We start from the raw sequence: 72,089 nt of genomic DNA, 5'->3' as shown, positions 1-72,089 counted from the left end.
TTCTAAATAGTACTTTCCACACTATACTGAGTATAAAAGAAAGAATACCCAACATTTTTAATATGAATATATTTATTTATATTATTAATTAATGGGATAGAGAGAAGAAGGTGCTATTTAATCTCTATGGATCCATTATTTCAGAGAAGCATTGAGTTGTTCAATTTTCGGTTCAAATGAAATATTTGTGAGTGCCACTGTTAGTTCAAATAAAGTATTGGTGAGTGCCACTGTTAGTACAAATATATTTCAGAGAAGCATTTTGCTGAGTGTCTATAAAATGAAATACATTCTCTAACACACTTGGAATCACCACCTAATCACACATGTTTATTTCCAAGAAAAAGCATCATATTCTTATTCTAAGTTAATCTCTTTATTTATAAGTAAATAATGAAGGGAAAATCTCTAAGATAATCTCTTTTTTTAGAAGTAAATAATGAAGGGGAAATCTCTTTGACATGGAAGTCAAAATGCATATTAATCTGTAGTCTTTCCATGCTGTCCAAGATACAGGATAATTGTATAAAAAACAACGCCATGACACTATAGCTTCTTTTGAGTTTAAATTTACCTACATCCATATCAGTCTAAAAAATTAAGTAAAAAATCCTTAGGGTCTATTTTATGTATATGAGGAGAATATATGAATCACCCTTCTTAACGTGTCACCACATTTTGTGGCACAATTTTCGAAAGCTGCAAGTGTTGATCCAATGGACACAACTTGAGCATCACCATATGCCATTCCAAACAATGCTGCAGCATAATATGCAAACACGGCTTCACTACTTCCCATTTGATTCCTTCCATCTGCAAATTCAGTTAACCCTCCAGCCTAAAAATGCAAATTATAAAGATCAAAACACCTCAAACGTGAATAGTTCAAGTTGAGACCAAGTTACGTCCCTTGGATCAACACTTGTAGCGTTGGAAATTTGTGCCACAAAAATGTGGTGGCACGTTAAGAAGGATGAGAATACCTATGAAAAAGTTTTTATCATAAGAATCATCATTTAAGTAACACCAACACAATGGAAATCAAAGAATCATCATTGTCAAATTCTTATCCGCTTCAAACATAAGCAGTACAGCCACTCCTTAATACTGATCAGACTCATTCATTATTATATCTATTAGCTGCCTAACATAAACTACAAATTAAATTGTAGGGATATACCGAAAAATTTATATGCCAGGGCTGGATAAGATGCAGCAAATAAGACTATTGTGTATGTTCCCAAACCACCAATTCACAACACAAAGATGCGAGAATAAACAGAACGATAATACCTATTGAACGACTATTCTACCTCACAATTTGCAGCCACCTATGCACAAAAAACAGCAAATAATAGAGAGCCGAACTGACAAACGGCTTCCCGAAACAGTTTTGCAACAAAAAACAATCGGCGGCATGAGTATTATTGACAACACAATCCCCTCGTAATCGACAACAACCTTGTGCAATAAATAAATATTCATATTCTATCAAGAACAGATAATACCAGAAGAATAAACATTTATGTTGAAAAACACAAACAAAGTAGGGTAAACATATATACCTAGAGGGAGGTAGATAGAAGAATAAAGATCCTGCAAAAGTTATGATCTTGTTTTTAAATCAGTGTAAGAAAATTAGATCAGAATATGAAGATAATATCAATCAATCAATCTATGTATGATATAAGAGAAAGAGGGGATGAAGCGAACCGTAAAAGAATGAAAACACAGAGAGTGTGTAGATTAATCGACAAAGATTCAAAAGCTAGAGTTAGGTTCGATTATCCTCGCAACACAAAATATTTTTAATATATCCTAGTAACGAAAATATTTTTAATATATCCTAGTAACGAAAATATTTTTAATTTTTTGTTTTAACTATCTCAATATAAGATAGCGCAATTAGTAAAGCGCTATCACATGTGTGAGTTAAAATATTACCTTCCAAATCTGAGTTCGAATCTTGTTGGCTTTTCATTGTTATAAAATCTCAATATATATCTCAATAAAAGATAGCACTTATGATAAAGCGCTATCATAGGTGCGTGTTAATTTTTAACTTGAGTTGCAATCTGTGATAACGTTTATGATGAAAGCACTATTATCGATTCAGGTAATTTTATTTTATTCTAACTTGTGATAGGGCCCATATTAAAAGCGCTATTAATAAAGGCCATAGATTTTTTTTTTTAATTTTATTTCGTGTATAATAGTGTTTGTGAGTAAAGCGCTACTAATTTTGAGCAATCTGAAGAATTTATGGACTTCGGCGGATATCAAGAGAAGGTGAAAAAAGTCAACAATAGGAGGAAGATTAATTTGATTTGGATCGCTACGGTTTGGAACCTTTGGATCATGAGAAATGCCATGATTTTTGATAAGGTTGAGTATAGTTTTGATAAGGTGTGTTTTAATGTGATGTTTCATTCTTGGAGTTGGTTGAGGTCTTCTAATCCGCTCTGGTCTTGTAGTTTTTATGAATGGTACAAAGTTCATTTGAATTGTTTTAATTCCGTTTAGTTCGTTCTGTTTGTAAGGGTTGCACCCCTAGTGCGAGTTCTTATAATCAATTGCTAAATAAAAAAAACTATCAATTCATGTATTTTTATTTAATTCTAACTAATAATAGTGCCCGTGCTAAATGCGCTATTAAATATTTTGGGGTTACATATTTAATAGCATTTTACATATAAACGATATTAAATAGGCAATATTATTGATAAAAAATGTAGTAGTGATTAGAGAATATGCAAACCTGCCATGCAAAAGAATAACTTTAAGTTAGTGCTTAAACCGACAATTCACACACTGTACAACAATACAAGGTTAAAAAAAGTTATAAAACCTGCATCAAAACTTCACTCGAAAATAAAGTTAAGAGTATCGTATCATGAATTTCAACAGTAAGGGCATAACATCAATAAGAACACGCGATATAATTTAACACGAAAAACCAATGTTTCAAGGTTCAAACGGAGCCACTCTTTAGCTTATAAACACTCTTAAACAGAGCCACTCATAGTGCATCAGTACCATGATCGAGTTCACAAAAATTCAGCATTAGTGTGAAAGATTAGCATCATATTTGATTTTTCAAATGTCAAGAGTAAATATTAATATCGTTCAGGCATGTAACTAAAACGATTTCAAAGTTCCATGTAACATTCAACCTCACACTAAATCCTAAAAATTTACAAGACCAACATACAGATTGAAGAAATTCCAAATAGCAACAATTACAATCCCAACAACAACATAATTCAAAAATTAAATCTATTATAATTCAAATATACCATGAAGTAATAAGAAAAAGTATTAACAAGAATTAGTGTGGTGAATGCTAGAAGCTGCAGAACAGTAATGTGAACTCTTTGAAACAAAACTACTGTTCTAGTGTGAAATTTGAAAGACGAATGAGTACCTTGAAACGAGAAGTCGAACTCGGGAAACGCCATGAACAGTTGCAGAACACCGTGAACAGTTGCTAGAACGATCATGACCGGAAGTGAACGGAGGTGAAATCGGTGAAATTGATGAGAAAAGTTGCATAACATAGGTGAGGAGAACGCCGTGAACAGTTGCAGAACACCATGAAAAGAGGTGAACAATTGCTAGAACAAGCGTGAACGGAGGTGAACACAGGTTAACAGATGTGAACGAAGGTTAACGAACGTGAACGGAGGTTAAAACGGTGAAATTGATGAAAATAGTTGCAGAACAGAGGTGGGTTGCAGAAACTATCGTGTTTTGGTATTTTAGGGTTTTAGTGTTTTAATTTTTATATATAATTATAAGAGGCAATTCTTTAAGAAAGCGCTTTCTAACGTATTGTCATTAGCAGCGTCTTTTTATAATAAAGCGCTTTCTAATCTATGCCTTTTAACAGTACTTTCAAGAAGCGCTTTCTGACGTATGGTCTTTAGCAACGCTTTCAAAAAACGATTTCTTACCCGTGTCCTTTAGCAGCGCTTTCAAGAAAGCGCTTTCTTATCTATGCCTTTTAGCAGCGCTTTTTATTAATTTAGTATATAGTTTTAATTTTTTATCTTATAGCAGTGCTTCGTGAAAGAAGCGTTGTCTATGGTGTGCTGCCTTTTCCCATTTTTGGTGTAGTGATCTAAAAACAAAGGCAGGATTCAAGTTACCTAATTTCTTATCTATGTCTTGTTCTTCGTTTCAATTAGGATTTGTTATGTAAATCTTTTACCTTGTTTATTTCTTAGATAGGCCCGGCCCAAACATAAGGCCAATAAGGCAAGGGCTTTAGGCCTCATAATTTTGGGCCTTTATTTAGGCCTAAAATGCTAAAAAAAATAGGCCTCAGTTTTTTAATAATTTATAAATGCCCTAAATGCTAGCCTGAATATCAAGTGGTGTAGCGGTAATAAACTTTTTCTAGATATCATGTTTTTCTGTTCGATACTTTATATTACTATTTTCCTATTTTTAAATATGTTTATACATCACATGATGCATACATCTACACTACCTCAGAATTGACTGTGTTTTGTTTGGTTTGAGGTCTATGATCCTTAATATTTATTTTAAATCAACATAGAAAGAGAAATTAATCAAGTCCATTAAAATCAACAAATCAAAATTTAATGGTCGTGATTCATTGTTCTCATTTCTCATAATAACCAATAAAAACTACCATTAATCATAAAAATTATATTTTTAAATATACAAAGTTTTAAATAAAAAATTTACTTATATTTCGCTTAGGCCTCCAAAGTCCAAATATGTTGGGCCGGCCCTGTTCTTAGATGCAGAACCATCGACTAGCAAAACTATTGATGCTAATAAATCACACACAATGAAGAATGAACCATTTAGTGGAGCACTGCATTTTCAATTGTGGTGGTAACCCATGAGGGAAGAAGACTTCTACTACAGAAATGCTAGATTCTCACAGTATGCATGATTTTGAATAAGGTTTTGTGCCTCTTGTATTTAAGGGACAAGTCTAGATCTGTATCCACACTTGTGCATGGGTTTACTTTCTATTGCGTGTGTTATTAAATCTTTTGCCTAGTGAGGTTAACTAGCATGGTGAAAACTTGGTCCACGAAATATGAGTTTTGTTGTGATTGTGTGTGTCGTTGGAGTCTAAAATATTGAATCTTGACACTTTAATGCAATTGAGTAGTAGGCCACTGTGCCAATATATGATTTTATATACTAGAATGAAAGTTTTATGGATGATTGTGTGCCAATATAGGATTTGTTTTCTTCCCTCATTTGTCAAGTGATTAATTTATGCAAACCAATATATTTATGAATAATTTGAAAGCAAATGGTAATTTTAGGACTGTGGTGTTTGAATGTTACTCTGTAGTAAAATAAACTTGCTTGTGTGTGAGTGGATATATGCGTATTTTTTGTTGGGTTTTGTTTACAGTTTGGAGTTCATGCTATGCTGGTGTTTGTTACCAATTTGTAGTCTGAGCATACACCATGTCCGTTCAATCAACTTCCCAAGAGCTATAGTGTTTTGGTGAAACATAGTCTATTTTCGCCACAACTTCAACATTCATAGCTCGGATGAGAACTACCTCCCACATCTACCTAGAATCTCATATTGAAATGATAAGGAATTTGTTGTTTAGAGAACCTCCATTTGTTGGTGAAGGAGGCAGAACAAAATTTTCATCCTGGTTGAAAGTTTACTAAACTATCTTTATCGTACACCTACCACTTTTTTTTTCTTTAAGCAATATATATATATTTATTGATAAGAGAACTAAAGATTCTCGAAACCGGATACAAAATCGCAAGATTACAAACCATTTGAACTACGAGAGAAAGAAAAATGGATCTTTGCAAAAGTCGTAGAAATTACAATTGGAATAAATAATATTACTAATGAAAGACCACCGCTAAATCAAATTCTTTATCCTCCTCACCGTGTCGTTAATGTTCCATTCATCACCTTTGGAGATAATACCACTTAAAATGCCTAAATTCCTTCAACGTAGGAGTTTTATTATGATGTTTGATGGTATAATGTGTAATTGACCCTCCTTATAAGGCTTGCCATTTGGCCAAACAAGATTTTGATGAGTCAATTGCGAAGTTGTGTAATATATGTGAAATAAAATAGTGTTTTAAATTAATTAAAATTTAGGTTTAAATGCAGTTTTGACCCCCCTATTTTTAAGGTTTTGAACTTTTGAACCCCCTTTTACAAAACTCAGCCTTTTAGTCCCCACACTTACTTACTTTTGGCAATTTTTGAGCCCCCCACCAGAATTGCATATGTGGCGTGTTTTGGTGATGACATGGAAGGGTGACCACGCTGCCACGTCAATAAATAAGTCAACCCAATATTTTTATTTATATTATTCCACTTTAATAAATGATGAAATTTGTTAAATTAACACAAATTCCAAATTTGTGTTTTTTGAACCCTAATTTGAAACGAGTTCTTCTTCTTCCCTTCTTCATTCATTCTTTTTCAGTTAGCTTGTAATCGTAGTAAAGCTTCTTCTTCTCGTTCGACCATGTCCTGTTGTTCTGTAGCAAGTAATCGCAGTAAAGCTTCCTTCGTCCATGGAGAATGCAGATGTGGTCTGGATGCACCCTTGATGACTTTATGGAAAGATGTGATCATCTTTTCCCTTTTTTCTTCTAAACATTGAAAACTTATATCGTATACTCTCATATGTAGATCCAAGGGTCCAAACGATGCAACCATTTTGTTTGGTATGATGAAGAGATGGGAGCAAGAGCAAAGGATATGATTTCTACACTAAATCAGAGACTGAATAGTGCAAAGGTGACTATTGAAGAAGGGAAGAAAGTAGAAGATGAGCTGAATAAGCAGATTAAGGATTTGAAAATGAAGATCAAGAATTTGAAGATTTTGATTGTTATTATTCTTGTGTGGATAGTATTAGGATCAATCAAGGCCCTGTTGTTGTAATTTGCAGTGTTGGTAGCATTAGTATTAGGTTGTTGTAATCTGTATGAGGAAGACTATTGTAATGTGTCTGCAAGTTTGAATGTTATATGTTATCTGTTAAATCAATACCAAATTGTAGGTCAATACCATCTGTTATGCAATATCAATGTTATATGTTATCTGTTAAGTCAATATCAATGTTATTTGTTTATCAATGTTATCTGTCCATACCAAATTTGTCCATACCAAATCTGTCCATACCAAATCACAGGTCCTTTAATTTGTAGGTCACGATTGGCATAACAAACACTTAATTGGATATCAAACAGAATCTGTACATAATTACAGGAATCTGTCCATAACATATACCATATTTTGAACAAAGCAATACAAATAAGGACCTGTAATTTTGACAGGAATCTGTCCATAACATATACCATTAAAAGATATGACATTAAAAGAAAGAGATACAACTTCATGACAAAATTTCAACTTCATTTAATTTGCATAATACAAGTTAACCATAATAGCAAATTCATGACAGAACTAGATTGTTCATTACAAGTACACCATAATAGCAAATTCATGACAGAACTAGGTTGTTCATTACAAGTACACCATAATAAAACTTATCCAAAATACAAATTATCCAAAATACAAGTTATCCAAAATACAAGTTATCCAAAATACAAGTTATCCAGAATTCTAGGCACTACTGCTGAGATGGTTGTGTAGCCATTGGTGCTTGGGATGAATTTCCAATCTCCTCTTCATTTGGCTTTGTTTTCTTCTTCTGTCCACCAGCAATCTTCTTCTTGTTTCCCCCTTTTGGGATGGCTCTATGAGTAGCTGTCTTGCCTTTCCAGCTTCTCTTGTTATGTCCCATTCCTCCATATTTATGACAAGTTACTGTTGCAAGTTTCCTAGGCAGTACATGCTTTAGTCTTGGTTCATCATTAGCTTTGTTCCTCATTTTCTTGGGACGACCTATGGCCCTTCTCATAATTGGTGGATTCATGGTGGACTGGTTATCCAAAGGCCACAATTGTGGACCATTAGTGGGGTATATGATGTGTGAGTAGATGTTCTTGAAAGTGTCCTTCCTGTAACAGTCAAACACATATAGATTAACACATAGATTAAGATAAACATTTACTAACTTAAATACATGTGATAGAATGGTTTACCTATAATATTCAGATACATAGTCTTCAGGTTTTTTCTTGTTTTGCCAAATACAAGTGATAGAATGGCTACAAGGGATGCCAGTTAAATCCCATTTCCTACATGCACAAGTCTCTTGCTTGAAGTTAACTACATATGTGTCAATTACATTAGTGACACCATATATGGCCATGTCATCATCACAATGCCATGTGGGAGTCCGCATTCCTCTTGTTTTTTTCTAGCACCATTTGTATTCTAGGACATATATCACCACTGTATGTATTGATTAGCTCTTTCATCTTAGATATCCTCTTAGTAAGGTAATGCTTAATCCCTTATAATAGAGTGATTATTGGCTTATCCCTATATTCTAGAATAGCCCTATTAAAAGCTTCATATATGGAATAGGTTTTGAAGTGAGACCGACTCCAATAAGTTGCAGAAACATCCACCATCTCCTTCCATGCAGTTTCTTTCATGCCTTTCATCTTTAACATTGCCCTTTCCCATGATGGTACAGTTGTAGCTCTTGCTGCACTCCACATAACATCTTTGAATTCAAGTCCAGGATTCTTCTTCTTCCAATTCCCATATAGATGCTTCACACATATGCATTGCTCAACATGAACACTCACACTTTGAATTGCTGGTATTAATCCCTGCCATATAATGAAAACAAGTTTGAATGATAAGTAATCTCAACATATCCATGTACACATCAAGATTAAAAAAATGATAAATAATTACAAGTTTGAATGTACCTTTTGTTGGTCTGAGATAAAAGCATAGGCTCTTTGGTTTATAGCTTCCATGTCTTCCAATAGAAGTTTGATGAACCAATCTCAAGAATCTCTTGTCTCAACCTCCACCACAGCATATGCAATAGGCATAATCTTATTATTTCCATCTTTCCCAACTGCTGCCATCAACTGCCCTCCAAAATCACCTTTCAAAAAACAAGCATCCAACCCTATTAATGGCCTGTAGAATTTTGCAAAGCCATACTTGCAAGCCTATAGACATACATAGATTCTTTCAAAGACAGGGCCTTCATTTGAGTCTGCACACCTAATCACAACAGTACTGTTAGGGTTGGATTTCAACAATTCTTGGGCATACCTCCTCAAATGTTGAAATTGTTCCATACCAGCCCCTTGCATCATATCCATGGCCCTCCTTTTAGCTCTATAAGCCTGATCATGTGATAACTTTACTCCCCATCTATCAAGAGCTTAGGCAATCAATCCTGCTGGCTTCATGTCGGGGTTTTGCCTCAGAATGTGGCCAAACTTCTTAGCCAACCAGTTAGTCTTTGCTTGTCTATTATAAGGAGTTCTAGCACAATTATGTTCATCTATTAAACTAACCACAGGCCAATACTGATTCCCCACCCTCTTACTAACTCTCATGTGAAAATTGCATCCTTCCATACATTTAATCACCATTCTCTTTGCCTCATTCTTCTTTATGACAACATTTTTGTTGTTCTCCATACCATAATCTTTAACAGCATCCTTCACCATTTCTTTGTTACTAAACACCATACCAAGCTCAAAATTTGATGACTCACCACTTTTATAAGAAGGAAACTTCTCATGTTCCTCATCATTACCACTATCATTAGGTGTATGGAGAACATCAGAGTCATCATCCTCATCACTTTTTCTAGCCTTATCATAATCCTCATCAAATTGCATTGCTGATGTCCAATCCAAATCCTCAGTTTCTTCCACATAATCATCACTGCATTCTAAGTCCTCATCAGATAAACTACTTAACTCAGTATCAGCCACATAGTCTTCATCTTCTTCATCATCTTTTATTCCAACATCAACATGTTCAGTATCCACATCTCCTCTGTCAGCTTCATTCACATCCATTTCATTGTCACTTGCATCTACATTCTTAGGCATATCATTATCCTTTACAACTTCAACATCACTATCAACCTCATCCTCAGCACAATTTGGGCCACCACCCTCATCATAATGATCTACTATGTCTTCATCATCTAACACTTATACTGTATGCTCAACATAAACATCCACCAAGTCAAATCCTTTTAAGTCCTCAATTAACTTAAGAACATCACCATCACAGTTAAGGGGTCTCAGACCACGACTAAAACTATACTTAGGGTTCCAATACCACATGCATTTGATATTCATATATCCCTCTTTTCTTATCATTTTTTCAAACTGCATATATGACATGTAATCTGTATCCCACAGCCAGTCCATTTCAGACACTAATCCATTAACATACCATTTAACAGGATGATCTACTAACTCTCTCATATGATGAATTCTCAGCTTAATGGTTTGACTCTGAACTGGACTGAAGGACAATGCTTACAATCAGTCTAATTCTATAACAAACCGACAATAACATAAAATTACATGAGGGGAAAATAAATCGGAATCGTGACTAACCTTGAACAAAATCTGACATCTTCTTTGTTCTTCGGTGAAAGAGGAATGGGTGGAATGTCGCCACTGTGGTTACCGGTCCTTGCGTTTGAGCTTTGTGTCATCTTTACTACTGCCTTAGGTTTTGAAGGATAAGATATGAATGGGTTTTTCAGAGGATTCGAGTGATAGGAGATTTAGGGTTCGAGAGATAGGAGATGAAGTGGGTGGGTTTTCAGAGACAATAGAAGAATTTAGGGTTTGAGTGTTTGTTTATTAACTTACGTTCTCAGCAAATAATTTGAAATAATGAATTTTCAGAAAAATAATTTTCAATTAAAAATAAGAACATAAATGATCTATATTACGTGGCACAAATGTCACCCTTCCATGTCATCACTAAAACACGCCACATATGCAATTCTGGTGGGGGGCTTAAAAATTGCCAAAAGTAAGTAAGTGTGGGGACTAAAAGGCTGAGTTTTGTAAAAGGGGGTTCAAAAGTTCAAAACCTTGAAAATATGGGGTCAAAACTGCATTTAAGCCTAAAATTTATATAAATATTTAATTTTAGTTATTTAATTATCATTTTTGAAAATGTGTTGTAAAATATTTTTAAAGAATAATATTATTTTAATATTAATGATATTAAAAATAAAATATATATTTATAATATAAAAAAATATTTATACAAGTTTAAGAGAATTAAAATAAAAGATAATATTTTTATTTGATTGATTAATTTCAATTCTCTAGTGAGAGTACATATATAAAACTAGTAATGGATAATAGAGTAAAAGACTTAAAAGACTAAAAAAACTCCAACTAAATAATAAAGGCCCAACTAAATTAAATTCAACTTCTAACCTTTTTTTTTTTTTGAGCAAATTCAACTTCTAACTTAAACATGTAAATTGTCTACAAACCACTTTCATACTCTATCATTACTTTCTCCTTTAAAAACAACCTTGTCCTCAAGGTTGTAAATCATAATTTGTTTCCTTAAATCCCAATGTAACGATGGTCTCAAAAGATATGACTGACTGGAGTGGTTGAAGAGTTAAACACTGAGGACCCAATATCAGTATCAAAATAAAGTGTTTTAGAATTTGTAAAGAAACATTGGTGCCAGCTTTAAAGAGAAAATTGTAACTCCTTGTAATCCATTTTCGTATCAGTATTTTATATGTATTAAGATCCCAAAATGTGACAAAGTCTTGTGAGTATCTTTTTGTATCCAATTGATCCATGTCATCCCACACCTCACATGATTTAGCTTTAAAGCAGTAGCTAAAGAGTATTGAAATATATGAAGGTGCAATGGAAATCAACCCAACATGAGAAACATGGAAAAAAATATAATTCCATTCCACTCTTGGTTCAGTTTTTTGTCATTCTTCAGTAAGTGTATGGTAAAGAATAATACTCATTGTCACACCCAATTTGTTAAATATAGCAAGTTTCTCACACTTTTCTTCCAACTCAGTTATTACAACCAAGCTAACCATGATGGATTTATGATGGACTTAACATTTTGCTGTAGCTTTTCTCATAAACAGAGTCTCTTGTGCACTTTTCTTAGACTCAGCATCAAGAGCACTAGTTGATTCATCTAATAAAAGGATAGATGGATTCTTCACAAATGCACGAGATATCACAATCCTTTCCTTCTGTCGACCTGATAGTTGTATCCCTCTCTCACTAACCTGGGTGTCTAATCTTTGGGGAAGTTCTTGATGAAAGATTGAGCATCTGAAAGCTTCACGACATGTTTTATTTCTTCAAGAGTAGCATCATATTTTCCATACAAAATATTCTCCTTAATGCTTGTTGAAAAAAGTGCAGGTTCTTTATTAACTAGTCCAATGTGTTGCCTAAGCCACTTAAGATCAAGTTCTCTCATTTCATTATTGTCTAAAAGTATATGACCAAAAAGAGGTTCATAAAAACGCTCGATAAAGGATACAACAATGCTCTTTCCAAAATTACTCCCTCCTACAAGTGCAACAATTTACCTTGCAGGAATGTCGAGGTTGAAGTTGTTGAAGATAGCTACGTCCGGACGAGATAGATAACTGAAACACCCATTCTTAAACTGGATATGTATCGCCACTTTGTTTAATTTTTGACCAGTTTTTTAGCTTTGTTTGCTCATTGTATCCCTCGCTATCATCTTAAAAAATGGATAAGCAGCTGCCTTAGCTCGGATAAACGCTGAAATATCCGGTTTCGCCTGTCCAAGTTATAGGCCAGAGATAACCATGTTAAGCATGGTAGTAAAAGACTCGCCGCCATTGGCGATATTCTTGTGAATAATGCCAGTGAACAAAACAAGCAAGGACCATGATAGAAAAAGAACACAATACATTGAACCAAGTCCAAGGCCTTTTGCCAAACTAGCTTTTCTACCATTTACATAAGTTTTCATAAGAGCTATTTTATAAGATTTCACAACTCAGTCTATCTCATTTGTTAGGGGCTGCTTAGTAGTGGAGGTTATTTGGAGGAAGGTTTTTGATTGGATAAGTCCAGTTGACGGTTTATCTTTGGAAGAGTTTGAAGGGTTCCTTTTCAATTTTGAGAAGGTGAAGATTTTAGACAAGAGGTCTTTAGTTGCGGTTATATGGCTAGCAAGGGTTTGGAGCATATGGAATAGGCGTAACGGAATCATTTTCAAGAACGAATCATTTAGCTTTACCGAATGTATATCGGAGGTAGTTTTTTTATCTTTGGAAATGGCTTTATTCTAGATATAAGCTAGCGGCCAATTGTAACTTTCCCGTGTGAAATATTCTACCGCTTAGTTGTTTTGACTAGTGTGTTGTAGAAGTTTTCAGGTTTGTATTCGGTTGGAGTATCCCTTATACTCCGGTTTTATATGAATTGCCTATTAAAAAAAAGATTTCACAACTCTTTCTTCCCCTGCAAAACCTTTTAAAGTTATAACATTTCCTATCAACTCTTCATCAATTTCATAAACTCTAACATATGCTTTTCTGACTTTTGCAATGAGGCCAATTTCATAAACTCTACCTCCAGCAAGGGCAATTAAGGGGACAATTGAAAGTGTTATTAGACTAATCTGCCATACTCTTGCAAAGCCAATTGTGAAGCCAACTATGAATCTTCTTATGTAGTGCATGAAGTTTCCTACCTTAGAAAGAAGTAGTAGAGGCATGATGAAATTCTTCAGATCAAAAACAGGATCAGGTGGTTTTGGAAGATAAAGGGAAATGCAATTCGTCTTAAGCATTTGATCAAACACCTTGATCGCACTATCAAGTGATTCACTTGATAAATTATGTTAATGATATCACTCCCATGAATAGACCAATTGTGAGCAACCGAAACCCAACTAGAAACATTAATTTTTCTCTCAACTGAAGCCTTAGAATACAGATGTCTATGTCGCGTAAAGGAATTCAAGGGTGGCAATGGCCGAGCAAAGTAAGGAGAGTGATTAGCATTGAGAATTGCCTCTGTGACAATGTCCATTGATTTACCATACACTGTTGGATGCTTGAGAGAAGACGTCATATCAGAGATTCCATCTGGCGGTTTTGGGGGGTATCTTTTCATCTCTTAAAACAATAGGGTTGTCGAAATCTTTGTGTGCTGATTCCAAGTATATGGGTTGCAGATTCTTTCGTAAAGTAACACAATAGACGAAACATGTAGCAAAGCTACAATAGGGTTATTTCGGGAGTAATGGCGGAAGCGGCACCGTCGAGGCTAGTGATTACAACAAAGGTGTGTTAATTTCACATAGCAATGAACACTTATCAGTTGATAAAAAATTGTTTAGATCTGGTGGTTTGGGAAGAATTATGAAATCAACACCATTGTGAAAATATTCATCATTGAAAAGAGTCTCAACAATAGGAATCGTTACATATACAAAATTTGTGATTTTAGCACGGGGTGAAAATGAAGATGACACGGGAGAAGGAACTTGAATATGTTTCTTGTTCACAATGGATGAAGGATTTAGAACTCTTTGGTCACCAACATCAAGGACATGATCGACAACAAAATCTTTACAGAAGGAACTTACCATTTCTTTAGCTTGGATCTCGTCAACTTTTGTTGTTATCAGAGGTGATATGGGTTACTTTAGTGGTGGCGTTGTTTCTTCCAAAATAGTTTATGGATTGGATCTATGGAATCAATTGATTTATAAGTTGGTTCTATTTCTTCATCTAAATCTTGAAAAAGGTGTCTCCGTTCAGGTTTAAAATACCTAAGAAATAGATCTGCAAATGTATCCCAGGACATCGATGGATGAGATTGAGAGCGCCATTTCCACCATTTGGGAGCAGGACCTCTCGTTGCAATTTCAACCACCTTTATCTTCTCCTCATCTCCTACAATGTGTTTGGCTCTGAAATATTTCTCAGTGGAAAAGGATCCACCAATATGCTTCTTCTATTCCATAAAAACTCATAAATGACATCACAAATTTCATAGGAGGATTTGAGTACATGGATGAAAGCACCAATTGATAGGAAGTAGTTCCTATCAAAACTACGAAACTATAATTTCAATGATAAAAGAGAAAGAACACTAAAATGTATCTAAGAGAATTCCATTTGATTGATTAATTTCAATTCTTTCCATAAGCGTACATATATAAAGCTAGTAATGAATAATAGAATAAAAGACTTAAAAGACAAAAATTTAAAGTCCAACTAAATAATAAAATCTTAATTAAATTAAAGTCAACTTCAAATTTAAACATGTAAATTGTCTTAAAAACCACTTTCATATTCTATTAAAGATATTGAAAAATTGATATTGTTGGCCTAACTTGTTCAAAAGACTGTGTAGAATTGGTGAAAAAGTGTGACAAGTGCCAATGAGCTGTAGTGTATCCATAATAAATGAAATTCCACTCAATGAAATATTAGAGGTTAAAACTTATAACTATATCAATTTCATGTGTCCTTTACATTATATATTTTAAATATCTATATATCAGTTTGTGTTTATCAGGTAACCAAGTATTATATGAAACATAAGGCAATGTTTATGAAAAACTACTCGTTTTGATCCGCGCGCGACAACGGATCAAATTGGCGCCGTTTCCGGGGATTTTTGTTGTTATTAACTGATTTTAGAGTTTTAGGTTTAGTATTCGTGCGTTTAGGCCATAGGTTCCTCGCGGTTTCGGCCATAACGCCGTTTTGAGTCGAAAAATTGATTTTTGGGAAAATTGAGTCCGATCGATAATCGTTTTTTTCCTATTGGGAGTAGAAAAATCGTGCGATCAATACTCCCTTACTCTTGAAGAGTAATGGAATTCGACCCCAAATCTCCAAATTCATCGTTTTTCTATTTTTAATGAATTTTTTACTGTTTTCCTAGAGTCGAAAAAATCCAAAAAAATTCCCAAAATTCTTATTTGTCTTAATTAGATTATATTTTGTGTTTTTATATTTTTATGAATTTATTTTAATCGTCTTTCTTCTTTCTATTTGTTTCTGCCTGTTTGAGACATAGTTGGTATTTCTATGTTTGTTGATAACATGGCTGAACAAAGAACTTTAAGACAGTTTTTTTTTTTTTTATATAAGTAAGAAATATATTGAAACCGAGTACTAGGAGTACTCAAACCTGCTTACAAAAGAACGAGCAAAACACCCGAGACAACCCTCCAACCAATTAAAACACCAAAAACATCCCATGAAAACACAATATTACCAACAACAAGAAAAAAGGTACCAACAAACCCCCCACTAAGACACAATATTAGCGAATCGCTCCCCCTCTAAAGATCACACTACCAAAAGAAACACTACAACACACTGTGGATCACCTTCCCTTCCTCCAAACTATTTGCGCCCCTATTTTCCAAATAAGCAATTCTACTTTCCAATTTACTTCTACCCTCCGCATGCACAACGCCCAACGCAACGATAGCCGACAATAATTTTCCGCTTGATTTGCAATCCAAAGAATCCCATTGTCTCCCGTTGTTCCTACAAATATCTGATTCTTCCTTATGCTCTCCGTAATGATTCGACTTGCTACCACTATTCTCTCGAACCGAAGGCACTGAAATCACATTCCTACCGCCACTCGAAGGCACCACCTCTACAGGACCACTTCCCATCCTTCTCTTGGAAAAATTACCCACCACCGCACATTTTTTTTTCTTCTTCTCTCCCTTCTCCACCGCCCTGCCTTTACTACTATTGCCCCTGCCTATACTCTTTGAAGCTGAACCAACTCCTTTCCTCGCCCCTAGCTCCCCCAATTTTCTGAATCTCACCTTTTTAACCATGGAAACACCTCTCGAAATAACCAACGAATAAGGCACCATCACAGAATCACTCACAAAACTCTTAATAACGGTTCCAATAACTCCACTTGAATTCCCTTTCACACCCTTAACCGCGACATCAAACCCACCCTCCTAACTAGCAGTTCCTGCTCTAACATTCTGCACTGAATTTACAACAATATCCGATATCGCAAAACCTGGTCCCTTCCCTTTTCTTGCTGCCACCTGAAGATTTTCATCTGAACAACACCCAATTCCCTTCAAAAACATTTCCCCAGTGGCACCAGACCCTTCTTCTAAGAAGTTACCCTGCATAACATTTACTGCAGGAGCAGAAATTACAATAGGAGCCGAATAATCCTCACGAACTCTGAACCCGTCAAAAGACCTTTCTGCCTCTGCACAAACAGCATTCCCAGCCAAAGGCACCACCGGAATCTGCGACTCGCGAACAGCAGCATCAAAAGACTTGTGACGCTCGTCCACAGACCCTCCAACTCCCCTGTTCACACAACTTTTAACATCAACAAGCTTTCCCTTTTGCCCTTTTGTGTTACTAACAGAATGAGACACATCACCCTCCTCACTAACCTTACCCTGTATACAACAAATAGGCTGCTACCTACTGTATCGTCACACTCTAAGCTACCCTCACCTTCAAACCTATTAATAGACCATTCTACCTCCGATTCCAAAGAAACGGGTCCAGTAATTTGAGTTTTTGAATTACCTGAACCGTAGCGCATTGAGCCAATAGCATCCTCCTTTAGAATTAGCTCGAACACCTTCTCGTCTATTTTAACCAGCATCGTTTCCTTCAACTTGAATGATAAATCCACCCTTGCCATGAATCTAGCCTTGTTGAAGCTAGATTTGTTTGCAGTTGATTCATCTACACACATGAAGACTCCCATCGAATTCGCCAACCTAGTAAAGAAATCCACATTCCACGCGTGAATCGGAATGCCATACACACTAACCCATACGACTCTACCATTATCAATGTCATTCTCATTCCACCTTCTAATCACCTTGAAACATTGTTTCCACCATGTTTATCCAACCCTAATTAAGTCCTCAATAACGCCATCCTCCAATTCCTCCAACAAACACAAATTTCCTCCCATCGGTGTGACTTTGACTTCACGATATCCCTCCAAATCGAAGTGAGTTTGAATGTTATAGGCTAATACAGGTAACGTTACCTCCGCCACATAAGCCTTCCCCAACCTACTCCTATCTTCTTTATCAGATAAGTAACTCAGCGCCACACTAAGATTATGTACATTGCTTCCCCTTCCATCTCCTTCATTCACTACATAAGCGCATGACCTGTTGTTACTCGATGCATTATAAACCTCCTCCTTCCGCCCTGTTTGCTCTGATATCGAAATCCCCTGCTTCACGTTGGTACCAAACCTTCCCACATCTACCGTCGAACTTCGTTCAAACCTCGGAATATTTGCATGAATTTTCTTCCCCAAAACCATCACATTGTCACAACGAAGCGCCAACAATCTTCTGTCCTCTACCTCCTTAAACCTGACAAAGCCAAACTTCCTTCCAAACTTGTTCTTCCTCGGTGAAATAGCCACCTCCACGACTTTCCCCAAACACCCAAACAAGTCAAAGAAATCCTTTGCATTGCAAGAATCTGGAAACTCAGAGAAATAAATCGAAGTTAATTCTGCAGATTTATTTCTTTTGATGACTCCTCCCCATGGAAATACATCCCAATGAGGTGCCCATTCCCTGAAGACCTTCTTCTTTGCCACCTCCCAATCACTACCCTGCCGGCAAGGCCCGCCGGCCATCAGAGGAGAAAGAGATCCAAAACCCTAGCCCCTTTTAGTGAGAAGCCGTAGAACGCATCGCTTAGCAGAGTATGTCATGCAACGATAACTTTTAGTTTTGTTACTTTAAGACAGTTGACTGCCCCTGATGCAAACAATAATGGTTTATGTATTGAGTATCCCGCAGCTGATGCACCTTTTGAATTAAAATCTGGTTTGATACATTTGTTGCCTAGGATTAATGGTTTTACAGGTGAGGATCCGCATAAGCATCTGAATGAATTTCAGGTTGTGTACTCTGCACCTACCGAACCTTTACTAGAGGATATTGTCAAACAAATGGCTGCGAATAATCTCCAGTATCAAAAACAAATAGATTCAACTCTTCAGACTTTGCAAACACAAATTAGACAACTTGCCACTTTGATGAATGCCATGCAGCAAGCTCAAGGATCAAACCAACAACCCTTGGATGAGAAATCTATTTTTCAAATAGAGTTGCTTTCTGAAAATGTTGATGATACTTGTACTGATTTGTTTGCAGATGATTTTCCATCATTTTCTGGTTTTGATGATGTTTACTCTTGTGATGTTTGTACTGACACTAATATTTGCTCTATTTTGTGTTGAAATTGAGTTTGCCTTGAAAAATGATATTCTTACTGCAGATGAGGTTGCAAATGAAGTTGTTCATGTAGATGAAGCTCTTGACACCCCGGCTTCCTGGAACAAACCATCCATTGAACAACCACCTTCCCGAGAGCTGAAACCAATTCTTGAAAATCTTAAATATGCTTATTTAGAGATGAGTGAAAAAATTCTGGTTATAATTTCTTATAAACTTTATTTTGATGAAGAAATTAAGTTTTTGCAGGTTTTGAAGAAGCATAAGAAAAGAATTGGATGGACCTTGGATGACATTTATGATATTAGTTCGTCCATGTGTGTGCATAGGATCTCACTTGAAGATGTAGCAAAAGTAGTAAGGCAGCCCCATAACCTTTGGTTCCTTGATGTTGTGAAAGATGAGAGCACCTTCACGTGCCCGTTTGACACTTTTACTGTTAGAAGAACATTCTTTGATCCTGGAATAAAAGGCGAATGAGCTAAACCACTTTTTAAGGACGATGAGCATTACCCGAAGCTGATCCATGAGAACTATGTTTTAGAAGGAGAGATTGTAGTAGAGCCTTCACTAGCAAAGGCTGTTTATGTGATCACATATCCTCCTTGACTACTCGGGTGTGTTCTGTCCTTTCTCTCACTCTTATTTTGTATTTATGTTCTTTCATTGAGGACAATGCTTGTTTTAAGTATGGGGGATGGAACCATTTATTTTCTTCACTTTTGTTCGTTGTTTTGTTTTGTTTTCAGTTATTTAAAAAAATGCTTCTTTGAAAGTTTTAGGCTATAGATTAATATGAGGTTAGTTGTGGAGACTTGGGAAAAGGTCACATGATCGGTATTGTCTTAACACCGTAATTCTTCTGAGTATGGAAATTGTTTTGAATACTTGTTATGACATAGCCTTGAATTCTTATTCTCTAATAGCTTTTGAGTAGTTTATCTTTGCAGTCGGCACCATCTCACACATGCTCTACGTAAGGAAGCTGATGAAAATAAGTGAGTGATCCAAGTTTATTTGAAAAAAAAGAGAAAGAAAAGGAATGCACCTTTTAAGTTTGGTGACCCTCACCCGGTCACTTAACCCAACGGTTGTAGAACCTATAAAAATATGATTTCAATACCCGTTTTTAGTTGGTTCAGAGGTTTCTGGTGCTGAACTTGGTAGGGTGGATTACGGTCCGATCCCCCGCAGCTACAACTGGGGAACAAAAGGGGTATAACACTTAGGTACCAGAACCCCATGCAAAAAGGATCAGAGTCACTAACCGGTAGCCTTATTATGAGTGTGTGGGGATAACGGGCTTAATGTGATTGCGCCAGAATGAAAAAGAGTAAAAAAGAGGATGAGTAAGTTGGCTTTGGCATAATACATGATTTGAAGTGGTTTGTGTGTTCAGGAGGTTTATGTCCGCACAATTGCGGATTTGTGTTTCTATGATATCCTTAGTGTGCGAGATTAGTACCTATTGATGCAACCTTAACCGAAGAAAAGTTTGTAGCCTAGAATGAGTAGATGTTGTTGTGTGTTACTTTGTTTTGATTTTTTTTTTATAATTTTTGCTCGGAGTACAAAAGTTCAAGTGTGGGGGAATTTGATCAATGCATCTTGATGCACATTCTTCTATGTTTTTACTTATATATTTCCATGATTTTCTTGTCTTATATTTGTATTTTATAATGTTTTTATATTTTAATTTATTTTTATTGTTATTTGATTTTCGTACTTATTTTTCAGCTTTAGCAGTCTGCACGGAAACGATCATAACTAGAGCTCCCGGAATCCGATCGACGCGTTCTAATAATTTTCGGAAAGCTAAGAGAATGAGCTACAGTTCTCGTGTCGGAGTCAAAGTCAGATTCGGAACGCATATTTTCCATAATTGCGTTTGAAGTTGCAGCAATAGTTTTTTATTTAGTTTGGGTAATTTGTATTGGGCTGGGTTATGTATTTGACCCAGTTGGGTTGTAAACCATTTGTTTCTCTCTAGTACCTAGGTTTGACCGTACAATTGAGATCACTTTTTACTTTTCACGAAAGAATTTTGAAAGTTTTGTACGAATGTTGAACTAACCCCCGAAGGCGATTTTTGCTGGTTACGGTTTCCAATACTTTGAGGTTTTTTTAATCTTTAATCCAATTTCTCTTCCCTTTCAATATTAATCTATATACCTTGTTTGCTTAATTTGAGTTATATATAATACTATTGATTATACCGATTGATTTATGTTCCTTGACTTTTATCATACTTTATCGTTGTTTAATCGTTAAAGTGTGTATCTTAGAATCACGTTTGCTTAATTCGTGATTGTGCTTAATTCGTTTGCTTTATTCGCAAAATAGGAATGAAACCTTATAATGTCAATTTTTCTGTTAATTGGTATTGTAATCGGTAGGGGAATAGAATCATCTTAGGGGATTGAAGTTTATTGCACCAGTGATAAGTCGGTAACCGAATCAGTAGAATTGTCGTTTCAGCTTATTTTGATAATCACTTATTTAATCACTTTTTTCATTATGTTATTATTAAATCGATCATAAACCAAACCCCCCATTAATCGTTACTGTAATTAGTTAATAAGAATAAGAATGATTGTGAGAACGATATCCGAGTTGTCGTTACTGCTAAACTACCGTTTTTATAAATTACTCGTTTTTGATCTGTGTGCGACAGTGGATCAGTAATCTAATTCTTAAAAAATAAAGTTTGAAATTCAGAAATTATTCGACATACCTATATGACTTGAGTTTGAATTCAATAATAATAAATTATCATTGTTAATATATATATATATATATATATATATATATATATATATATATATATAATTCTAGCAACATCAAAAGAATCTCCTATAGCCGTGTTTTCATCGACACATACGAAAGAACCCCATGATTCCGCCAAAGCCACAAAGAACTCTGAAGGGTGCGACTACTGTCAGGGAGGGAGTGACGACTGTCACATTATGTGTGACCGCCGTCTCATTATGTGTGACCAACGTCACATCATGTGATATTTATTTGTGACGAGGGGAATGGGGCCCACATAATCTTTATATATATATATATATATTATTTTCTTCATTTCTTCTCATTTTTTACTAATTTTCTCAAGCGAGCCTTGTAAAAATTAAATTCCTGAAACACGTTAAAATACCAGCATAATACCAACATAGAGCAACATAATTAAAATAAAATAAAGACATAATCTATGTAAATCAAGCCCAATATGTGATACATTGTCGTGTTATCAATAACCGCCCATCGGAATGACTTTAATAGCATAAATTCCCTTCATCTCCAATTGAACTTGAATGTTGTAAGCCGATCCCGAAATAAGAGCTTTACCCACAAACGCCTTATGGAATCTCTTCCTCCTTGCTTCCTTCCTTCCCATTACTATCCGCCACCACCGCTGCAAAGGTTCTAAAATCCCTTTTCGCCTCAACTTTGTCCTCGGGCCCCTTTCTCTCTGCTCTCTTAAACTTCTGCATTACTTCCGTCTTCCCAGCCTGAACAACTTGCCCCAGTTGATATCGTGGAAGATTGACATGAATCTTCTTCCCTGCCATCTCAATGTTATCCAGACGAACCGCATGCAGTCTTCCATCTACCACCTCCACAAACTGGGCAAAACCAAAACGCTTCCCTTTCTTATTCCTTCTTGGTGAGATAGAGACCTCCACCACCTTCCTGACACATCCAAAAATGCTTTTAGGTAGCACCATTTAGACAACACCTATTTCCAAAAGTGCTGCTATAAGTTTAAAAAAAATTAAAACACGGAATGTATACACAAAACTAGGTAAAAGCGCTGCTCAAAGGCCCATTTTAGAAAGCGCTTTATTAAAGTGTTGCTAAAAGGCCCACATTAAAAAGCGCTTTACCAAAGCGCTGCTAAAGGACCACATTAGAAAGCACTTAGTGAAAGCGCTGCCATAGGCCCTCCTAAAAAGCGCTGTTATAGGAAATAATAATTAAAAAAACTAAATTAAAACTAATGAAATTAGATTTAGGTTTTCTCACGTCCTCTCGCCGTTTCTTTCTTTCTCACTGTACTACATTACCTCACTTCCTCTCACCGTTCTCTCTCACCTCCGCTGTTACAAAATCGATTCACGCTGCCACCGTTACAGAAACTCCTTTAATCTCAGTTGAACAAGAAGCTCTCGAACCCCATCGCTGAAACACTCTCTCCGACGAAGAAACCTCTTGCACGCATCCACAACTACATAGCTGAGTCCGTTACGAGAATCGCTGATCACCATTATAAGTCTCTAAAACCATCTCTCTGTGCATCTCTTTCTAGCCATCATTATGCTTCTATATGAGTAGTGACGATACTGCTAGTAGATTGAAGCTTAACTGTTAGTAGTTTGAAACTTTAAACTTTATGATACAGTTATGCTAGTAACTTCGATGAATGCTTAATTGTTAGTAGTTTATGTCTTGATGAATGCATTTCCATTGACAAATGCGATGAGGCAAGTATTCACGGTTGATTCTTGGTTGCCGAATCGTAGCTGTGTTATCGTTGATGGTGCCTTTTTGATTGAAGCTGCCAAGAAAAAATTATATGCTCTTTTTGGGGTTAAAACTGTTCTATAATTTGTAATAGCATATTGAAAGGAAAAAAGTCATTTATTTTCTTGATTTCTGTATACAAAATTGCATCTTTTTGTCCTCTGATTTCCTCTGATTTCTGTATAAAAATGCTGTCAGACAATTAATGAAACTACAACACTAAATTCCTATTTCTGTTAGTATGGATATTGACTTGATTCAAATTTTAATTGTGATTGTTAGAACTAAGTAAGCCTGTAGATATTCTAGATTATTAGAATATACAACTTTTTAGGTTACTGCTTCTTCATTAACATTTAATGTATTACTTGTAACATAATTATAAGTACAAATAGTGTGATTTGAGTATGTACATGCAGAATTTACAAAATTCTATAATGATTTTATCGAAATCTTCAGGGAGTCAGCGGAAAGAGTTAGAGAATTAGTTCAGTTCGACGGATTTTCCTACACTGAATATCTTAGGAGAAGTTTGGCTAAAGAATTTCAACTGTTGAAGATAAGGTATATCTGTGTCCTTTCATCCATTCTAGTTAGATAAAGCTTTAGTTGTTAATTTTTCCCTTTAATTGTACTCGTCAACCAAGTTAATGATGATAATACATAATTGTAGTTAACTAATTATAGATAATCTTGAGAAAGTTTCATGCACAAAAGTGTAGTTCTCAGTTTGTCTAGAAAGGCTTATTCCAAAATGAAAAGGAAAACAAAATTATTCTATGTTATATATTCATGACACCGACATGTTATATAAATACTTTATATTCACGACATGAAAATAATATATAGACATTGAAAATTATGTTTGTTAGCGTTATACAAGTTTTTCGAGCACAAAGAAGTATTCAAGTATTAAAGAGTAAAGCCAACAACATTATCTAGATTATAGTGGAGGTATATTAATTAAATATCACAATTTTGATTATATTAATAGTGATGATACTTGATAAAACTTAGGCCTTATCCATGTGTAGTGTCTTGGACAGCATAATGAAGTAGATTGCGGTTTTTACATGTTGAGGTTTATGAAAGAAATTCTTCTTTTGGATCGAATAGAGATTCCATCCAAGATATGGATTTCTAACTTGGGAGTTATTTTAATATTTAACACATATTTCTCATATAATTAAATAGTTTTAACTTAAACATATTATGTTATATTATTATGTAGTACTTTGATGAATTCAATTGTGCTTATTACTCAAGTTCTCAGTTGGATGAACATAAGGAGGATTGGTGTCAATTCATTATTGAGTCGAAAGTTATATAAGGTATATTGTAATCTTACTTTAATTGATGAGAATTTTGAGTATATTTAAGTATTGCAATTTTGTTGTTGTTTGTCATGTGGTAAATTATATTTTGTTTGTATCATGGTATGAATTACAATATTTTGGTGTTGTTTTTGGTTATATGTGCATATGTAGAAGATAGAAATGAATAGATTTTGTAATGGTATATAATGGTGTAAAATGTGGCATATCTCTTGGTGTTGTTTTTTTGTAAAAGTATATAGGTACAAAAGTAATAGTATATATTAGTACATTGGTGCAAATGTATATGGTATATCTTTTGAAATTGTTTTTTATTAGATTAAAGCTCCAAATTGTGAAAATCTGGTGAAATTTGTAATGGTATATACAGGTGCAAAATGTGGTGAAAACCTGGTGCAAATATGGTTAAAATCTGTGCATATAAAATTGTATATATCAAATCGCGTTTTTTTTTTCAAAAATGTTATATAAAAAATTCCGTAGACATTAGACAGCGCTTTAAAAAAGAAGCGCTGCCTAAAGGGGGCTTTAGACAGCGCTTTTACAGTAAAAGTGCTGCCTAAAGAGGCTTTTTTTTCTAATTTTGTTTCAGAAAATGCCCTGGCTAAAGGAGGCCTTTAGCAGCGCTTTAAAAATAAAAGTGTTGGCTAAAAGGGGTCTTTAGCAGCGCTTTAAAAGTAAAAGCGCTGGCTTAAGGGGGTCTTTAGCAGCGCTTTCAAAATAAAAGGATGCCTAAATGGGGTATTTAGCAGCGCTTTTACTTTTAACGAAGCGCTGTCTTTACCTACTGGCATAGTGACCTAATAATCCGTAATTCATTATTTATTTAACCATTCAATTTAACTTATGGAAATATTAAATAAAGGGAATAGATATTTTTTATTTTTTATTTATTTCACTTAATAATCTGCTCCATTCTCATCTGAAGCAACACACCTATTTTACTATATTTAATTTTAAATTTAAAATAATTGAAAACGGTTATGCATAAATTGAAAATGGAGATATTAATTTAAAGGAAAAGATATTTTTTATTTTATATTTATTTCACTAAAAAATCTCTTCCTTTCTCATCTGAAGCAACACACCTATTTTAGTATATTTAGTTTTAAATTTAAAATAATTGAAAACGGTTACGCTTAAAAGTTGCAAAATAGTTTACGAAGTCAAAGTTATTAGTTATATGGTGGCAAAACACCAAGAAATCCTACTACTATTTATAAGGTGTAATCCAATTAACAACGATCTACTAGTTATAAGGGTTGAATCCTATTGTTTACTATTAATATCCAAGAATACATATAAATAACCAGTAGTGTGTGTGTGAATGATAGGAAGCTAATCCTACCAAGACTATAGAACTAGGGTTTCAACAATAAAAGAGAAAGACATTGAAAATAAGCTAAGAAAAATAGACATAAAAGGTAAATTTTTGATTTCTTCATTGATCTCCATGTCTCTATGAGACTACATTATATAATAGTCTTAATTGATTATAAACCTAAAAGCCCAACAATTATTAAAAGCCCAAATATAACTAGAGTTCAATAACACTACTAATAATTAATATTATAAATACTATTATACTCCTCTATCATTGCCGCCGGGTTTACTTGAACCTTGTCCTCAAGGTTCTAGAAATAACACTTACAATAACAAGTTGTGCAATAACAGTTACTTTCTTTCTTATGTTGGTCCACATGTGAGCATCCATATGAAAAATAGTACCATTTCTTTCTACTGGAAGCACTCCCATGATATTGTCATTAACATAGCCGCTGGTAATAATCACAAGTGTGCCATAATAAGCGGCGCAAACAACAGCATTAACTTTAGGAGTCATACCTCCTCTTCCCAATCTTGACTTATCGCCACAATTAATTTCAGTTTTATTTAAAAAAAAATTTCTTTCATATGTGTGAATCAACATTGATTTTGGATTTGAGGGAGGACCACTATAAAGGCCTTCGACATCACTCAGTATAACAAGATCAGCTTTGAGTTTCAAAGCTAATAAACTAGCCAAACACTCATTGTCCCAGAATATACCAGATGAGTCCTCATATGGCGCCTTTCTAGTACTCACAGCATCATTTTCATTGAAAATATGGATGACCCTTAGATTCAACAACGAGTGAACGGTATGAGTTAGTTGTCTTCTGAAATTGGTATCCCAAAAAAATCCATCATTCACAAGAAGTTGGAATGAAGTCACATCAAGCTGACTAAACATGATATCATAGAGAGCCATGAGACTACTCTGTCCAACAGCTGCACATGCTTTGCCATCAAGTTCATATTGTGGATTTTGAAGATAAAAAAAACTGCTATTGGCCAATCTGCAACATCTTAATCGTTGCCTGCCAAGACCAATTGCACCTGAAGTCACCAATATAACCTCACACCCTCTTGTATTTAGCTTTTTAAGCTGCTCACAGAGAGCTCCAAGTCTTCCCAATGCTAATCTACCATCACTTCGAGTAACCACAATTGTTCCAAATGTCCCTTTTCCCAAAATTTCTGCAGAAGCTCTTAACAAATCATCTAAACAAAACTTTCTAGTCACATTCCCAACAAACATCAATCTCTTTTGTAATGATACACCCGAAGCTGAAACCGAAATCAAACTCAAAACCAAACCTGAACCTGAATTACTCACGACAGGATCTTTAAGACATAAATTACCTTGCCGAGATTGACTGACAGTGTAGATAGGATCACACAGGGGCACGTGAGGATTCTCAGAAGATTGAGAACTGAGCCTCCCCCAAGCATTCTCAAGACTCAATTTTAAGCAACGTTTCGTCGACTGAGCTAACGGCGGCAACCCGTTGGATTTCTCCATAATCCCGCCTGATTCTAAACACTGAGGAGAACACACCAGAACAGAAGGAGACTTGTTGTTCTCAGTCTCACCAGCAACAGGAGTATATGAGGCCTGCACAGGTTCATGTACTTCTTCATCAGCTTGTGAAGATGGGATCGGTACCATTTCTTGATCAAGATCATTACTTTGATGATGATCCATCTGTTCAAGAGTATTCAGAGTTTCTTCATCCATCGAAACGACGACTTGAGTTGAAGGATCGGGCAATGAGGAAACTGCGATATCATGAGGTGATTGAGAAGATGGCGAAGGATTTGCATTCACCAGAAATGTTGTAACACCATTAGAAGTAGGAACTAAAAGGGCAGGCGAAAATGGCGCAATTGCATAAGAGGGATAATTTGCAGCATCGGCAGCAGGAGGGATGGTTAGAGTAGGCGGAAGAGATCCTTGTTTTCGAGGCGAAGAACAAGTATGGTCAATCAACAAAGTTTTGATCTCTGGATTTTCTTTTGGATTCCTGCACAACACTTTGAAACTGGAATTAACTACCATCAATTTCTTTAGCTCAGACATCAATATAACTCTAGATGAATTGGTATTGCCATATGCTGCTAACTGCTTATTCTCGCTTGCGGAAATCATGGTTGTCGCTGTGAATAGAGATTTGGGTGGTCCTGGGTGATATGGCTCGGTGTGAGGGATTAAAGCATCCAACACAATGCTGGATCTTGTTGAATCTGTTAGAAACAACAATAACTTCTCGGCAGTCGCATACGAGTTGAAATAGGATGTCTTCGATAGTGATGGATAAGTGGAACATGACTTCAACTCTGAATCTGACTCTACTGTGAATACTGGCAGTTGGGTTCTACACAAATTAGGTTGCTCTGATTGTGTTATACACAAATTTGGTGATTCTTCTAAATTTTCCTCAATAGTTGCACGATTTGGATATGTAGCAACAATTTGATTAGGTGGTTTCGGCAACAATTGTGGCATCGGTGGCGTTGAGGCTGGTGATTGTAACCGGTGGAGAAACAAACTCTGCTGGAAATGATTTGAGAGAGTTCCCAGTTCTAAAGTTGGTAGTAGTTGGTTCTTCTTCAAAATGGAACCAATATGTTTTGAGTAAAAAAAATTACCGACATTGTAAACCCTTAACAGTGGTGAATCAGGTGGTTTACGTGGAATTGAAAAATTTCCATCATGGTGAAACTCTCTGTCGTTGAAGGCAACCTCGACCTTGTTTAGTAATGAAGAATTGAAATCTGGTAGATGGGTATTGTTAACAAAGCTTGGTTCTGGTGAATGAGATAAGATTATGTCTGGTGGTTTCAAGGGTGGCGGCGGCACTGGAGTTTGATCAGAAATCTTTGTCGGCGGTGACTCTTGCGGTGATTCTGTTTGTTTTCTACCCAGATCCGACACCTCAGAGAAAAATAGTGGTTGGATTTCATACATATTAGGCTGATTGGGTGATTCTTCTTCTAGGTCATCCTTAAGAGAATTGACATCACCATTAAAACCTGTGTGTTTGAAGTGAGAAAAAAGTAACGATGCCCTAAAATTTGGAGATTGGATTTGTTGTTGCTTTAGATTTGGCAAAGGGTTTAGAGCTATTTCCGGAAGGTCCTGATGGACTGGTTCCCCAATAAAATCTTGATGAAAACAAATTTTGTCAAGGGGTTTCATTGATTCCAGATCTGACTCTGTGAAAACATAGTTTAAAAATTCTGAATATGGTTTCCCTTCTTCATCTAACTCAGGTATAGCATCTCTAAACTCAGGTTTAAAATACCATAGGATAGCAGTAGTAAAGGCATCCCAACTTGGAAATGAATACCTTTGAGACCATACAAACCACCATTGAAGAGCTCGACCTCTCAACAATGGAACAATGCTGGCTAGCTTTTTTTCTTCTGGTATTTTATTGGCAACAAAATATTTTTCTGCACACAAAATCCACCAATAACAATCGTCACATCCAACATATATTGAAATATTCATCTTCAATACTAGGCAAGAGATCGAAAATGAAAGCACCAATTGATAGGAAGCTAATCCTACCAAGACTATAGAACTAGGGTTTCAACAATAAAAGAGAAAGACATTGAAAATAAGCTAAGAAAAATAGACATAAAAGGTAAATTTTTGATTTCTTCATTGATCTCCATGTCTCTATGAGACTACATTATATAATAGTCTTAATTGATTATAAACCTAAAAGCCCAACAATTATTAAAAGCCCAAATATAACTAGAGTTCAATAACACTACTAATAATTAATATTATAAATACTATTATACTCCTCTATCAGTGAAACTTTTGGATTCTTTGAAGAAACGCAACGATGCCGATTCAGGTATATATGAATATCAATTATTGTATTGGATGTGTAATTTTAGATATAGTTTAGTTTGAGTTTTGTTGATAATTATTTATGCATTCCAAGAGTTATTAACTCTAACATTAAATTTTAACAACAGTGGAATAAAGTTTTGGCAGCATTTTGTTGCATTGGAGTATTGCTTGACCCCTTATTTTTATACCTTATCTATATTGACAAGGTATGATTTTTCCCATTTACTTAATTATAAAATCTTTAAAACTTATGATTATATGTTTTTCCTACATCAAAATTAAAACCTTTTTCTCTTATTCATTTTCTACAGGAACACATGTGTTTTAGCATCGATTGGGAGACTACAACATACCTTGTTATACTCAGAAGTTTTGTAGATCTTATTTATTTTCTGAACATAGTGGTAAAGGTAATTACTCATCAGTATCTTTATGAGATTTAATTTTCCTTATCCATCTATTCATGAAATGTTGTTATATTATCAAAAAAAAATTAAATAATTCTGCTAAATTTTTTCTTTCCAGTTTAGGTTGGCTTATATTTCTCTTAGATCTTGGGTGGCTTGCTTATATTTTTTCTTTGACTTATTGGTGGTATTACCACTTCCTCAGGTATATATCTTCCTTAGCCTTCACACTTTTGAATTTTTCTGAAACTTGCGATTACATTCAATTACTATGTGTGCATGTTACCTCATTGTATTATGTGTAGAGACATGAATATCACATGGATTAAAGATATTTTAATTAGGGGTGGCGAACGGGCATGTCCGCCACGTTTAGGCCCGCCCCGCAAAAGCCCACAAAAAAAATAGGGCGGGGCGGGGCGGGCATATTTGATTTTGTGGACCTAAAAGCTTGCTCTGCCCCGCAAAAAAGTAAGGGCGGGGCGGGGAAAGCCCGTGGACATTGAACCTTTTAGGCCTAAAAATAGTAAAATTATATGAAAAAGCTAATGCCCGCAAAAGCCCGCAAAAAAACGGGACGGGGAGGGGCGGACATATTAAAGAGAGTGGGCCTAAAACCTTGCCCCGTCCTGCGTAAAAGTGCGGGTAAAACGGGCTTTCCCTGCGGGCCGGGCCCGTTTTGCCACCTCTAATTTTAATATGTGAAAAAAAATTCTGTAGGGCCATAAGTATTTGAAAATCTTTGTCATGATATATATATATATCATGCTAACATGTGCCCTAAGGACACATATTAAGGATACTATAATTAGAAAAAGTTAAATATAATTAAATCCAATAAAGTTATATTTAAAGTTTCGATACATTGAATACAAGCGTTTTAACAAAATATATCTATAAATATTTCATTAACTTGTGCCCTTGATGCACATGTTAGCTTTTCCCATATACTAGATTTATTGCCCGTGCGTTGCACGGAATTATTTAGAATTTTCATCTTAATTTTTTAAACGAAATAATATATTTGATTAGGTATAATTAATTATAATTATATTATTAAATATGCTTTAAAATTATGTTAAATACAAAATAAAATTTTAATGTGTATAAGAGACATTTTTAGATGTAGATTTCTATTTTTATTTAACTTTATTATTAAAACAATCAATTATATTTCAAAAAATATTTGATGTATATTAATGTGTATAAGACGGTCTTATACACATTAATATATATCAGATGTCTCTTGAAATATAATTGATTGTTTTAATAATAAAATTAAATATTTGAAGACGTACGGAAAAATTTAATAATAACATTTTTCTAGGTGATAGATAATTATGAAATTTTAGTTAATAATTTACTCTACTCTATGTTAAATATTATGTCCAAACATAATACATATTTGTTCAATATACACTTTATAGGATGATGATATCACAAAAATTTAAAAAAATCATTATACTTATTCTACAATACTTACATCTATGTCGAAATGAAACATTCCACCCATAAAATAAAAAACTAACATAAAATATATCAATAAAATAGGATTTTTACTGATGCATAATTAGCGTTAAAGACATTTACTTATGTGGCTACATGAACGATCATTTCATAGAACTCCCAAGCAATCAACAATGATGTAACACAATTTTATGATCTTCTCCTGGTTCAAATCATCGAATAAAAGATAATTAGATAGAAATATAAATGAAATAGAAAGTTACAATAATAGACAAATAAAACTTGTATCAATATAAAAGAGAATTGAAATATTTATAATATAATAATTTGAGTCTCTATTCTGCCACAAAAACTAATGTTGAGGAGTATAAGTTGAGAGAAACTAAATTTTTTATTATATATAATTGAAGAGAACCACCAATAATTTGTATTTAGAACACAACAGTAATGCAATATCACATATTTACATTAAAATGATAACTGACAACATAATAACAAATAATGATTAATAAAATTATTAATTATAATTTATATTAATACAATAATAAGTGATCATAATAATGAAAGAATATGAGTTACAAAATATTATATTCTTACAATAATAAATGATCATAATAATAAGAGAATATTAGTTACAAATTATTTAATAATGTAGCTCAACGATTAAGAATCAGAGTTACGCAGTATATTTATTTATTGTATTAATCTAATAAATTACAACAAAAAAATAATAATGTTATAGTTTGATATTTCAGAAATATTAAATTGCAATTATATAAATCGGAAAACATCATTGTTATTGAAAATATAAGTACAATTGAATTTCAATTATTTGGCTCTCTACTAATTGATTTTATTCAATCACATAATAAATTTGTAAATAAATAAAAATATAATATTTTTATAGAGCACAAAGGTTACGATGGTTTTGATTAAAATTTCAGACTTTATAAACGTTGTCTTAAAGAACAAATATTATAGATTATAAAATCTTAAATGAATGATAGGAGACATAGTCTTGAATGAATGATAAGAATTAAAAAACTATCTACCTTAAAAATTAACAAAAATAATATAAAAAATAAATTAATTGAATATAATCCCTCTAACCCTTGATTGAACTAAGAAATTCATTTTGCTTATCTGCAATCAGACAAATCAAATGTTTGCAAAATTTATAAAAAAAGGAAAGAAAGTATTTTAGTTCTCAAAATTGATAACATAAGTGCAATTATAAGTTGAAGACAAAAATACAAAAAGAAAATAACTATTATGAAGTTAAATATCATAAAGATAATATCAGTAGTCGAGGCAAAATGATAAAACATAAAACAATTTTTTCAGCACACCTGCATAGACACCTGACAAAATATTAATAATAATAATATAAAAAATAAATAAATAAAATATAATTTGTAATAAATCAATTGAACAAACAAATTCATTTGCAATTCATGCAATCAAACACGTGAAGGCTTGTAAAACTGTAAAAAAAATTAATTTCCAAAATTGAAATAAAAAAATGTAATTAGAAGTTTGAAGACAAAAATATAAAATATAAAGTGAATTAAATCTGACATTATCTATATTGAAAAAAATAACACTGAATACTTATCTGTGGAAGCCAAAAAATCTATGTGGTCTATTGGTAAAAATTAATCAACAAATAGAACACTCTATTGTTGAAAAGTTAGAATATTTACTTAATGTATGAAATGAAGAAAGAGTGTAATTTTCTATGCAAATGAGACTCTATGTAGAATAATGTAAATGGTAGAAAATAAATATATTGGTACAAACGTAACGAAATGATTTATTGAGTTCTAATTATCATAATTAATATTTATCATATTTTTTTGATAGAAATAATTGGTTACGATGCAAAACTGTAAATATTGGAGAAATCATAACAGAATAATTCATTAAGTAGTTATTATCATAATTTATTGACATTCATTTAACGGAAATAATATGTGTGGGCATCCAAAAGTGAAAAGATATATATATATATATATATATATATATATATATATATATATATATATATATATATATATATATATATATATATATATATATATATATATATATATATATATATATTTTATTTTAATTATTATTAATATTATTTTTGTTATGATTATTGTTATTTTAATTATTATTACTAATATTATGTCAATTTAATAATTAATAGATTTAAGATTGTGGCAATAAATATAATATTATTTATTATTTATATTATTATTATTATTATTATTATCGGTTTTAATATTATTATTATATTTATTTTTAATGTAGGGTTAAATTAGTAAAATTAAATGTAAGGTCAAAATAGTAAAATTGGAACTAGGGTTTATGCTATTATTATTTATATTGTTAATATTGGTTTTAATATTATTATTACATTTATTCTTAATGGTTAAATTAGTAAAATTAAAATTAAAGTGTAAGGTCAAATTAGTAAAATTAAAATTAGGGTTTGTGCTTAGAGTTGCTATCAGGTTGACATGTGGCTAGGGTTGCCATCATGACAACCTTGCATATATATATATATATATATATATATATATATATATATATATATATATATATATATATATATATATATATATATATATATATATATATATATATATATATATATATTTACACAGTCAGTGCATCTGAACCATTCACAAATATTATTTTATAAATAATTAAAATAAAAGTTAATTTTCAATAACTATTTAATGATCACGATTCACTGACACTACTATAAAACTACTTTATATTGTCAGTGCATAACAATTAAATTATATATTATTTGCAGATAATTATAATGTTTATCCTACCGACTTCGTTGGGATTAACCGGAGAAATGTATATTGGGATGTATATTGGGAGTCTTCTACACTTACCAATTCTACTACAACATATCTATAGAATATTCAGATTGTTGCCTCTACTTCTTGAGTTATCTCCTTTTGGAATTATATTTGAATCAGCCAAGACAAATATTACTAAGAGTATTGTCATTTGTATTCTATGTGGCAATGTTGTGGGTTCGATGTGGTACCTCTATGGAACACAGGTGAGTAAAGTTGATATTGCAACCTTCGTTTTCATTTACAGAATTATAAATTTGTTTCATCAAAATAATATCATTGCTTTAAATTCTCACTTTGCATGAAAAATCATAGAGAATATCAATGCTCTCAAAAACTAAGGAATGTGTACTTGGTGAAAATATAAGAGAGTTAATAATTTATAATCAATAATTTGGTTTGTAATTTTTTTTGGTTGGGACTTTCTTGTTTCTCGGTGTAAACAGGTTGGAGAACCCTTAGTTCTCCCTTATATAATATCTTGCTTACACAATAAAAAAAATATGTCGTTCAATTTACTTATTTCTCACTGATTACCTATTTTTTCCAGAGAGTTAACCAATGTTTGCAAGAGGCCTGCCATCTCGCTAATATACCTAACTGCATGACAATGATTAACTGTAACTCTGAATGGCGAAATATATCAGCTACATGGAGCGGAGATAACAGCGTAAATGATTGTTTGAGTGACACATCTTCTTTTGCTTATGGCATATTTTCCAGGATTGTACCACTTATTACAGAAACTTATAGTGTGATGGACAAACATATATTTTCTCTATTTTGGGGATTCCAGGTATGCAATTTGTTCTTTTGTTTTCTATCCTTAATAGGTTATGAAAATATTATTTCTGCAAATAGGTGATGAAAATGGTCATTTAGTCTTCATGTGTAGTTTTACAAACACATTCATATCGTTTAATAATGCTTACCAATTATTGCTTTGTGATCTTAATACAGAAAACCGCTACTTTAGCTATAAATCTTTCACCAATCTATTTTCCGTGGGAAGTCCGATTCACATGGTTCATCACTGGAGTAGGATTATTTCTTCATGTGTATCTAATTATTAACATGCAGAAATTTACATCTGACCTTCAACAAAGGTAGAAAGATATGCTAATTTAGATATGATAATTTTTAGCTAATGTTAGTTATTTTAAACGCATCTACATATGCTGTTTTGACTATTGCTTCTTTTCTGAATGTTGAAACATATTAAGTACATTTTTTCCATCCTGCTTACAGGACGCTAGAAATGCAGGTTAGACGTCATTATGTTGAGGAAAGGATGAGGCATCGTCGATATCTAGAAGGTCTCAGAAGGTATGGAATTTTTTATTTATTATTATTTTTTGGGATCACACTAACGTTTCCATAATGCATTTATAAAATTAAGGAAAAAAAATAATGTATAAATGATGAATACTATGTTTGTCATGCAGGAGATGGTTATGAATACTTTTCCACAAGATCTAGTGACACACATACAATGACATTATCAAATTTGTTAAAAATAATGGGTTTGAACATTTTCAATTGCTACAATATTAATTGTTTACCTAGTAGAATATTTAAACTTGCAACATATCCAAGTATCTCAGAAAACTATTTTCACCCTATAAAAGTATATTTGTTGATTGCTAATACCACATTTAATAGAGTAAGCCTCTCTGTAGCAAAAGTCAATATCAATATCACTTAATTAATTTTTACAAAGAACATATTACCACTAGCATAATTAAATTTAGTAAGATTAATTATGAAAAAAAATCTTTCATTCTTGAGAAGCTCGTTTAATGAGTAAATGTTATTGGGAGTTTTATATAGAGAGAGGCTTGTTTAATGTTTTGAATCATTCACAACTTTATGGTAAATGTTCCAATATCATCTTCCCTCGTATAATCAATCTTTAGATGTGCTGAAAAAGAATTCCACCACATGTGCACAACTAAACCTTTTATTCAAGTGTTATAAATTAATCAATGTGAACATTCTCAACAAAAAAACTAGTCAATGTGCAAAAGAGAAATGAGATAATGTTGTTAATGTACTGCTACTACTGTGCAAGAACATCCAACTTTAATCCTCATTACTTCTCCATGACTTATACAATATGTATTAGAGTTATTATTCTCATTATTGGGCCTTATATTCATTCATCTATGTATTAGGCCCAGCATAGAACTTAAGCCCGATTGTAATCATGATATATATTGTAACTCCTACACTCAATGATTCTATGAAAAGATATTCAGTTCAAACTTTACCTTTGCCGCCTACTATGGCTTCTTCTTCTTCATTTCACAAACTGTAATATGGTATCAATGATCTAAACATCATTTCCGCATTCAATTCCTTTTCATCTGCATTTCTTTTTCATCATATACACCAACATGTCATCTTCATCAGAAGATGAACAACCTAAAACCAAAGAAACCACACCTAAACCTGACGATCCCATTTTGAATCCAAGAAATCCCTATTATCTCCATCCTGGAGAAAATCCAGGTGCTACGCTTGTTGCTCCTCCTTTAGACGACAACAACTATCACAACTGGAGTAAATCGATGCGTCGCGCATTGACATCAAAGAACAAATTATCTTTCATCAATGGCGTTTTACCCAGACCCTCATCCAAGAACCCTGACTTTGAGCTTTAGGATCGTGCCAATAGTATGGTTCTATCATGGATTACACACACTCTTTCTCCTCACATTGCTCAGAGCACCATATGCTTCGATTCGGCATACGATCTTTGGGAGGATCTCAAGGACCGTTTCACGAAAGGTAATCATTTCCGATTCTCCGATCTACTGCGTGATTTGCATTCCATTCAACAAGGAGACCGCACTCTATCAACATACTTCACAGATTTGAAGATTCTTTGGGATGAGCTCGAAGATTTGCGTCTAACCCCATCTTGCTCATGTCCAACACCCTGCAGCTGTGACCTAGCCAAAGTTGTGCGTACATACAAGCATATGGAGTATGTCACATGCTTCCTCAAAGGCCTCAATGACAATTACAGCAGCATTCGCACACAAATTTTGCTTTTTGATCCTCTTCCCAACATCAGTAAAGCCTATTCATTGATTGCCCAACAACAAACAGCTTCTCATTCTGCATCCACCCCCAACCCTACCATTCTTGCTGCAAATTCCTCCATCAAGCCCAAAGGGAAATCCAATCCAAGAACCCCTATGCTATGTACCAATTGCAGCAAAACAAATCACATGATTGACAATTGCTACTTCAAACATGGATTCCCTCCGGGTTATCGTTCCAAGAATTCAAAGGCCTCCACTGATGCTAAATCCACAATTGCCCCTGATAAGGATCTTTCTATCACAAAGGAGGAGTACCAACACCTCATCCAGTTGCTTCAACAATCAAGGAAGGACAATTCAGCTTCCAAGTCATCTAACTCTGAGGCTGCTGTGATTTCAGGTATTAACTCCACAGGTAATTTTTTACATAAACCATCTGCTTGGATATTGGATTCAGGGGCTTCACATCATGTGTGTCCTTTTGCTGAAAATTTCTCTACTTTAGCTCCCATTGACCCTGTGAACATACATTTACCTAATGGTGCTACATTAACTGCTAAATTTTCTGGTTCTATAATCTTTGATGCTGATTTTCAATTGCATAATGTGTTTTACATGCCTAACTTTACATTTAGCCTTATCTCTATTTCTAAACTATGCATGACAACACCCTACACAATCACATTCTCACACACTTCCTGCTTCATTCAGGATGTGTCTACCAAGCTAATGATTGGACGGGTGACACAGATTCATAGTCTCTACATTTTGGACAGACTCCCCTTACAAAATGCTAAATGTAACTCTATCAGTAATAAGAACTCTATGCAATCTAATCACCCCTTATGGCATCGTAGATTAGTTCATCCCTCTCTTGATGTTTTACATTCAATGTCTATACAATTTCCTATTGTCAAATATTGTAAACTCAATGATTGTTCTACATGCCATCTAGCTAAGCAAACAAAACTTCCATTTCCCACAAGTACTTCTATTTCTACTAAATGCTTTGATTTGATTCATATGGATATTTGGGGGCCTATTTCTTTACCTTCTATGGATGGTTTTCATTATTTTTTGACTATTGTAGATGACTTTTCACGCTACACATGGACTATTTTAATGCATAACAAGGCTGCTACTAGACAACACATTAAGAATTTCATTACTTATTGCCAAACTCAATTTTCATGTACTATTAAGACTATTAGAAGTGATAATGGCAATGAATTCATCAGGCCATCTTACTATGCATCTTTAGGAATCACACATCAAAGAAGTTGTGTAGAAACCCCACAACAAAACTCAACCGTAGAAAGAAAACATAGACATTTGCTAAATGTTACTAGATCCCTCTTATTCCATGCCCACCTTCCCAAGTGTTTTTGGTCATTTGCCTTATGCCATGCAACCTTTCTCATTAACAGACTTCGTAGCCCTCTGCTACAAAATAATACACCCTATAAACTGTTATTCAATTCTGATCCTGACTTTAGTGACTTAAAAACATTTGGATGCTTAGTTTATGCATCCACTATCACTAGGAACAGAGATAAACTTGACCCAAGAGCTACTAAATGCTTGTTCATAGGCTACCCTATGGGGATTAAAGGATACCTCCTCTTTGATTTGAATACTAGAGCTACTTTTATTTCAAGAAACTGTTCCTTTAATGAACAAATCTTCCCTTATCAAACTAATGCAGCCACCCATCCTACTGATAGTTCCAATCTAGAAAATCACACATCTACTATCCCTTTCCTCTTTGATATATCTAGTCCGTCACCACCCTCACAACATCATGATATTCCCACTACTGAGGCAGAACCCTCTCCAACCAACACATGACCAAACACTACTTCTCAAACTCAGCCTAACCCTGAACATATTCCTATACCACATTCTGAAACACAGATTCAGAATCCCAATTCCAACTCTCCACCATCACCTGCCCAACAGATCCTTAGAACATCCACTAGAATTAGGTCTGCACCTGCACATCTCAAAGACTTTGATTGCAACATAGTATATTCATCTACTTTGTATGATATATCTCATTTTATATCTTATTGCAATCTATCTCCTGCATTTTTTTCTTATGTATCTGCCATTACTACCAATTGCACTCCTAATAATTACAAATAAGCTAGCCAACTCCCTCATTGGGTTAAGGCAATGGAAGATGAACTCACAGCCTTGACTACAAATAAGACTTGGCAAATTGTAACTCTTCCACAAGGTAAGAAACCTATTGGCTGCAAATGGGTTTATAAAACCAAATTCAACTCCAATGGTTCAATAGAAAGACACAAGGCAAGGTTAGTAGCTCAAGGCTTTAACCAAATCCAAGGTATTGATTACTTTGAAACTTTCTCCCCTGTTGCAAAATTAACTACAATAAGATTGATTCTATCTTTAGCTTCCTCCTTAAATTTACATTTATTCCAATTAGATGTGCATAATGCTTTTTTGCATGGTGATTTGGATGAGGAAGTCTATATGTCTCTACCTAAAGGCTTACACTCAACTATTCCAAATCCTGTGTGTAAATTGCTTAAATCCATCTATGGTCTGAAGCAATCTAGTAGACAGTGGTTTGGCAAACTTTCCACTGTCCTTCTCCAAAACCAGTTTACACAATGCACTTCAGACCATTCCTTATTTATACATAATTGCAAAGATTTCTTCACTTTCATTCTCATTTATGTTGATGACATTCTAATTGCAGGAAACAACATTGACATCATCAATTCCATCAAACAAACTTTACATCAACATTTCCACATCAAAGACTTAGGGCATATGAGATATTTCCTAGGACTGGAACTTGCAAGGAACACACAGGGCATCAACATATGCCAACGGAAATATACATTAGACTTGCTCGATAAAACTGGAATCCTAGCCTGCAAGCCAGCTTCTACTCCAATGACACGTGACACACGACTCACCTCAACAACTGGCACTCCTTTAGAAGATCCTACTCCCTACAGGCGGCTAGTTGGTCAGCTTATCTACCTCCTGAACACAAGACCAGACATATCATATGCTGTCCAGCAATTGACTCAGCATATGAACAAACCCACAGATATCCACTGTTCTGCAGCTCTGCGTGTCCTTAGATACCTCAAAGCTTCTCCAGCACAAGGCATTTCATTCCCCACCACATCCACTCTACAACTCAAGGCATTCTCAGATTCTGACTGGGCCACGTGCCCCGAAACACGGCGCTCTGTCTCTGGATATTGCATCTACTTAGGTGATTCACTCATCTCATGGAAATCAAAGAAGCAACAAACAATCTCTCGCAGCTCCACTGAGGCAGAATATAGGGCAATGGCTTCTACCGTATGTGAACTTCAATGGCTTACCAACATCCTCAGTGAACTACGCATACCCTTCACCAAACCAGCCGTCCTCTACTGCGACAATGCCTCAGCTATACACATTGCAAATAACTCCTCATTCCATGAAAGAACAAAGCACATAGACTTAGATTGTCACTTCGTTCGTGAGAAGTTAACACAGCATCTATTCCGTCTCCTACCTGTACCCTCTACACAACAACTCGCTGACATTCTAACAAAACCATTAGATCCTAAGCTGTTTCAACAGAATATTTCTAAGCTTGGTTTACACACAATATACCCCAAGCTTAAGGAGGGGTATTAGAGTTATTATTCTCATTATTGGGCCTTATATTCATTCATCTATGTATTAGGCCCAGCATAGAACTTAAGCCCGATTGTAATCATGATATATATTGTAACTCCTACACTCAATGATTCTATGAAAAGATATTCAGTTCAAACTTTACTTTTGCCGCCTACTATGGTTTATTCTTCTTCATTTCACAAACTGTAATAATATGAATATCAACCACAAACCCTATATATGTTAAACATGCATGACGAACAAACAAAATAGCAAGCTTTTTTTTAGTGTACAAGTAATAGTTGAAATCACTAGTTAGTTAAATAGTTTCTAATTGGTTATAACTTGTAGGAGTTAGTTAGAATGATAAAATTCAGTTATGAAATACACAAGTTTATATTCTTCTTGAGGTAAGCTTCTTTTTCTCATTTCAATAGTGCATGAGTTATTGTTTCACTTGGTATCATCGATTTGTGGCTAGGCTTTCACATCCATCGCTACGTTCACCTAACCTTGTTCTGCACTTCATCTTCTTCTGTTACTTTTTCTTTTCTCTGGGTTTTCAACCATGTCTACTGAAAGTTCTAACAAAAGATACCAAAATGACACATTTAATCCCTACTTCATGCATCCTAATCAGAATCCTGCACTCGTTCTCGCTACTCCTTTCTTAAACGTTGATAAGTACCATTCTTGTTCAAGATCCATGACAATGGCAATAAGTTCCAAGAACAAGCTACATTTTATCGGTGGTGCGTTACCTTGACCACCAGATGAAGATCATGACTCCATTTCTTGGGATCAGTGCAACACGATGATCATGCACTACGCCAAATAAGCTATTTAATAGCACTTTTTGTTTTTGATAGAGCTTAAAAGTGATATTAACCGCACCGCTATTGTAAACGTTTTTTGTTTAATAGCACTTTAAAAACTCTATTGAAGTATGCATTTTGCGTGTGTTTTAATTTGATTTGATTTTGACAGCACTTTCTAACTAAGTGCTACTAAAGGGCACATGTTTGATAGTATTTTCAAACAAAGCGCTAATATATGATTCATGTTTGATAGCACTTTTATAGAAAACGCTGATATATGACTCATGTTTGATAGAACTTTCAAAGAAAGCGCTAATACATGACTTATGTTTGATAGCACTTTCAAAGAAAGCGCTAATATATATGTATGGTACACTTTTTTTTTGTTGTACATAAAATCATTCTATTTGTGTGCAAATATCAAAAAGCTACATTTAATTCAATACCAAATAACTCTTTAAGTTACTCATTGCATACATATTATGATCCATCAATACCAAATAACATCTTAAACCAAATCCTCTTGTTTACAAATATCATAACATATAGAGGGTATTTAGTGTACTTAAAAAACATAGAGCATTTACATAGCCAAATTCGTAGATGCATGCATTCCATCTAAGAGTACTTTAATCCAAATCTCAAAACAAAAAGTTATATTCTCTAAATAAAACACCTAAAAAGCAAAAAACGACAACAAAACAACACCAAGTAGTAACCATACTTCAAGAACCAAAAGCGTTGAACCCACAAGTATAATTATTTAACTAGGCAAAATAACCGCTTCTTGTTTTCTTGTATCATAGAAGAAATATTGATTATGTATTGTACAATAAAAACCAATTCAAGATATATAAAATAATCAAACATTTAATGTGGGTCTAACAATCTTCACTTCAGTTTAATATGGATTTACATAATGCAACATGTTTTATTTAAGTAATGCAACATTTTCTCATTTTTTCAAGGGTATGAAAAAGTGAAAATTGCTTTCTTCAAAAGAACATTTATTTGGTGTCCAATACAGTGATAAAAAAAAACCAACCCGCCTCTTTCTTTTCATACTTTCACCTAGAACCCTATGTTGTTTCACAACCATTCATCACTTCTGATTTCACCTAGAACCCTATGTTGGCTATAACACCTCAGTTCACCGGCCACTACCCCGGTTCCCACACAATGGTTAGTTGTGTGCTTATCGAGCGGCGCTCGATTGTGTGATATTGCTTGGTTTTTCTTATTTTCTAGTAGGTTTCTATATTTCCCTTTTTCATGTCAACTTAGGTATATATTTCCCTTCCCATTAGGATTTCTTTCATGCATCTTTAAAACACAAACCACACTCTTTCTTTCTTTTTCCTCAACGGCGCTTAAGAGTACGTTATTTCCTTCCTACCTCCATGGCATAAGTCTCCAAAAGTCGAGATGCCGTAGGATGCGAATGTAACTGTTCACCTTAAAACACAAAACAAACAGAAACTAGTTAGCCGAGCTATGGTACCTCTGATTCCTCAAAAAGTATACGTAGGCAGGGGTAGGGCCTGTGCAAGTACAACTCTTTATTTTCCTTACATTTTGCATGCATTTTAGCTCTTAGATTTAGACATAGATTCTTTCACACCCATAGATTAGACAACAAGCATGGATCCCATCGAGTATGATGGACGTTAGGGGTGCTAGCACATTCTCCTTGTATAACCGACTACCTTACCTGTTTCTCTGGATCGCTTCAACCATGCTTATCTTTCCTCCAAGTTTATTTTGTGTTTCCTTTCCCTCCCTTAGGATAAATAGACATGGATGGTGACTCTATTTCTTGCGCCACTTTCGCGTTTGTACTTGGATGAAAATCCCGGGAGCGACAGGTGGTTACTTAACACGGAAACAACTTGGAACTCAAAAACTATAAGTTTATGTATAGTGAAAATGTTGAATTTTCAAGTGATGGTGTGAATTGGAGATTTTCTATTTATAGGCAAGATTTATGGTTTATAGGCAAGATGTCGAAGTCCAACTTCATATATTCGAATCTCCTAGCTCACAAATGCTACGTAGGATTTCTTGTACTTTTGGGAAAGCCCTAAACATCCTTTACAACTTTCATGTTTGGTATTTTCTCAAATTCTCAAAGGAACTTGAAGAAAAGTGGCCTCAAAGTCACTTACTTTTAAGGTTCAAAACTGTTTTGTAAATTTTTCTTAGTGTTGGAGAAAAAGTCATCAACTTCATGGCTCCATAACTTAAAATCCTTTCATTTCAAGAAAAATCTTCTCATTGACAAAGTTGCAGATCTTGATATCCTTTTCCATTTGAGTTTCGGAGCACAAAAAATGGCTAATTATTGAAGACGTTATGACCTTTTAAAGTTAAGCAAAAAACATGTGTTTTCTTCATGGAAAAAACAAACCCTAATTTTTGACTTTTGATTCCTTTATTGATTTTCTTGATTTTTCTCGTTCAAATGACTTTAATAATATTATATTCATAATTTTGATCTTAAAAATTTCATGGTTGACCAAATTTCTCAAAAGTCAAAGGTGATATTGAACAGCTGACTTTTTCCAAATGAATTGCATTCTTCCATGTATCAATTGAATCAAGATCTTCTAGTCAAATGAATGTCATTAGTGGATTATAATGAGGCATTGGAGATCCTTGAATCATAATTTGAGCCATGGAACCTTGCTTTGACCAAAAGTCAACATACTAGAGAATTAGGTCAAAAATCTAATTGTGCACTAGATGGATTTGAAAGTTGTTGATCTTGATTTGAACCATACTTGGGCTTGAATATCAAAGAGAGGAGACACTCGAGAACATGAGAAAGCTTTATCTACCTTGTGAACCACAAAATCCTAATTTGCCTGAACTCCTTGATCAATCACCTACCTTGAGAAACAAACAACAAGCAACACACATTTTTTTGTATATTTTTTATTGGAAAATGGTTTATGAATGATGATAATGATGAACACACCCTTGGTGCTTAATGCAAAATGAGGTGGAATCTCAGGGTCAAAAATTGGGGTACAACAACTGCATAATTGTGGATTAGTGTTCTTACAATATCCTTAGTGTGCAAGATTAGTACCTATTGATGCTATCTTAACCGAAGAAGAGTTTGTAGCTTAGAATAAGTATCTTACTAGTGTTATTTTTCTTGAGTTTTGTTTTTAGTTTGTCCGGAGTGCAAAAGTTCAAGTGTGGGGGAATTTGATCAGTGCATTTTGATGCAAAATCTTCTACGTTTGTACTTAGGCATTTCCATAATTTGTTTTGCTTATTTTTCAATTTTATTGTGCTTTTATATTCTAGTGTATTTTTGCCTTAATTTGATTGTCGTATTTTATTTTCAGTATTAGCAGCTTTCAATAAAAAAAACATATTTGGAGCTACGAGAATGGAATCAATGCGTTCTAATATTCTCCAAAAAGCTGAGAGAAAGAGCTACAACTTTCATGTTGGAGTCAAAGGTTGATTCGGAGTGCATAATTCCCAGTAATTCGTTGAAGTTTTTTACTTTAGAACTCTTTAGTCTTTAGTTGATTTTGGGTCGGTTTTTCTTATGTTTTTTGACCCTATTGGGTTATGATCTAAATTCCTTGTTTCACTTTTACCTAGTAGTAGCGCCACTGTGAATTGGACGTTCTATTCACTATTTACAATTTTATTTTGAGAGCTTCGTACGTTTGATCATGGAGAACTAATTCCAAGAATTTGATCTGCTATAATTGGTTTTCGTCAACACCTTGAGGTTCTTTTAATTTCCAATTAAATTTTATTTTCTTTCAATTCTTCTCTTTGGTATTTGTTTCTTAATTCAATTTATCTTAGGAATTGATTGATTTATTTCATCGATTGCATGTTCTAATATTTTAATTGTGTTTTCTTAATTCGTGTATGTTTATCGTGTTTTCTTAATTCACGATTGCTATATCTAATCTGTTTGCTTAATTCGGAAATTAGGAACATACATCAAGTAATATCAGTTGCGCTTCAATGATTTTTATTATAATCGAAAAGGGAATAGAATGCGTTTAGGAATTGGGAATTATTTGGGTCGATGATAAGTTGGGATGGCAAAACAGTAGATTAATTATTTCAGCTTATTTTGATAATCACTTATTTGCACTATTTTTCTTAATCGATCAAACCCTCCATAATCGTTTTCAATAGGTTAAAAATTGTACAAGAATCCTTGTGATACAATACTCGAGTTGTCGTTACCGTAACTATATTTCAAAATTACTCGTTTTTGATCCGTGAGCGACAACGGATCACTAAGAATCTCATAGCACATGGGAGAAGCAAGCATATTTAGATGAGTTTTCACTACTTGAGGGATCTAGTGTGTGCAGGCCAACTGCGATTATGATATTGTCGAAGTGAAGAACAAGTTGCGGATTTGTCAACGAAATGTATAACAAGTATGGTGTTCAAGAAGCTAGTGACAAGTTTAGGTATGAAGAACTTGGAGCATTTGAATTACGATGGTGTATTGAAGTCCTTGATAATTCAAATGTATTGTGGAAGCTTTTGAGATAGCTTCGTGGAAAGTAGCTTATTGGAAAAGCATTTTTGGATGTTTGGAAAAACAAAGTTCCGAAGAGGAAATCGATTCAAAGTTTGGAGAAATCGATTTCTTGAGTGGTGTGTTGTTTTATTTTTGTTTTTCCAATTAGGGAAATCGATTTCCTTCGTAATTTTGTGTTTTTAGTTGCTTTTGGGTTTGTTATTGATCCAGCTTGTATTAGTTAGTATCCTATAAATACCCCTCATGCAACATGGTTTGAAGCTAATGCCATTTGTTAATATTTTTCTCAATTACTTTCTTTCACTCAATATCTCAATTAACTTCATCTTCTCAAATTCTCCATTTTCTCCATTGACTCACCTACAAGCTTTGTGCTTGTTCCAACAATTGTTACCCATATCTATTGGCCCCACCATAATAGATAGAGCTGAATTCAAGTGAAACGGATATATAATGCATCCATTAAAATAAGGGTTAAATATGTCTGGAGTCCCTACAAATATGAAAACCTTCAATTTTAGTCCCTACAAAATTTTTCTTCAAACAATGGCTCTCGTAATAATTTCTGTTCCCAAAATTGATCCTCCCTTTAGATTCCACAAACGGGGTTTACGTGGATGCCAACAGTGTATTATTGGGCCACATGGAAGATTGTCCGTCACTAAAAGTGAGAAACCATCACTTAAACTATCTTAAAAGATGAAGATTCATGACAAACTCATAATCCGTCACTAAAGCCCATAAACCTTCACTAAAACTATCTTAGAAGATGAAGATTCATATCAAATTCAAAATCCATTACTAAAAACTTAAAAATTGTCACTAAAATTATATTGAAAAATAAGATTCATATCACTCTCATAATCTGTCACTAAAAGTCTTGTCACTAAAAATATTTAGAAAGATGAAAATTCATTTCCAAAATCTAAAAAACTGTCACTAAAATATTACAAGGAACTAAAGAAGAGACCAGAAATGAAATATGTTTGATATGATCTTCTTGTTTTCACCTTTTTGTCTCTAAACTGTTGAATTCAGTGGACAATTATACTCCAGAGGCTTTCACGTAGATGGCAAAGAAAATAAAGTTGAAGAAGAAGACCGACACAATGTTTCTCTTCCTTTTAATTGTCTTTTCCCTTTTTACTTTAATTGCCTTTATCCTCAAATCACTGTTAAACGTTGGATTAATCGGAGAGAAACCGCAGCAAATTCAGACCAGAGGGACCAGTCCCATGATGTGGTGTCTGCAAAAGCGTTGGTTCATCACTTTATCCCATCCCTCACTTTCTCTTTTTCCATCTTCACTTTTTTACTTTTTCTCTTTCAAATTTGATTCTCACGTCACCATAATAAACGGTGGTATGGGGAAGTGGGACCCAAAATGTTATGCATGTTTGACCAGTCCCATAACTTTGTTAATAGAAAAATAGAGAAAAAAAATGGGTGGTATGGGGAAGTGTGTACGCGTGGCAATTGGAGTGCTTTAGCCATGTGATTTGGAGAAGCTGAGTGCTGTGTGATATGGGATGTCTGCTTATAAGTACACATTCATTTCCCATCTCCATCTCCATCTCCATCTCCATCTCCATCTTTGCTTCCCCTCTATTCTCTTCATGAGTCTTACTATATTTTTTTTAGCACATAATAGCTTATGAAAGGTGTAAAGATGTTTATTACATCTATAAGTGTTAATCGTACTTTCAGTTAAAGGATGATCAACATATGAATATTTGATGAATATCTGGACACATTTCATAAGCTATTAGGTTTAAAAAAACAATTCGGCGTGAGCGTGACATCATTGATAAAAAAATATTGGAGTGTTTCTCTTTGTGGTCTATTAGTTCTCCAAGGCGGGGAGGTTAGAACTTCACAGCTGATGATGTTTGTAATGTTATTGCAATTTTAGGTAATTTTGTAGCTTATTATTACAGATTTAACTGCAGGCAACCATATGGTATTTTTCTTTTTGAATACAGGACTCGGAATACTGATGATAGACAAGTTTGCTAGAGTTATGGAGTCTCTCTGGAGGACACTGATGGCAATTAAATGCATCATAGTCTTGTTCTTTGTTTCTGATTTGCTATTAGGAATGAAATGTATAAAAGCAAGTAAAAAGCATTGCAAGGATAGTTTAGTTGTAAGGAAAAAGAAAAGCTGCAGGTTTTGTGATTCTATTGTGGAATCAGGATTCTCAAGCTCAAAGTGATATCTCTAATAAAATCTTCATTTTCTTTGTGGTTATCTATTTTATGAAATGAAGAGAATCTCAACTTATTGGTAGATAATGATAAACATAAAATTTACATAGGTATGAACATATGTGTGAGAGATCCATGCAGGATCTTAAAGTATGTTCCATAAGATTATATGATATGCTCCATTATAATATTTTATACATGAAGTTAGCAGAAAAAACATCTATTAACATAGAAAACTGTACCGGACAAAAAAAATTCATATCCCAATATCAAAGTTTCACTTGGGTTCTTCAGAATGAGATCAGATCCTCTACACTTAAAGAAGTTCATGTTGGAGAGTATCTTGGTCCTTTCACTGCTAATCAATCAATAAAAGAAAATAAATATTTAGCAGTCACCAAACTTGGTTAATGCAGTGTAAAAACTTAGTTAATTCAGTAATAAAGTTGGTTAATACAACATCCAGGTATTAAAAATATTTTTTAGCAGTCATCAAACTTGGTTAATGCAGTGTAAAAACTTGGTTAATACAGTAATGAAGTTGGTTAATGCACGTCCAGGCATTAAAAATAAATGCCCGTACATGAATAGTATCCGTCCGTACATGAATAGTATTCGTCCGTACATGAACAGTGTCGTCCGTACATAAACAGTGTGGTGCGTACATACGGTGTAGGTGTAAGATTTGGTATAAGAATAACATTTTTGTATATATATATATATATATGCGATTGTTGTTCGACTATTTTTTTTAAAGGCAAATAAAATATATAAATAGACACTAGGCGAAAAAGTACACATAGATCGTCACAAACAAATCGCACAAGGAGTGTCAATATAGACTAAAAGCACTAAAACAACAACAAAAGCCACAAAGAACCAACAAAGCAAACTGAACCACCAAAAACACGAGGGGGTGCTGTAACACCCTTCTAAACCCCGCGGAAATTAATAAAACAATTCAGAGTAAAACATGAAATCAATGGTGCCACAATTCAATTTAAAATAATTTATCATAAATCAATTGTCATGCTTCACTTAGGAACGAATCATCAATTTAACAAATCATGTTTTTACACAACGGAATACTCGTCATACGGATAAGCATAGCATCATCTATGCAATATCCCACAAAATTAATACAATAACAACACAATAGAGTAACATCGTAGACTCTAAACTAGCGTTCCCCAGTGTTACAATATCAGAGCATGACACCGAAGCTATACTTAAACAAACTGGCCTATGAGCTATCCTCACCAAAGCCAAAAGCCGCTACTCGCCAATCTGAAAATGTCAACAGTGAGGGTAAGTCTCATTCAAATTAACAAATGTTATTGATTCATAAATAATAACACATCATTATAACAGGCCAACGGTTCGAAAGTTATGCATCTTTAAACTTTTTAAAATATTCCAAATACTAACAGCACGCGGCGCCAACTTAATTCGCGGCGCCAACTGAACGTCTCAAAAATCCTTGGCTCTCTGCCAAGCATTTCGCGGCGCAACACATGCACGCGGCGCGAAACGAGAAAACAAGTACGCCTTCGCGGCGCCAACACTGGGACGCGGCGCGACCTGATCAGATCAGAGATTCCCATCGCAATTGACCGCATACGAACCTGAATCCCAAGTTCTTCAACTTCGACCAAATCGATTCAAGTTGATCAACCATCACAAAATAGCCACACAACATATATCATACACACATATAACATATATTATGCATCATCAAACATCATACAACACCAAATTCATGGAATTCATCAAAATAGATAATTATCAACAAACATCCCCAAAATCCCAACTCTATCATACGACTCAATTGACATGAAATAATATATCTATATCAGTCCTATTATCTATAACCCGATAATAGATGTTAATAGGAAGAGTCCCCCCTTACCTTAGCCAAAAATCTGAACTTTTCCTCTTCTTCTCCATCAAACCTGTAAGCCTCTTTTCTACACTTTCGGCAAGAATTCCCAATCTTCAAACCCGCTTATCTCCCTCATCGAGAACCTCCCTGACACGAATTAATATACCAAATCGAAAGAAATTTCGTGTAGAATCCGAATCTTCGAGAATTACCTGATTTGGAGTTTCGAGCAGAGAGTTATGATCCATTTTGTGAAGGCTGCCAAAGAGTTGCGAAAATAGCTTTTGCCCACGAGTTCTTCTTCTCTCCCTCTTAGGTTTACCTCCTCTATTTCTCAATTTCCTCTTATTTTTTTGTTTTATGAAAACATGACATAATTTAGTAATGGGCTTCTTCACATTAACACCCCCACATTACTAACTCCACCAATAGCCCAACACTACATTTTATTATTTCTTCCCACATAATTCCAATAAAATGATAATTCAAATTAATTAATTTAAAACTTAATTAAATTAATTAAATAAGAAATTTTGGGATGTTACAACTCTCCCCCACTAAAAAAGTTGTCGTCCTCGAAAACATACCTCAAGTGAAAAGTTCCGGATAGGAGTCTTTCATCTGCCTCTCTAGTTCTCATGTAACATTTCCCTAGTCGATCCTCAAAATTCACCTGGCATAACCAACAGAAACATGTCTCATGCATTCAATTGTTGCTCTTACGTTGCATTCGACCACCCCAGAGGTGTACTACTCGTTATACCTCCAAAAGGTTAACAACAATAAAACGTCGAGGTGCGATCCATAGGATACGCTCAATAACTGAGTAATACAATTACGCAACCATGGTATGATCACATTGATCAACACTGCAGCAATGAATTCCATACACGAACGTACCAACCTGAAATACACTTTCCCATTTGCGCGATAAAGTAATACTTACACTTTTCACCAACTTCTTCCTTCAAGAAACTCAATAATCGTATTTTTCATACTATTGAATTTCAACTATCTGACTCCTCTCAAGTCACACCAGCAATTACCCAATACGTTACACTCTGCTTTTGCTGCACTATTCTGATTATTCATTACAACCATCATTACCAATTAGATTTTTGAGTTATACCCAACTCTGGCCTTCTTTACTCGTTCGTTCAAGAATCATTCTTACCATCCATGGTACTAATTCACTACTCAGCCATCCTTACTCGCATCCAACGAAAACCAATTCCTGATTTACTTCCTCTATTTAAACATCCTAACCATCAGAACAAGTACACACAAGTAATTATAATCACACTCTCTAGCCTCAATACACCATTTCTTACAAAATAACTCAAATTGAGTTTCGCTCTTCTCTAAGAATTAAATCAACCTCATCTTTCTTAGAGTATAATCCCTTATTATATCTGGAATCTACAATAACATCTTACAACAGCACAAAATTATTATAGTATCATATGGTATCAACTCATCGTCTTAACTTCGCCGAATACATACTCGTTAACTACGTACAACCATAATAACGTATCCATCATCTCGGTAATTATTCAAAAGAGTTATAATTCTTCGACACGACATCCTTACATCCACTGGATTCTAAATCCAACATATAGATCAATACATATTCTCTACGTAGGCTCCCGACATATTAATTCCTTACTGCCCACGAGTAGTTCTCGCACACTACTCCACATCACACTTTCGCTGCGCGACTCTGATTACCCGTCTTAAGTCATTTGTCCACCTTGTTGCACTCTTTCATATTCACTTCTTCATAAGTTCACACAACATAGTGAGTGATTATTCTCACGGCTCAGTATTCATCACTTTTTAAACCATTAAGGTAACAAAACAAGTTCATCCCATCTATATGATTCCGCCTACTATCAACAAGAGATTAAGGGTGATCAAGTCCTCAATTTGTCAATAGATAGCCGACAACCACAAGTAAGCATAAACCGTCGTTACTACATAATAGTGTCCTTTCTGAGTTTGCACTCAAACTCATTATCATCGTCATAGTTCAATAATTCACTTTGAGTCTTTACAACTCGCACACTTCCTTCTCATTGGATCTTGACGGTGAGACACCAATGTCCAAACATTTTGCACAATCCGCTTCATAGTCACTTGGCATCACACATTTGTTAAGTGCTTCCTAACTTCATAATCACTAATATACTCGTACATTACTATTCATCTCATTCCGAATCAAAATCCTCATCTTAGCAAAACCGCGATAACATTCATAACTCGTGGTTTACTCCCAATCCTGTGACGTATTTCACATCCCAATGTCATTCCACTCGAAATCTCAACAAGTCTTCCTCACATCAATAGGTGTTAGAAATTCTCTACAATTCTTCTTTTATACTTGTCGTTGCTTTAGCGTCACAAATATGACTTCAACCGTTCTAAAGTTTATTTCACCTTTCCTACTAATTCACTTCTCACTAAAATCCATCGGCACTCAAATCATCTTTATTACCGAACATCTCATCAACTTATTCGTCAACAACATGTTCCACTCAACTTCGTTTCAAACAATCACGGTAGTAACCATTCCTATTCAACAAGCTTCACGCCTTCTTAACCAACTTTGAAATATCTCTTTATAGGACCACTATACTGTATTTATAACTCTTCCATAAGTTAGAACATAACCTCTCCTCTTCGTAGGTTCAAACGGCACGTTAATCCGACACTCGGAACTCAAGATATGAATTTTTCCAACGTCATCCGAAATGCAACATCGACATCATGCAGCGACACTCTATACGATATCTCCAAAACTCTTCAAATGATATATTCAATTCTTCAAATTACTTCTCAACAAACCTTCTAATTATTCCTTCAATCCGTTCAACGCTGACACTGACATCCCGTGCAGTACCAATAAACAAGTCTAGTTCTAAGAACAAGCGTAACCACAGCTTCACCTCTTTCCAACATCACCGTGTCACAATTAAATATGTTACCGCTGCTGCAACCATTTTTAAAACAAATTTCATCTTGTTAGCTTTCCGACGCTTCAAACGGAGCTCAAATCGGATGTCCAGAACTCCAGTTATGAATTTTCGAAGTTCTGCAGTTATTCAGCAATTTCCCTGCGTTTTGCTTACGAAAATCTCACTCCAAAACTCATTCTCTTCAACTTGATCACATTCCAAACAGCTCCTTATCATATCTCTTCACTTCCAAACATTCTTATAACTTGAGCAACATATCCCATCACCGAAGTGCGATTTCTGAAACATTACGACAACAATCCTCTTTGCAACTTGCAGCTGAACCTCTTCCGAGACGCAAGGCTACTCAACTGACAACTTTGCAGCCCCTCAGCAGAGATAATACATTTCAACTTCCTAATTTCCTCTCCTACAAATAATCATCAATTACCCCTAATCATATTCCTTCAAGATGTTCTAACTTAATTACCACTCAAATCTTAATTTCAAGTCACCTTCGATTCGGAAAACAATAACTCCAACAATGCTTGCACTGTTGCCAACAACAGCCTACTGAATCAATCATTTTAAAACTGAAACATAACCGAAAAGCGAAGCTTCTCCCCCACATGTTTCAAACCAACTTCCGCAACAAACAACCAAGTACCGACAGTGATTCACTCACATGTCGCGTACCAAGGGATGATATGCCGACAGTATTCAACTGTCGTGCAACTCAACTGACCCTACAATTGGCCGGACGGACCGACCTGCTCTGATATCACTATTGTAACACCCTTCTAAACCCAGCGGAAATTAATAAAACAATTCAGAGTAAAACATGAAATCAAGGGTGCCACAATTCAATTTAAAACAATTTATCATAAATCAATTGTCATGCTTCACTTAGGAACGAATCATCAATTTAACAAATCATGTTTTTACACAACAGAATACTCGTCATACGGATAAGCATAACATCATCTATGCAATATCCCACAAAATTAATACAATAACAACACAATAGAGTAACATCGTAGACTCTAAACTAGCGTTCCCCAGTGTTACAATATCAGAGCATGACACCGAAGCTATACTTAAACAAACTGGCCTATGAGCTATCCTCACCAAAGCCAAAAGCCGCTACTCGCCAATCTGAAAATGTCAACAGTGAGGGTGAGTCTCATTCAAATTAACAAATGTTATTGAATCATAAATAATAACACATCATAGTTACATCATTCACCCAATTGTTTCATAAACAGACATTCAGACAAGTTTCATCATCACAAAACAATCAACCAACACAACATCAATATTTATAACACTGGAATACATCCAATCATGTTATAAAAGTCATGCATATGAATGCAACTGACACTATGCATGTGGTACCAACCTCATCAAATGGGAATAACCCATGACCGATCCAACATCATCAAGATACGGCCCTGCCAGCACAGATTCCACACAATGGGAATCATGCCCTTTACTGATCCAACACATCATCATGGATACAGCATCATCAATGAATATGAATGAATGCAAACATACATGAACATACTTATACCATCGTCAAGTCTAATGAGTAACATCATCAAATACTCATTTCATCATCATCATCATCATCATCATCAAAGTATGTTTATATACATTAGCATCATTCAAATACAATCAATCATCATCATCATCATCATTATTAAAGAACGTACATGTGTCCACATCAATCATCATCATTAATAATAAAGAACATACATATATCCACATCATTCCAAACAAAGCAATCATCATCATACAATTCTCAACAAATCATCACATCATAATGATTTTCAAAACGACATCTTATATTGTCACATCTCATCATATATGTCAACAATACATCATCCATCCAACAAACAAGATATTCACATCATCATGAAACTATCTCATAAGCTTCATCATACCAACAAACAAATCATCACATAATATTGTCTTAAACATAGCTTATGTCGTTACACCTCATCATATATGTCCACAACACAACATTCATCAAAACAAGCAAATGATGATAAAATAAATTCAAGACGCTGCTCATTTCATTATTATAACACAAAGAATATTTCATAAGCTTCATCCTGCTCGAAACGGCACTTAAAACATGCCAACGGTTCGAAAGTTATGCATCTTTAAACTTTTTAAAATATTCCAAACACTAACAGCACGCGGCGCCAACATAGTTCGCGGCGCGAACTGAACGTCTCAAAAATCCTTGGCTCTCTGCCAAGCAGTTCGCGGCGCAACAAATGCACGCGGCGCGAAACGAGAAAACAAGTACGCCTTCGCGGCGCCAACACTGGGACGCGGCGCAACACATGCACGCGGTGCGAAACGAGAAAACAAGTACGCCTTCGCGGCGCCAACACTGGGTCGCGGCGCGACCTGATCAGATCAGAGATTCCCATCGCAATTGACTGCATACGAACCTGAATCCCAAGTTCTTCAACTTCGACCAAATCGATTCAAGTTGATCAACCATCACAAAACAACCACACAACATATATCATACACACATATAACATATATTATGCATCATCAAACATCATACAACACCAAATTCATGGAATTCATCAAAATAGATAATTACCAACAAACATCCCCAAAATCCCAACTCTATCATACGACTCAATTGACATGAAATAATATATCTATATCAGTCCTATTATCCATAACCCGATAATAGATGTTAATCGGAAGAGTCCCCCCTTACCTTAGCCAAGAATCTGAACTTTTCCTCTTCTTCTCCATCAAACCCGTAAGCCTCTTTTCTTCACTTTCGGCAAGAATTCCCAATCTTCAAACCCGCTTATCTCCCTCATCGAGAACCTCCCTAACACGAATTAATATATCAAATCGAAGGAAATTTCGTGTAGAATCCGAATCTTTGAGAATTACCTGATTTGGAGTTACGAGCAAAGAGTTATGACCCATTTTGTGAAGGCTGCCAAAGAGTTGCGAAAATAGCTTTTGCCCATGAGTTCTTCTTCTCTCCCTCTTAGGTTTACCTCCTCTATTTCTCAATTTCCTCTTATTTTTTTGTTTTATGAAAACATGACATAATATAGTAATGGGCTTCTTCACATTAACACCCCCACATTACTAACTTCACCAATGGCCCAACACTACATTTTATTATTTCTTCCCACATAATTCCAATAAAATGCTAATTCAAATTAATTAATTTAAAACTTAATTAAATTAATTAAATAAGAAATTTTGGGATGTTACAGGTGCCAAACAAAGAGAACATGAAACCAGAATCCAGACAAAGCTAGATTTTTTCAACAAAAGACACTTGAAAAACAAAAATCGATAAAAACTAACAAGAACATGTATAAAGGAGGCCAAAACCATTCACGCTGTTATTGGTTGAGAAGGTACAAGTGTTCCTCACAGTCCTTCCAAAAAAACTATTTCAAATCCAAAATAATACTCATGTCTTCCACGTCTTTTTAAATCACTAAAGAATTCGAGAAAATGATATCATTTTTAGATTTTCAAATTGACCAGACCATAACATGCCAAATCATCAACAACTCCCTCTAATCCTATGTCCTCCACTTAAAAAAATAAACATATTAAATAAATATATGAAAAAGAGTCAAGACATCCCTCGTAAAAATAGCACACCAGCTCAATGGGCGAATGCTATTACTACTGCTTTAAATATACAATCTATATATACATAACATTTCTAAAGTTTAAATTTATATTTTTTTTGGTACAAAAGAGGGTCTAAGCTCAAAGAGAAAAGAAACTACAACTTAACATAGAAGAAACTACTATTCCCAATTGAATCTGCAGTTAAGTACGACTCAAGAAATGCCGAAACTTCATCATATAGGGTGAAATTTTTTTCAATGCAACCACGCGTAGCAAGCATATCTGCATAACCATTTGTGTGCCTGGAAGCATGCGATACAAACACTATCTCGTGCTCATCAATAATATCTATGATTTGTCGAAGAGTGACACAATCAATTATTCCAATCACTTCATCTTCTATTGCTTTGGCCACTATAACATCTCTAAAATATAAGATATTTTTAACTCTTAGCTTATCATTTTATCTATAATTGTTTATGATAATGACTATTTTTTATAAAATGATTTTAATAATTTTATATATAAGAATTATAAATTTCATTTTATCTATTTTAAAAATTGGTATAAATATTTCAAAGAATTAAATAGTAAAATGGTGAGATTAATAATTTAAAAAAGAAATTTTAGAAAAATAATATACACTACTCTTATATTTAGTATTATTAACTAAACTAACAAACTATTTTTATTTATTTTTGTTAAATATTAACATCTCTATTTAAAATGCATCCGATGGATAAACCGAGTATTAGGAAAGATATAATGAGTATGTTAGTACAGCATTTTCTACATTATTTGAGTAATCTAACATTTTAAAAGGTTTTAAAAATTTAATGATTTTTTGACGCAATTAAAATCTAATTATCATATAATTAAAAAAAACTTTAGTACGTCTCTATCACTTTTAAATTACTTGATCAATTTGGTTAATTTGAATAATATTTTTTAAGTGGTTACGAGACTGGATTAGTTTAAAATTGTATTTTTTTTGTTATTTATAATATTATATATATTTTTAATGTTATTGATGATACATATATATATATATATATATAATTTTTTTTCAGTTTTTGTGTTTATTTATTAAGTCTCGACTTTACCATTTGTACAAGGCTTCTAAACATTTTGAGACGGCTCTAGGAAGCGATCTCACAAGCCACGAAGAGATGAGTAGATGATTCAACAAACCGAGAACAAAAAGGACATGAGTAAGTTCATGAGGTAAGTTGGATTTCCATCTTAAGTAAGTTATCCCTGGTAGGAACGCGATCCCTTAACACCTGCCAAGAGAAAACTATAATTTTAGAGGGGGGTCATCTAACCCAAGTAGAAGAAAGAACTAAGTCAGCAGAAGGAAACTGGTGGTTGTAACGCCCGTAAATGTGTTTTTCTGATTAATTGTGATGTTTGATGTATTTTTATTAAATTTTCCCGTTTTTGAGTCGTGTCAGTCGGTAATAGTTCGGTATAGTAGATTATAATTTAATCGATGATTTTTACGTTTTTGGTAGTAGAAACGTATATAATGTGCTACTTTGCGTTTTGGGGGTTTTCGGAGCAATTAAGTTTAGACCGTAAAGTAGATATTTTAGTTAGATATTTTTATGAGTGAATAGGAAGTAGGGGGAAAGAAAAGAGATAAGAGAGAAAACCAGAAAAAGAAGAAAAGAAAGAATAGAGAGAAAAGTGAGAAGAGAAAGAGGAGAAAATAAAGAGAAAGAGAAGAAGAGATTTTGTGAGAAGATCAAACCCAAGCTAGAATCAAGATTAACCAAGGTAAGGGGGTGAATCTAATTTATCTTGGATGTATGATCCTTATAGTTTTGTTCTTAATCTTGTTTATTTCTATGCTTTGGCCAACAATGGTAGATTATGAGTTTTGTGAGTTTTGAAGTTATGAACATGATTTTGTGGTGTGTATGAGTAGTATGATGATAGATATCATCATTGATCATGTTTGTTTTCTATTTCTCCATGTTTTCTTGCTTATGAAGGAATTATTAGGTTATTGATATTTAGTGAATAAACCATGAATCATTGGTTGTTAGCATGAATATATGGCATGTATGGATTGTGTAGGAGGTGTAGGGAAGCTTATATGAGGTTTTGAGATGATTGGTTGGGCTTTGGCAGGTCTGTTGCAGAACTGGTTTTTCTAGGTTTGCGCAGTTCCGCTAAGCGGAGGTTCTTTTGCAGAACAGTTTTTGTGAGGGTCCGCTAAGAGGAGCTTCTGCATTTTTGTCTATTAATTTTTGTCTGGGTCCGGTGAGCGGAGCTTAAGCGAACGGTGTAAAACTTAGTTTTTCCAATCTTCGTTTTGTTGTATCTTTTGAACCGTAGGTCGTTTCTTTGCGTCGTTTGAAGTGTTATGGAAATCATTGAGTATGCTTTATGATAAAGAAGAGTGTGTTGGTGGTTGTATGAGTTTTCATAAATGTATTTTGTGAAATAATATTTACTAATCAGGTGTGTTTTGACGGTAAATGTGTGATGTGTGATTATGAAAGCTTGAGTGGTATTTATGATATATTCGTGTGGATTAATATAACCGGTGTGATGTGGATATGTGACCAAGTTATATTATTGTTGTTGTTGTTATGTAATCGAGTCGTTTGTGTGCACAGCATAACATTTCATTACGTTAATAGCGGAATGCTGTTAGCAGGTGGCCCGTGTGGCATTGGTTACCAGTAGGGCTTAATGCTCGGTAACTGTACATTAGCCTGAGTGGCAAGAGGTCATCAATGGGGGCTAAATGCTCGATGACGGTTTGTCGTAGCTTACTGCTCGACGACGGTGTACTTTCCTGAGTGAAATGAAGTCCCAGTATAATGCTTGGCAAGGTGTATTTGTCATGATAACAAGGAGGAGTTTACTCCGGATTTGGGTACCACATGCATATGCATAGTCGAGTCTCATTCATCATCATCTGTCTTTACCATTATGTTCTCACTCATTTATCGCATTGTTCATACATTGATTGTGGTCGACTTAGTGGATTACTTTGTTGTATGATTCTTGATGATACTTGTTGGCATTACTATATTTATCATGCTTTTTCATTATAAATTATATTCTCACCCTTCTGCTTTAATGTTACCTACTCGTGGGTAATGTGCAGGTGATCCGCAATTGTAGGTGCTCTTTTAGTAGTCGTCCGTTTTAGAGTCGTCCGCTCGTGATACGTAACACCTAGGGGGATTGAACACTTATTTTATAGATGATGCTTTTAGGATCTTTTTGATGTATAAATGATCCTTTGGATGTATTCATATTATGTATTTTGGATACCTTCTGATGCGTTGTATTTTGGAGGAATACTGTGGATATTCTGTTTACCGATATATATATATATATATATATATATATATATATATATATATATATATATATATGAATACTGTCAAGTGTTTATGAGAATCTTTCCTCTTTGATTATTTGTGCTACGCATCTTTTGCGAGTATGTCATTTTTGGTAATGTGGTTCCTTAAGTGTACTACCCTAATTGTTTATATGAATTTAATTTTTATACTCTGATATTTGTACCTAAATGCTTGGGTAGAATTGGGGTGTTACATTAGTGGTATCAGAGCGGGTCGGTCTTGTCCGACCAAGTGTCGTGTTGTTTGGTCTAACCTTTCTTGTGTTGTTCTTTGGGCTTACTTCTCTTGGTGTTATTGTGAAGATTAGAGATGGTTGGACGTAATGGCGCCGCTATTGCTGCTGCATTGCAAGCTATGGCTGAAGCTATGCATACAGATGAGAATGCGAGGTCTCGGAATTTAGCAACTTTCCAGAGGGAGAATCCTCCTGTGTTTAAAGGAACGCATGACCCCGAGGGAGCCTTGACTTGGATGAAAGAGATGGAGAGGATCTTTCGTGTGATGGATTGCACGCAAGAGCAGAAAGTCAAGTATGGCACTCATTAGTTAGATGTGGAAGCTGGTGATTAGTGGCTGGAGGCTTTGACAAGGTTAGAAGCAACAGGTGAAGAGATTTCCTGGACGGTGTTCAAGAGGGAGTTTTTGAGGAAGTATTATCCGGAGGATGTCCGTGGAAAGAAAGAGACTGAGTTTCTGGCGTTGGTTCAAGGCAACATGTCTGTGTCTGAATATGCGGCAAAGTTTAATGAACTTGTGAAATTCTACCCGCACTTTGTTGGTGAGGGAGCAGAATTTTCTAAGTGAATTAAGTTCTAGAATGGGTTGCGTTCTGATTTCAAGAAGGCGGTAGGGTATCAGAAGATTCGGGTATTTCCAGATTTGGTGGACAACTGTAGGATTTATGATGAGGATAACAATGCTCATCATAAGGTGATTAATGAAAAGAGGAACAAGGGTCCACAGAATCGTGGGAAGCCGTATGACGGAGGGAAGGGTAAGCAAAAGATGAGTTATGAACAAAGGTTTGGTGGGGGAGATGCTCCTGCTAAGATTGTATGTTTTAAGTGTGGTAAGTCAGGTCACAAAAGTGATGTCTACAATAGTGACGCGAGGAAATGTTTCAAGTGTGGAAGAGTAGGACATATATCATCCGACTGTGCGTCCAAGGGAGTGGTGTGTTTTAATTGTGGTGAAGAGGGACACATGAGCGATCAATGTCCGAAGAAGAAGGTTCAAGTTGGTGGGAAGGTGTTTGCGTTGGCTGGAACTCAGACGGATAAGGGTGATCGACTGATCAGAGGTACTTGTTTTATTAATGGCATTTCTTTAATTGCTATCATTGATACGGGTGCTTCGCATTGTTTTATAGTCGCCGATTGTGTAAAAAGATTAGGTCTTGTTCTGTCTGATTTGGGTGGTGAGATGGTTATCGATTTACCAGCAATGGGGTCGGTGACTACTTCTTTAGTTTGTGAGAACTGTCCGGTATCAATCTTTAGTAAGAACTTTACTGTTGATTTGATTTGTTTGCCGATGAACGAGTTAGACGTGGTTCGGGGAATGGATTGGTTGATGAATAATCGTGTCCACATTGATTGTTATCATAAGTTGGTGAGATTTCCATTTCTTGAGAAGGATGCGGAATTTGGTGTCTTATCTACTAAGGAGTTGAATCGACTGTTGGAAGATGGGGCGCAGTTGTTTGGCGTGTTTGCATCGTTGACTGTGGAGGGTCAAGCTGCAGTTGGGGATTTTCCAGTAGTGCGAGAATTTCCTGAAGACTTTTCTAATGTGCCGCCGAAGAGAGAGGTGGAGTTTTCCATAGATCTAGTTCCTGGTACGAGGCATGTGTAACACCCCGATTTTTAACAGCGCGAGTGTATTTTTTTTTTAAAATTAATGCCTTACAAAATATGGACCACTATCCTTTTAGGAATAATAAAAATGATAAAACAGAGTACGAGCTTTTCGGTCTAAGTCTTTTCCATAAATAGGCCCAGCGCAATGCCCAAGGTCATAAAATATTTGACCACTTGAATATAATTGCGTACAGAGTACTTGACAACAAGTAAAGGTCAAAACCACACACACAAATTAAGCATTCAGCTTTAACAACAAACTTCCCAAACAAACACAGACAACATTCTAAAACAAAACCCTAAGCTGATCTTGAACTCCTAGCCAATGACATTCACATCTTGCAAGTCTTCACGACACCAGGATACCTTAACTATCCCCAATTGCTAACAGCCTGGGTGGTCGTTAGCCACAACAGAATAATAGTAGAGGGTCACAATCTAAAAATAGCATACATGAAAGAATACACACATGCAAGTAAAACATGATATACAACAGTCACAATATTTATTTCAACAAATAAAGTAATGCACAAATATCCAAATGCAGACTCTACATGGGTGTGATCCCCCTAACCGGGTTCCTCACATGCATGAATTCCGGAATTTAACCTCTCCGCAGAGAGTCGTGGCCTCTTTCCACTAAAAAGGTTCTGCCTCACTAAAAGTGATCCCAACAGACACCGAGGTACTGCCTCACTAGAAGTGATCTCAACAGAAACCAACTCAATAAAATCCCGCAGGATTAGGTGGGCTCGTCCTCTAGAGTCCTCACCCGGTGCAGTCCTCTCGACATACACGCAACTATGATATGCATGAGCACATATATGCAAATGCATCATAATATTTCTCAATAGTCAATTCATATATTCAACAAGTCATATGAACTTACATAATCTTCACATGTGTAATCATAACCACAAGTCAATTCATATATTTTCAACAAATCATATGAAAACACATTCTCAAGTTTAGCATCACAGCAGAAACACACATCCCCAACCGGGCACACAATCATTCATACCAGCACATATGCATTCAATCATATATAATATCGTTAGAAAGTGCCCTTACCTTTGCAAGCTTCCCACACGTTCAACTTACATTACGCGAGCACAATCCGTCTCTCGACGATGTCTCCTATTCGATTCATACTTTCAACCTTTTAAAATACACCACTTGTTTAAATTAATACAACCCAACTACATCCATAATGCAGGATTTATCTTGACCATTTACCTAATCAATTAAGTTTGAGTTTTATTACCGATTTAACAACCTAAACATTTTATGTTAAATATATCTTTTAACATAGAAGATGATTTTGTTAAAGAAATAATAATATATTAATGCCGAAGTTCATCACTCACTAGTTTAAAATAATATTATGATATTTTCATAAACATGTATTATTTTCTTTTGACAGAACTTGCAAATATAACTACTATGCATACTAGTATGGCAAGATGTTTTTCATTAACAAAATATTAAATCCACATTTGATATAAGTGCTTAATTCAATTATTAAAAATTAAATAATAGTTTTAAATATAAAGTAGATGTTAAATGAATACATCATATCCTATGTTAATTATTAAAAGTAGTTAATTAGGAATAGAATTTAAACCGTACGTTAATGCTTATGACTATAAACCTCGGCAAAGTCGGTTTTGGATAGGAATTTGCCAAATCTCTTTATATTAAAAAGGTTTTCTATCTAAAGAAAACAAATTTGAGGATAGGGAGAATTTTGGGTTTTAATTGCAGTGGAGGATTAAAATCATATTTTCTATTCAAAATGACACTCTACTAAATAGAATTAGACTGTACGACTTCAATCTTTGATTTTAAATAAATACTTACATTGATTTATCTTATAAATACCAAATAACCATTTCAAGATTAATTCAAACCTTTCAAATTCATTGAATATCATATCTTATCTTCCAACATAAAAGCTTTCCAAAACCAACAATTTTCTACTAATATAAAAAAATACTCCAACTTGAAAGTTTACAAAACATCACTTTTCTATTCAAACTAATGTGAAGAACACAGCCGTTAAAAACACAAGTTAAATCTCACTTCCAACTCTAGGGAGGATATGTGAAAACTATTTCATACTACAAGATTAATTCGGTTCAAATTCATAAACTAGCTTTCAAAATTATTTCAAATAAACCGAATCCAAAATCCAATTTAAATATACCGGTATTTCAAGAATGTGAGGTCTTACCATTACAAAAAGATTTCATGACAGTCTCAGGTAATTTCGGCACTTTGGTGATGATTTCCGGTACGGTGGTCGCCGGTAGAAAGTGTTCCGATCATAAAATAAATTTGACACAAAGAAAGAGGGGAAAGAGAGGATAATAGTGGTGATGTTGGTTTTTTCTGTTTTGAGTATGTGGTGGTCGGAAATGGTGCAAAGGAAAGGACCGGCGGTGTTAAGTTTGAAGACAAAGGAGGAGCTGTTTCTATTTTACAGAGGGAGAAGCGTGAAAGAGGAAAATTAATTGATTCATTCACATAGTCCACAACCATGTATATATAACCACAATAATAATAATTATTACTTAATATTATATCATTAATTTAATAAAATAATAATATATTAAAAAATATCTAGATATTATCATAAAATAATAATATATTTCAAAAATATCTAGATATTTGTATGATGTCCAACTTACTAACTCGTTCAGTCTCTTCGTTCATTCTCAGATGAGTTGTAATTTGCTCACAAACAACTTTTACGGAAACATCAAAATTCCATCAAAATCTTTAAATTAAAACAAAACATAATTTTCGAATAAATTGTAATTCCGAACAAATTTTTGATCATTAGCTTAAAAAAAATATATTGAGATTAAATTATCATTCTAGGTGATATATAAAACTCCTATTTAAATTTTGACGGTAATCGAAATCAGTGAAAATTTAAAAGACGAATATATTTTTCTTGTCTTCTTAAGAATCAAACGAAACTTTTTCGACACAATAGAAACATTTAAACTTAATATAATCTTTGTGTCAATTTTAAAAGTGTGATTTAGACACAACACAATTCAACAAAACTTGTCAGAATGGACAATTAAATAGAAAATCGATAAAATAAAATAGCATAATACTATTTAATATTTCAAAATTCTAATTACTGCTAGTGTACTTTTTACGGGCCTTACAGCATGTGTCTATGGCGCCATATAGAATGTCGGCATCGGAGTTAGTGGAATTGAAGAAACAATTGGAAGAGTTGCTAGCAAAACATTTTGTGAGGCCTAGTGTTTCACCATGGGGAGCTCTAGTTTTGTTGGTAAAGAAGGATGGAAGCATGAGGTTGTGAATTGATTATCTCCAGTTGAACAAGGTGACAATTAAGAATAAGTATCTGCTTCCTAGGATTAACGACTTGATGGATCAGTTGGTGGGAGCCAGTGTGTTTAGTAAGATTGATTTAAGATCTGATTACCATCAAATTCAGGTGAAGGAGAAGGATATTCAGAAGATTGTGTTTAGGACTCTGTATGGGCATTATGAGTTTTTGGTGATGCCGTTCGGGATTTCTAATGCACCTGGTGTGTTTATGGAGTATATGAATCACATATTCCATGATCAGTTGGATAAGTTTGTTGTGGTCTTCATAGATGACATCTTGATTTATTCTAAGTCTCCGGAGGAGCATGAGGAGCATTTGCGTGTTGTGCTACAGGTTTTGAAGGAGAAACAGCTGTATGCTAAGTTATCCAAGTGCGAGTTCTGGTTATCAGAGGTGAGTTTTCTTGGTCATGTGATTTCAGGTAACGGGATTGCAGTGGATCCATCCAAGGTAGATACAGTGCTACAATGGGAGGTTCCGAGATCGGTTACTGAGATCAGAAGCTTCTTAGGTTTGGCAAATTATTATCGAAGATTTATAGAAGGCTTTTTCGAAGTTAGCACTTTCGATAACTCAGCTTACTTGCAAGGGTAAAGCGTTTATTTGGGACATAGTTTGTGAAAGGAATTTTGAAGAGTTGAAGAGAAGGTTGACTTCAGCTCCGGTTTTGATTTTACCTGATCCCAATGAACCGTTTGTGGTGTATTGTGATGCATCGCATATGGGGTTAGGTGGTGTTTTGATGCAAGAAGGTAAGGTGGTAGCTTACGCTTTGAGGCAATTAAGGATTCATGAGAAGAATTATCCCACTCATGATTTGGAGTTAGCCGCGGTTGTTTTTGTATTGAAGATTTGGAGGCATTATCTCTATGGTGCAAGGTTCGAGGTCTTTAGTGATCATAAGAGTTTGAAATACTTATTTGATCAGAAAGAATTGAACATGAGGCAACATAGGTGGTTGGAATTCCTGAAGGACTATGACTTTAGCTTGAATTACCATCCTAGTAAAGCTAATGTGGTTGTCGATGCTTTGAGTCGGAAATCTTTGCATATGTCCGTGATGATGGCGGAGGAGTGGAAACTTTTAGAGCAGTTTCGTGATCTTAGCTTGGCATGTGAATTGACACCGGATAGTGTGAAGTTGGGTATGTTGAAAGTGACGAATGATTTTCTGTCGACCGTTAGCGAGAGACAGAAGATGGATGTGAAACTGGTTGATTTGTTTACGATGGCAAATCACAGTGATGATGGCGACTTCAGAGTGGATGGTCAGGGTGTTTTGAGATTCCGTGGTTGGATTTGTGTACCTGATGATTCCAAGCTGAAGAAGATGATTTTAGAGGAAGGTCATAGGAGCAGTTTGAGTATTCATCCGGGAGCCAATAAGATGTATCAGGATTTAAAGAAGATCTTTTGGTGGTCTGGTTTAAAAAGAGATGTGGCTCAGTTTGTGTATGTGTGTTTGGTATGTCAGAAGTCAAAAGTAGAACATCAGCGTCCTGCAGGGTTGTTGCAACCGTTGGATATTCCAGAGTGGAAATGGGATAGTATTTCTATGGACTTTGTGACGAGTTTACCAAATACTGTGAGAGGTTTTGATGCAGTTTGGGTGGTCGTTGATAGGTTGACAAAGTCTGCTCACTTTATTCCTATTAACATCACTTTTCCAGTTGCGAAGTTAGCTGAGATTTATATCAAGGTGATTGTGAAACTACATGGTATACCGTTGAGTATTGTGTCGGATAGAGATCCGAGGTTCACATCAAATTTTTGGAAAGGTTTACAAGAGGCTCTAGGTTCTAAGTTGAGGTTGAGTTCGGCTTATCATCCTCAGACAGACGGTCAGACCGAAAGGACTATTCAATCGTTAGAAGACTTGTTGAGGGAGTGTGTTCTTGAGAAGGGAGGTTCGTGGGGTACTTATCTTCCGTTGATAGAATTCACTTACAACAATAGTTTTCATTATAGTATCGGAATGGCACCTTTTGAAGCGCTGTATGGTCGTAAGTGTAGAACTCCGTTATGTTGGTTTGAATCGGGCGAGAGTTTGCTACTCGGACCTGAGATGGTAAGAGAGACTACGGAGAAGGTGAAATTTATTCATGAGAAGATGAGAAGTTCACAGAGTAGGCAAAAGAGTTATCATGACAAGCGAAGGAAAGATTTGGAATTCCAAGCTGGTGATCATGTATTCTTAAGAGTTACGCCTATGACGGGTGTGGGGCGAGCTTTGAAATCGAGGAAGCTTACTCCGCGTTTCATTGGTCCTTATCAGATATCGGAGCGAGTGGGCAAAGTTGCGTATCAGGTGGCGTTACCGCCAAGTCTTGCTAATTTGCACGATGTGTTCCATGTGTCTCAGTTGAGGAGATACATTGCGGATCCATCCCATGTGATTCAAATGGATGATGTGCAAGTGCGTGAGAACCTGACGGTTGAGACGATGCCGGTGCATATTGAGGATCGTGAGAGTAAGAGTCTGAGAGGCAAAGAGATCGCCTTGGTGAAGGTCGTGTGGTCAAGTACGGCAGGTGAGAGTTTGACCTGGGAGTTGGAGAGTAAGATGCGAGACTCCTATCCTAAGTTGTTTGTTGCAGGTAATTTTTATTTTCGAGGACGAAAATCTTTTAAGTGGGGGAGGGTTGTAACGCCCGTAAATGTGTTTTTCTGATTAATTGTGATGTTTGATGTATTTTCCTAAATTTTACCGTTTTTGAGTCGTGTCAGTCAGTAATAGTTCGGTATAGTAGATTATTATTTAATTGATGATTTTTACGTTTTCGGTAGTAGAAATGTATATAACGTGTTACTTTGTGTTTTGGGGGTTTTCGGAGCAATTAAGTTTAGACCGTAAAGTAGATATTTTTATGAGTGAATAGCAAGTAGGGGGGAAAGAAAAGAGATAATAGAGAATAGAAAGAGAAAAAACAAGAAAAAGAAGAAAAGAAAGAATAGAGAGAAAAGTGAGAAGAGAAAGAGGAGAAAAACAAAGAGAAAGAGAAGAAGAGATTTTGTGAGAAGATCAAACCCAAGCTAGAATCAAGATTAACCAAGGTAAGTGTAAGAACAAGCATACACTCACAAATGAGTTTTTTATTCATGGCAAACATCACAAGCAACCAAATACAAAAGCATAAATGAATGACACAAGACAATGGAAGATTATGGAGCTCAAATCACTCAGAAAATGGTATTGCATCTGTTAGGTCGACCAAGCAAAGCCCTAGGTCGACTCAAAACCAGAGCAAACTCAGCAAAACTGACAAGGTCACTGTTAGGTCGACCTACCCACACTCCCAGGTCGACCTAAACTGAAGAGTTTTTCTCATATCACTGTTAGGTCGACCCACTCACATCCACAGGTCGACCTAATCTGAAGAAATCTCCAAAAAGCTGAATTAACTGATTCTAGGTCGACCTAACCTACCAATGGGTCGACCCAACTGGCAACAAATTCAATTTGGCTCATTTTACTTCTGTTAGGTCGACCTAAGCACTAAGGTAGGTCGACCTATCTGCTGAAAACTTCCCAAATCATGTGTTCACTCTGCTCAACATACCAGCAACTATATATATCATTCCATGTTAATTATTCAAGGAAAACCAACAACTGAAAGATACACAAAGGCTTCTCATCTTCGTTCTTCATCATCTCCAACACAATTACACAATCATTCTTGCGTTGAGGGTGAGTGATCGAGTTCGATAACGTCCATGGAACGGAATTGAAGATTCCTAGTGGGTGAAGATTTGTGGGGTTTTTGGTGAATAAAATCCGCGGGTTTTGTCCTCCAAGATAGGTATTTCTTGGGGGTTTTTATCAAGAGGTTTCATCGAGGATCAAGCTGAGTGTGAAGATTGAGGAACTAGGGTTCAAGCAATTCAAGACACTGCAGAAAGGATCAAAGTGAAGCTCTTGGAACACCTTGATCTGACTCAAGATTAAGGGGAAAGAAGATTCAAAGGATCGACATAATTGGTTTATCGTTTATCGCTTTGTTAATCTTCTTTGTATAAACTGTTTTCATAGTAATGGAAAACTTCCCAATTCCCGTTTGGAATTGGGGGCAGATGTAGTCGTAGCGAGGACGATCGACGAACTGCCTCATCAAATATCGTGTTCTTATCGCCTTTATATTTCTATTTATGTTTTGTTCATACTTGGTTATAATTGCAATTTGATAAATGATTCAGGTGTTAAAATTGTGCATTAAGAGTTTGTTTAAACATCACAATTCACCACACATTGAATCACCATCAATTGAGATTATCACCAAGTGTTTGTCGTCTTGCTTCAACCGTTATCAAAGCATTGCAAACAACGTATATCAAATTAAGAAGTTAATCGATTCTCACTAGAGCGACGTATTGATTCTATAGGGTATCCTTTCATCGCTAATCTCAAACTGTTTTGTGGTTTTTAACACATATACAATCGTTTCAATAGCGGTCCGGAATAGACGCGAGTCGATTCAGAACCGCTTTCGCTTAAAGTTCACATAATTCCGAAAAACTCTGAGAGATCTATTCACCCCCCTCTAGATCCTTAGGCCAGCGTCTAACAAGTGGTATCAGAGTTCTGGTTTATTCCGTGCTACGTGAAACACTTATTCGAAAGATGGCTTCCGGACCTAAAGGGGCTCACAATAGAGCTCCAGTTTTCAACGGTGAAAACTATGGCTATTGGAAGGATTGTATGTGTGTCCATATCAATGCAATTGATAGGAACATCTAGACAGCTATTGTCAATGGTCCCTTTCAGATCACCATGACAAATGCAGCTGGTGCAGTTGTTCCAAAACCAGAAAATACTTGGGATGCTGAAGATGAAAAGAGATATGGATACGATTGGAAAGCGAGAAACATTCTAATCTCAGCTCTAGGAGTTGATGAATACTATCGCGTTTCCCATTGTAGATCCGCTAAAGCTATGTGGGACACATTGCAAGTTGCCCATGAGGGAACGGATGATGTCAAACTAGCTAGAATCAATACGTTAACTCAAGAGTTCGAACTCTTCCACATGGAAGATGGTGAATCCATCGAAAACATGCAGAAGAGATTCGTTCACCTGAAAAATCGTTTAAATTCTCTTGATAGACCCGTTTCCAATGCAGTTGCTACTAACAAAATCTTAAGATGTTTGAACAGGGAATGGCAACCCAAGGTTACAGCAATAAAGGAAGCGAATGATCTAAACACTTTAGACATTACCACTCTCTTTGGTAAACTAGAGGAACATGAACAACACCTTAAATGCCTTGACATGCATGAGAAAAGGGCAAAGAAATAGAAGAACATGGAGAAAGAGGTAGAGAAGAAGTCAATAGCTCTAAAAGCTTCAAGCTCAAAGACCTCAAGACAAGAGCTAGAGGATAGTGATACAAGTGATGATGAAGACTCCGATGATGAGGAAATGAGACTGTTCGTGCGAAGATACAACAAGTACATAAAGAAAAATAGAGCAAAACACTCCGGCAAAAGCTTGATTAATCATAAGAAGCAATTCGACAAGTTCAAACAAGATGAGAATAACAAAAGAAAAACCAAAGGTCCTTGTTTCAATTGCGGCAAAGATGGTCATTACAAACCGGATTGTCCACATCTCAAGAAGGAGAAAGACAAGAATCAAAGCAAAAGTCACAACAAGTCTAGAAAAGCTTATATAGCATGGGAAAATGATTCCTCAAGTGAAGACTCATCAAGCGATGAAGAAGAATCGGCAAACGTATGTCTTACGGCTCATCAACACAAGAAAAA

The 72,089-nt window shown here is 34.9% G+C and overlaps 1 protein-coding gene and 1 long non-coding RNA gene across 2 annotated transcripts; one reads left to right on the top strand and one right to left on the bottom strand.

Moving 5' to 3' along the window:
• The first annotated feature begins 35,553 nt into the window (after positions 1-35,553).
• LOC131611602 (probable cyclic nucleotide-gated ion channel 20, chloroplastic) lies at positions 35,554-36,554 on the top strand. Its single transcript, XM_058883547.1, has 4 exons — positions 35,554-35,766; positions 35,931-36,076; positions 36,219-36,296; positions 36,416-36,554. The coding sequence occupies exons 1-4, from the start codon at positions 35,575-35,577 to the stop codon at positions 36,426-36,428; spliced, it is 429 nt and encodes a 142-aa protein (XP_058739530.1). The 5' UTR covers positions 35,554-35,574; the 3' UTR covers positions 36,429-36,554.
• A 26,371-nt stretch (positions 36,555-62,925) lies between these two features.
• Positions 62,926-65,513, bottom strand: LOC131611601 (uncharacterized). Its single transcript, XR_009287042.1, has 3 exons — positions 65,187-65,513; positions 64,025-64,112; positions 62,926-63,345 (listed from the first exon to the last, which is right to left on the bottom strand). It is a non-coding gene; the product is annotated as an uncharacterized LOC131611601 (long non-coding RNA).
• Positions 65,514-72,089: the final 6,576 nt, after the last annotated feature.

This window comes from Vicia villosa, linkage group LG6 (genome assembly GCF_029867415.1).
Source record: "Vicia villosa cultivar HV-30 ecotype Madison, WI linkage group LG6, Vvil1.0, whole genome shotgun sequence".
Classification (NCBI taxonomy): domain Eukaryota; kingdom Viridiplantae; phylum Streptophyta; class Magnoliopsida; order Fabales; family Fabaceae; genus Vicia; species Vicia villosa.
This window is presented reverse-complemented; position numbering and strand designations above follow the sequence as displayed.

Coding starts and splice junctions, on each gene's coding strand:
- LOC131611602 (XM_058883547.1), top strand. CDS start 35,575: ATGACAATGATTAACTGTAACTCTGAATGGCGAAATATATCAGCTACA. Junction 35,767..35,930: donor CTCTATTTTGGGGATTCCAG/GTATGCAATTTG, acceptor ATCTTAATACAG/AAAACCGCTACTTTAGCTAT. Junction 36,077..36,218: donor ACATCTGACCTTCAACAAAG/GTAGAAAGATAT, acceptor TCCTGCTTACAG/GACGCTAGAAATGCAGGTTA.